The sequence below is a fragment of the Hemiscyllium ocellatum genome, unplaced genomic scaffold (assembly GCF_020745735.1).
Source record: "Hemiscyllium ocellatum isolate sHemOce1 unplaced genomic scaffold, sHemOce1.pat.X.cur. scaffold_780_pat_ctg1, whole genome shotgun sequence".
NCBI lineage: Eukaryota > Metazoa > Chordata > Chondrichthyes > Orectolobiformes > Hemiscylliidae > Hemiscyllium > Hemiscyllium ocellatum.
The window spans coordinates 89,943-162,031 of NW_026869231.1; the positions used below are offsets into that span (position 1 = coordinate 89,943).

The 72,089-nt window shown below is 45.8% G+C and overlaps 1 protein-coding gene across 1 annotated transcript; it reads right to left on the reverse strand.

Annotated features, from left to right (window-relative positions):
- Positions 1 to 3,398: 3,398 nt before the first annotated feature.
- On the reverse strand, positions 3,399 to 53,357 carry LOC132814275 (nuclease EXOG, mitochondrial-like). Its single transcript, XM_060823461.1, has 6 exons — positions 53,182 to 53,357; positions 47,948 to 48,097; positions 44,988 to 45,127; positions 32,653 to 32,729; positions 27,199 to 27,313; positions 3,399 to 9,382 (listed from the first exon to the last, which is right to left on the reverse strand). The coding sequence occupies exons 1-6, from the start codon at positions 53,348 to 53,350 to the stop codon at positions 8,921 to 8,923; spliced, it is 1,113 nt and encodes a 370-aa protein (XP_060679444.1). The 5' UTR covers positions 53,351 to 53,357; the 3' UTR covers positions 3,399 to 8,920.
- Positions 53,358 to 72,089: the final 18,732 nt, after the last annotated feature.

Below are 72,089 nucleotides of genomic sequence, written 5' to 3' on the forward strand. Positions count from 1 at the left end.
TAGCCACTCTCAATCCACGTTCTCTCTAATTTTTGCCTAATTTGGTTATAGTTGGCCTTCCCCCCCCAATTTAACACCTTCATCCGAGTTCCACTCTAGTCCTTATCCAAAAGTATCTGAAAACTTACGGAATTATGGTCATTATTTCCAAAAGATCTCCCATTGAGACATTGATCACCTGGCTGGGCTCATTCCCCAATACCAGATCCAGTACAGACCCTCCTTCCTTGTTGGCCTAACCATGTACTGCTTCAAAAACCCCCAGCACTAAGGGAGTGCCAGTCAGTATGGGAGATGTTAATATCACCCACAACAACCCTGTTATTTCCACATCTTTCCAGAATCTGACTACATATCTCTTTCTCTATCTCCCGCTGGCAGCTGGATGGTCTGTGGTACAATCCCAGCTCTATGATTGGACCCTTCCTGTTCCTGAGCTCTACCCATAATGCCTCACTGCAATACCCCTCCAAGGTATCCTCCCTCAACACAGCCGTGACATACTCCCTAAGCAACAATGCAACTCCCACACCTCTTTCACTTCCTCCTTCATCTCGTCTAAAACATCTATATCCCAGAAAGTTAAGCTGCCAATCCTGTTCCTCTTTCAGCCATGTCCCTGTAGTAGCATCAACATCATAATTGCATGCGTTAGTCTAGGCTCCTAGTTCATCCATCTTACCTGTTATACGTCTTGCATTGAAGCCTCCAATTCCTCCAAGCTCCATAACCTCTCCCTGACTGCTCTTTTTCTTAGCTATATTTGCCTTAGACTCAATATCTTCCCCATATCACTGCACTTAACTGACCTGATGCTCTGGTTCCTAGGCCCCTGCCACACCAGTTTAAACCCTCTGGAGTGGCACCATAGACTTTCCCTGCCCCTCCAGCATAGGTGGAACCTCCTTCTTGGATAGGTCCTACCTTCCTGGAAAACATCACAATGATCCACATATCTCCCCCTCTTTAGCCACATGTTCAATTGCATTCCTAGCCTCAGTAACACATGGTACAGGGAGCAATTCTGAGATTCCTCCTGTAGACGTCCTGTGTTCCAGTTTACAACCTAACACCCTGAATTGTCATTACAGGACCTTGCCACTCTTCCTGTCTGTGTCATTTGTCACAACAGGGACAATGACTTCTGTCTGTTTGCCCTCCTGTTTCAGGATGGCCTGTCCCCGCTCAGAGACATTTATGATGCCCGCACACCAGGGAGGCAACATACCATCCTGGAGTCTCTCTCCAAGCCACAGAAGCACCTATCTAAGCCCCTATTGACTATTGACTATTGCTCCAGTACACTATAACCCACCCTTCTGTCCAGTTGAGGTACCAGGGTTCCGGGTGCTGCTGCTGTCTTCCCCTGATGGGTCACCCGCTAATCAGTGTCAGGAACAAATGTTTCACAGGGAGAAAGCCGCAGGGGACACCTGCACCAACTGCCTACCCAGTCTAGAGGTCACCCATCTGTCTTCCGAAATGTTGGGTGTGACCATGTTTCGATAACTGAGAGCTATGACACTCTCCACAATTAAGGTGCTACTTTGCATGTCTAACTACTGCAAAAGGTGAAGCAGGGTACAGCTGACTCACTGCGCACTGTTCCCCACCTGCTTCACGGTGACACTGACTCACCGCGCACTGTGCCCCACCTGCTTCACGGTGACACTGACACACCGCGCACTGTGCCCCACCTGCTTCACGGTGACACTGACACACCGCGCACTGTTCCCCACCTGATCACGGTGACACTGACTCACTGCACATTCCTCCCAGTCTGCTTCAATAGTGAAACTGACTCACTGTGCAACCCTTTCCCGTGTCCTCCCACAGTCCAAAGGTGTGCAGGTTAGGTGAATTGGCCATGCTGAATTTCCCATAGTGTTAGGTGCATTAGTCAGAGGGAAATGGGTCTGAATGGGTTACCCTTCAGAGTGTTGTTGTGGACGCGTTGGGCTGAGGGACCCATTTCCACACTGAAGGAAGTCTCACCTTATTCACTCTATCAAGAGCTCTCATCATTTGGAACACATCTGTTAAATTTCCCCTGAACCTTTTCAACTCCATAAGGAACAGGCATAGCTTCTCACACGTACTACATTGTGAGTGTGTTTCTTGGAGGAGAAAGTGAGGTCTGCAGATGCTGGAGATCAGAGCTGAAAATGTGTTGCTGGAACAGCGCAGCAGGTCAGGCAGCATCCAAGGAACAGGAGATTCGACGTTTCGGGCATAAGCCCTTCTTCAGGAATGAGGAAAGTGCATCCAGCAGGCTAAAATAAAAGGTAGGGAGGAGGGACTTGGGGAAGGGGCGTTGGAGATGCACCTATCGCATTTCCTCATTCCTGAAGAAAGGCTTATCCCCGAAACGTCGAATCTCCTGTTCCTTGGATGCTGCCTGACCTGCTGCGCTTTTCCAGCAACACATTTTCAGCAGCGAGTGTGTTTCTTGTGTCATCTTTAGAGTAGCATTGTTACGTTTTCAGTACTTTCTGACCAATACTGCCATTTTTCAAATTGCTGTATAGCACAGTGCTTAATGGAAAATGCATGCAAAGAGTTAGCATGTGTTTTTCTTGCACAAAGCACTTTTTTTTTATTAGTTCCTGTTTGGACACTCCACCCAGGAAAAATCAGCCCCAATATCTTCCTTTCTTCCATTTTGATGTCTTTAGAAAACGTCCTTAAATTTTAAACACGTCACAGGCAAAACAAGGGTTTGATCCGAACTGAAACAGAAGAAATTACACCAAACTCGTTAATAACCAGAACGTATGGGACTAGGAGTGTGTTGGTTGATCAAATATTCCAGGCAATCAAGAGGTCCACGTCCTCAATGTACAAACACACATTAAGTAATCAAAATGTAATGCAGGAGGTATACACATCACTGTTATATTTTACATACAGAGTAAGTCACTTAACTAATAACACAACTTTGCCTTAAATAAAACTTGCCTTCTCACTCACACCCTCAACTGAGTACTGGACATTGTGGTATTTGAGGAGAAGATGACTCAAAATTGAATCAACTGTTGATTGAACAAGTCCATTTACATTGAGGCAAATAAAACTATAATATCTGTAAATATAACTGTGTTAATAACAGGAAATGTTGCAGTGTTTGAGGTATATATTTTTTTGCCTGTTTAGCGAAAATGCCAGTTAAAACAAAGTTTGCTGAATTAACTTTGGTGATGTCGCCTTTAGGGAGGCATTGAGCCAGAAGTTAATGTATTGAAGTCATCCTCCAAAACCCTTTGAGCTCAGAGCAAGGCTGACACTCCAGTGGAGTGTGGAGATGTTGCCTTTCAGTTCAGACACTGAATCTCTCAGATGCATAACAAAGGTTACCTTGGCAATACAATGAAGAGTCCCAGAGTTCTTTCTAACATCATTTATTCCTCAAACAAAATGAAAAAAAATAGGTAATGTGCTCAATTTGATGTTTTTGATTAACCTTTTTTCTACAGTGATAGAGTCATAGAGATATCCCAACCCATTCTTGTCCCACCTGCCAGCACGCGGCCGATATCCCTCCTGTTACATCAGAGACAACATTTCAAAAAGTGCTTCATTGGCTATAAAAAGCCCAAGGTTATGAAAGGTGCTATGCAAATACAATTTAACCAGGAGAGAGGAATCCTGAGAAGCAGCCAATTGAAATCCTGATCCAACCAGAGAAAAGGCTTTCGCTCCAGGAAAGATAGCGACTTGTCAAGATTCATCTGTTTGGAGGATGAAAAATGAATCACAACAGCAGGGAATTGGGGAGGTTGCTTCTGACCTCTGGGAGCACCTGCTTTAATGACAGCCTGAGGGAAATCCCCTTACTATGCCAGGGTCAGACAGGCTCAAGGCCTGGCCAGGGCCACGGGGTAGCCACAGAATGCAGTGCACGCTTCCCGAATGTCAATGTTTATAGCCAAACATGCAAGACTTCAGCTGGCTGTGAATGGTCACAGAGTTTGTAATATTAAACTAGCTGAGAAACTTCACTAGGACAGGAGCACCACACTAAAAGTGAGGAACACCAATGAACAAGGAACACCTCAAGCTCAGAAGTTGCTACTTGTCATTCTTTATACAGTACAAGTAGAATGTTGGATTATTGCCATTTCTACTGAGTTTATGTAACAATGGCAAACGCAATCATGACACAGATCTCAAAACACATGATGCCTTACAGCTCTGTAGTATTATCGAGAACGTTGACCCCATCTTCTTTCCTGATATTATTTCGTTTTGTACTTTTTAAATGTAAACCTACCTCCCTTGCGAAATCTATTCAGTTCTTTTCCCAACAGTGCCTCTGGTAGTGCATTCCACACGCTGACAACTGGCAGATTAAACAAAATCTCTCTTAACCTTTCCCCTAGTTCCTTTCGATCTTCAGTGACTTTACCTCTCCATTATTGGAGTCACTTGGGTGCTTCTTCACCAGTGAGCAGTTAGACAGCAGAAATCGGACACATTTTTACTGAGAGGAGCTGCAGAAGAAAGCCTTGGAGGAACCTTCAGCAGCTACGTTTCAAGGATCGTTACAGCACAGAAGGCCATTCAGCCCATTGTGTCCATCCTGGCTCTTCCAAACAGTGACTTACATACTGCCACTCCCCTGCCTTCTCCACATGTCCCTCCTCCTCAAATTATTTAGAAACTTTTGACCTTACAGAGGTATATAAAAAGAGAGGCATAGATAAGGTAGATAGCCAACAGCTTTTCCCCAGGATAGGTGAGTCTAAAACTAGAGGGCATAGAGAGGAGAGAGATACAAAACAGACCAGAGGGGCAATTTTTCACACAGAGGGTGGTGAGTGTCTGGAACAAGCTGCCCAAAGGTAATGATGGAAGCGAGCACAAATTTCATCATTTCAGAAAAATTCACACAAGTCCATGGATGGGGGCTTTTATTCCTGATGAAGGGCTTTTGCCCGAAATGTCGATTTCGCTGCACTTTGGATGCTGCCTGAACTGCTGTGCTCTTCCAGCACCACTGATCCAGCATGGAGGGATATGGACTACAGGCAAATGGAACTAGTTAAATTGTGAAAACTGGGCGGCGTGCCCAAGTTGGGCCGAATTGCCTGTTTCCACGCTGCAGACCTCCACGACTCAAAGCAGAAACACTGACGGTGCTGAAGGTGACCACTCTGCCCATCGTGCCTGTGCCAGCCGGAAAAGAAGCCACTCAACCTAGTCCCATTTCTCAGCTCTTGATCCGTCTGCCTGAAGTGGTGTTACCAGTGGACACACAGCGGGGGCGCCTACACTGATGTCTGTCTGCTCATGCCAAATCCTCAGTTACAATCAGCGAACTGAGCTGAGGGAACCTTTTCCAAAAGCAGCATTCTCGTGAAAGTGGGCATTGCTGGGGAGAGATTTTGGGCACTCCTAGCTGCCCCAAATACAGCTGAGCGGCTTGGTGAGTCAATTCACAGGGTAGATAAGAACCCACCTTTTCGGTGGCTGAAGTCACACAGAGGTTGGACTGGGTGAGAACAGCTAGTTTCTCTCTCCCTGGAGCTCATTAACAACCAGCTTGAATGGTTTTGTTGATAACAATCTGACAGCTTCATGGTCACGTTTACTGATACCAGCCAAATTAATCTTCAAACTGAGTTTAAATTCTCAAGCTGTCATTGCGGGATTTGAACACACATTCCCTGGATCCTTCCTCAGTAACATAAACCCACAACAAAAGTGGACTGGAACCTGGAGCCTTCTTAGACGGTCAGGCTCTGTGGGGCAGCAGGCAATGCATTTATGTGTAGGATGTAAAGTGAACTCTATTTTTGATCACTGTCTGAACTCTGAAAGCAGATTAAAGCCTTCCAAACTTTACAGGGGTGGTCTAAGTCCAATTTTGGATCAGTGTGTTGTATGCAGATGGCAGCAAACAGGCAAGGCACGCGCCATCACTGATGTGCAGTGGCAGGTTGTACAAGACTCCAGGATCAACCTCCCTGCAGTATTTAACAAACAATAAGTCAATGGCTAGTAAACAATATGTATTGTAGAGTATTAACGGACACTGATTCTCACAAAGGAATGCTCCACGGGTCCTCTTCCGTCTACCATCTGTTGTGTGACTTGGACGGCCTGTTTGTTTGATCGCAGGAGAGCCCGAAGATTCGGCATTTCTGGAGCCGGAGGATTAGATATGAAGCCTGATTACTTGTATCCAGTGTCAGGAGGAATCTAATGTTGGCAACTTTAGACACTGCTCTCCTTACAGGCTCAAGGAAATGAAAAAGAAGAAATTTATAAACCCAGGGCTTAGCATTGTGAACAACTGTTTTTCGCATAATTTTCCTGAAAGGACAAATCGATTTTAAAAATCCCTTCTGGCAGAAATGCTGAGGTTTGTACGGAGATCGTTCGGAATTGAAAAGCAGCTTTAGATATTTGCTGAACCGATAGTTTTTATTCCCAAAAGCCATGAAAAGATCAGTCTTTGCTTGCATTCTGTGAGCATTTAGAATACAACTCCTACAGCGTGGAATCAGGCCATTCGGCCCATCAGGTGCACATCAACCCTCCATAGAGCATCCCACTCAGACAGCACCCCCTCACCATCCCTGTAACCCTGCATTTCCTACGGATGACTCACCTAGCCTGCACATCCCTGGACACTACGAGCAATTTAGCACGGCCAATCCCCCCTAACCTGCATGTCTTTGGACTGTGGGAGGTAACCGGAGCACCCGAAGGAAACCCACGCAGACACAGGGAAGAATCTGCAAACTCCACACAGACTGTCGGCTGAGGCTGGAATCGAACCCGGATCCCTGGCACTATCAGGCAACACTGCTAACCACTGAGCAACTGCGCCATAGGTATCAATGACCGTAACCATTTATCATTAGGTATACGCAATATGTAAGTGACTGTCTATCTGCTTTTGAAGCAAGAACTTCCAAACAATCATAATGCAATATGAATATTTGACCAGAAAGGAAATCATCTAATATAACAAAATAAAATGACTGTGTTTTTATTTAGTGTTTAAAATAACATCTTAGAACAAGGTGTAGAGGTGCCAGTGTTGGACTGGTGTGGACAAAGGAGAAAGTGAGGACTGCAGATGCTGGAGATCAGAGTTGAGAGTGTGGTGCTGGAAAAGCACAGTTGGTCAGGCAGCCTCTGAGGAGGAGAATCAACGTTTTGAGCATAAGCCCTTCATCAGGAAAGACACGGAGGTTTTGGAGAGGGTGCAAAGAAGGTTTACCAGGATGCTGCGTGGGCTAGAGGGCTTGTCTTATGAAGACAGGTTGACTAAGCTCGGACTTTTCTCTGTGGAGAGGAGGAGGAAGAGAGGGGACCTGATCGAGGTGTACAAGGTAATGAGAGGCATGGATAGAGTCAATAGCCAGAGACTTTTCCCCAGGGCAAGACTAACTGGCACAAGGGGTCATAGTTTGAAGATATTAGGAGGAAGGTATAGAGGAGACGTCAGAGGTAGGTTCTTTACACAGAGAGTTGTGAATGCATGGAATGTGTTGCCAGCTGTGGTGGTGGAAGCAGAGTCATTAGGGACATTTAAACGACTGCTGGACATGTACATGGATAGCAGTGAATTGAGGAGTGCGTAGGTTAGGTTATTATATTTTAGATGAGGAATAATCCTCGGCACAACATCATGGTTGAAGGGCTGTTGTGTGCCGTATTTTCCTATTTTCTATGTTCTAATGAGGACAAAGTCAAGTGCCATTATCTCTCTGCACATAAATTCTATGCGCTTCCCTCCACTTCACCTGATGAAGGAGCAATGCTCCGAAAGCTCACAATTTCAAATAAACCTGTTGGACTGTAACCTGGTACTATGTGACTTCTGACATCATAGAACATAGTTCGACACTCAAATATTTATCTCATTACCTTTTGAAAATTACAACTGAGTTGTTTTCCCTGCTTCAGGACATATATTGCATATCATAATTTGCCATGTGAAAAGATTCTCCCCATCTCTCCTCTGGTTCTTTTGCTTATATTTGCTCCCTATGCTTACAGGCTGTTTCATGTAGACATCACTATTGCTTTTCCAAAGTGTATCACAAGTGGCTGGTGCACCCACAACCACGTCCAACAAGGCACCAGGTCAGTGGATCGTGTCAGTGCTGTAAACTTCAACATTTGGTTCAAATCTCAGTGCTATCCAGTGCAAATGAACATATCAGCGAGGTCAGTGCATCTTTGAGGGGCAGCTTGTTTTAAAGAGGAATCTGTACAAGACACAGCACTGTGATGGTTACACCATTAAATTCTATGGCACATTTCTGCCCCCCTATCCATTTCCACACTGTTCACAATGGGAAATCTAGCCTGGAGACTATTAACAAAACGTCCCTCACCCCAGGAGCAGTACATAGCCCAGAAAACAAGGACATTTTTAAAGAATTATATAAAGTGGGGACTAAAATGAGGCAAAATTGGAAATAAAAATAAAGCACAAGAGAGGATCTACCTTGTCAGCACATAATCAAGTTAATACATGCCATACATCTGCATATATTCGTATTAACCATTTATCATTACGTATCCACATATACTGTACAATAAACCCCATAGTTCAGAGCTGAATCTAACAACATGTATCTTATTGGAGCACATATCTAAACATAATTTGTCAAAGTATTGCTGTCATCTCATCATCATTTAACTTTGCATATCCTATGCCAGTCAGTAAATAATATCTCATACAGTGAAAGCAGATATCTAATAACCATGTCACCAGATACCTGGAAATACCTTAAAGCAGTCTGTCTGCTGTATGTCAATACATACCTGCACGTATCTTACACAGGACATCTCGGCACAGAATGTACATCCACATGTAAGCAGATATAACATAGCTCTGCACCACCTGATGTATGTATGTCTGTGCATATCCACCTAGATCTCATGATATCTACTTGGTTTAACCAGCTTTGGCTGCTCCACTTTCAGCTGTTTCTTTCCGTTCCACCTCTTGCTTTTTCCTCAGGTACAGATTCTGAAGGTACTCGTCCGGCTCAATCCCACTCTCACGGAGCTCACCCATGATTTTCTCCAACGCTTTCAAAGTTTTGGCGTTCTTCACTTTCCGCCCGGCGATGTACTGAGTAAACTCTGCAAAGTTCAGCAGCTTGCAGGTGTCTACCTGGCAGAGATTGTGGTACCGTTTGGCTTTGTCCAAGGCGGGGAAGAAAGTGATCCCAGACATCCTCTCCAGGTCCTGGAGGTCTAACTGATATTCAGACAATTGGTGGTCAAAGCCAATTGGACTGTTGGGCACAACAAAGGCTCCCAGTGCCAACAATTCAGAGGGCCCCTTGCCCTTCTGAATGAGAATGATTTTGTACAGATGTGTTGGTACAGCAACCTCATTCTTCCCTATCACCTAAATGTAAAGACAGAGATACAACGATAAGTCTCAGAAATCGATGAAAAATTGAACATTTAAAAGGAAAACCAGAGAGGCCTGATAAACTATAATAAATAGAAAATGGCTGGAAATCACAGGACAAGAAAACCCTGAAGTTAAACCATAAGAGCACAAGACATAGGAGTGGAAGTAAGGCCATTCGGCCCGTCGAGTCCACTCCGCCATTCAATCATGACTGGTGGGCATTTCAACTCCACTTACCAGCATTCTCCCCGTAGCCCTTAATTCCTTGTGAAATCAAGAATTTATCAATCTCTGCCTTGAAAACATTTAGCGTCCCGGCCTCCACTGCACTCTGCGGCAATGAATTCCACAGGCCCACCACTCTCTGGCTGAAGTCTCCGCATTTCTGTTCTGAATTGACCCCCTCTAATTTTAAGGCTATGTCCATGGGTCCTAGTCTCCTCACCTAATGGAAACAATTTCCTAGCGTCCACCCTTTCCAAGCCATGTATTATCTTGTAAGTTTCTATTAAATCTCCCCTTAATCTTCTAAACTCCAATGAATACAATCCCAGGATCCTCAGCCATTCCTCGTATGTTAGACCTACCATCCAGGGATCATCCGTGTGAATCTCCGCTGGACACGTTCCAGTGCCAGTATGTCCTTCCTGAGGTGTGGGGACCAAAACTGGACACAGTACTCCAAATGGGGCCTAACCAGAGCTTTATAAAGTGCTTTTATATTCCAACCCTCTTGAGATAAATGACAATATTGCATTCGCTTTCTTAATCACGGACACAACCTGCATGTTTACCTTTAGAGAATCCTCGACTAGCACTCCCAGTTCCCTTTGTACTTTGGCTTTACGAATTTTCTCACCGTTTAGAAAGTAGTCTATGCTTTTATTCTTTTTTCCAAAAGAAAACCACTTCTTCCTCTTCCATTTTCTGATCAAGCTAATTTCTTGATGTTATCTCACCCAATTATCAGTTCTCTCACACAAATACTGGACATGGCTCAGAGTAAAAACCTAACTTGAGGGATTTGGGTATGCCAGCTGTGGTTTGTTCATTTTTGTCAGGAGGCAAAAGTGAGGAATGCAGATGGTGCAAATCAGAGTCTAGATTAGAGCGGTGCTGGAAAAGCACAGGTCAGGCAGCACCCGAGGAGCAGGAAAGTCGACATTTCAGGCAAAAGTCCTTCATCAGGAATGAGGGGCTTCCTGATGAAGGGCTTTTGCCCAAAACATCGATTTTCCTGCTCCTCGGATGCTGCCTGACCAGCTGTGCTTTTCCAGCACCGCTCTAATCTAGACTCTGTTTTTGTCAAGAGGCTGAGGTGCAGCTTTTATTCCTCGCAACTTAATTCACGGCAACAGCCCATTTAGGAACCAACTAAAAGGGCTCACTGTTTTGCATTGTCACCCGATTAGAAAGCTGATAGTTCTCATCCCTTGAACACTTCAGAGCCGTACTGAGTGGGTAGCAGGGGCTGTGTTTCAGGTGAGGCTCTATATGGAGACACCATTTGCTCTCTCAGACGTGCTGTTCCAAGATCAGGAGAATTCACAGATTCCCTACAGTGTGGAAAGAATGAGAGGTGACCTTATAGAATCATACAAGATTTTTAGAGATGTTTGACAGGGTGGGACAAGTTGTACAAGAGTCTAAGGCCAGAGGGTACAATCTCAGAATAAGGGATGGGCCAGTTTGGACAGAGATGAGAAGGAATTTCTTCTCTCATGTGGGAATGAATCTATAGAATTCTTTAATGCAGAGTGCTGTACAGGCTGGGTCGTTAAGTTTATTCAAGACAGAGTTAAATAGATTTTTAATTGGTAAGGGAAACAAGGATTATGGTGAAAAGGCAGGAAAATGGAGTTGTGGATTATCAGTGAATGGCACAGTAGATTTGATGGACCAAATGCCCTTTGTCTGCTCCTACATCCTATGATCTAAATGCCAGCTGACTCAGCCATGCCCAGTGCCCCTCTGAGGAATTAAATAAAGACATAACGTTTAGGCAAGCAGGCAGACTTTAAAGGGTGCCTTAAGGGAAATGAGGCAGGGAGCTATACCCAGGGTATTCCAAAGCTTGGAGACAGGGCAACTGAAGGTTCGTCTGCCAACAGTGGAGCACCAAGAACCCGGAATGCACAGAAGGCCAAAGTTAAATGAGCCCGGATACCTTGGAGGATTGCTGGGCTACAATAGATAGTGAGTAATGAATACATGCAGGAATCTGAAACAAGGATGAGAACTTTAAAATCAAGATGTTGCTAGATTGGGAGACAATTGTAGGTCAGCAAGTGATCGGAAGATGATGGCTTAGTGGCATCATCACTGTAATGTTAATCCAAAACCCAGGTAATGTTCTGGGCACCCAGGTTCCAATCCCACCATTGCAGATGGTAGAATTTGAATTTAATTTTTAAAAAACGCAATTAAGAGTCTAATGCTGACCATGAATCCACTGTCGGTTGTTGGAAAACCCCATCTGGTTCATTAATGTCCTTTCGGGAAGGAAGTCTGCCGTTCTTACCTGGTCTGACCTACATTTAACTCAGTCCTACAGCGATGGGTTGACTCTTAACAGCCCTCTGGGCAATTAGGGATGGGCAATAAATACTGGCCCAGCCAGAGACACTCTCATGAATGAATAAAGAACAAAACAAGCACACAGGTGAAAGGTGACTGGGACTTGCTGCGAGTTAAAACACAAACCAAGAGAGGTTTCCATGATCTCACGTTTATGCAGGAGACCAGCTCCAATAGTTGGGTCCAACAGTAACTAAGGTAAGACAGGGTTTCAACAGGGGATGCGCTGAGACAGGGATGAGGTTGGGCAACATATCAGACATGGTAATAGTCCTAATGATGGCACTAACATGAGGTTGAAAGCTCATCTTGGGATCCACTTTGATATCAAGGTAGGAAATAGACTGGTTTAATCTCAGCCTGTTGGCAAAAGGAGGAACGGAATCATAGCTGGGGAATGGAATTCGCAGCAGGGACTAGTATGGCTAGGAAGCCTGTGCTATCTGGTATGACATCCTCTTACAGTAGATCCTACTTGCATTTGAGTGGATTTGAGAGTGCAGATTTTAATTTAGCTGTCCCAGCCCCACACTCGCTTCTGTGTCCAATTTCTCATGTGAGATTTGATAGCCAATGCAATATTTGCGGCAGGTTTATCTACATCAGAGACAGGAGGAGGCCTCTTAGTGCCTCGAGCCTGATCTAACATTCAAGCAGATCATGGTCGATTGACTTTACACATCCAACCTTGCCTCACATTCTACAACACTTTCAATGTTTTAAAATTAAAAGCTGATTTAGTATCACTTCATCAAATAATACATTTAGATCAGGATAAACGACTCCAAGAATGTAGGTGGATAGTCAAGATTAAAGTTACAAAAAAAACACTATCTGCTTTTCTTAAATCTTCAATTACTACTTAGTAGTTCAGAAGAAAGCTTCTAAATCTTATATCAAGTGGGAGATAGTGAGTTAGACAGCTATTTCTCCAGCTATTATCCATGTAATTTGAGCTGATCTGAATGACAGCTAGATAGATCTGAGAATCAGGTTACTGGTGGTGAAAATGTGTTGCTGGAAAAGCGCAGCAGGTCAGGCAGCATCCAAGGAGCAGGACAATCGACTTTTCGGGCATGAGACCTTCTTCAGGAATGCGTTTCGGCTCATGCCTGAAACGTCGAATCTCCTGCTCCTTGGATGCTGCCTGACCTGCTGCGCTTTTCCAGCAACACATTTTCAGCTCTGATCTCCAGCATCTGCAGTCCTCACTTTCTCCTAGGTTACTGGTGGTGCCTGATTGAGGGGAAGTTCGTAGCTATAATAATGTCTTTACATCACTCTAATTAGTCAGTTAAATGGCAATTCAATTGATATCAACAGATTCCCTGTCACAGGAGATGACAACAGGCAGCCTCTGGATGAGATGTGCTCTGCTTGTACAGAAACCAACTGCAGAATTAGTAATGCCCAAGCTGTCAAAATCGACACAGCTTTCCTTCAACAATGTGTACCTGAGAACTTAGCTGAGTTCAAAACATGAAACAACACAGCTACAAGAAGAAATAGTCCCATAGTCAAAATGCTCAGTGGGTGGGTGCAGACACGATGGGTTGATTGGCCACCAGCCACACTGTAGGAGTTCTGAGATTCTACGGATGTGAGAAAGTCCAATGAGGCTACTACTTGGACACCATTAGCCATGTGGCTGGTGCAGCCGCCACCCCCATGCTGATTGATGATGTCACTTCCGCCCTCATTATGGCCGCTCCCACAACCACTTCCGCCCCTCACAATTCCTCACGCATCACACGTGACATCACTTCCGCCCTTCACATCATCGCTGATGCCACACGCTCAGTGACTTCCACCACCCCTACTGCAGTGTCTGCCACCACTTCCGCCCCCAAAGCCACTCACCTGCATTCTGCTGACACGCCCCCCCCATAAATCCCACTGTCACCATTCCCGACCCCCAGAACCCTGAGGGAACAATACCCCTGCTCATGACTCCACCCCCATTTTCCCCACCATCACAGCCACTCCAGATACTGGCTCCGCCCCCACTCCCAGCTCCACACCCACACCAGATCCCAGATCCCAGCCCTGCTGAGTTTTCACCATACATCCAGACCTCCCCCTCACTGAGGATGAACGATCAGCCCTCAGCAAAGGACTCAGCTTCATCCCCCTCCGTCCACGCATCAATAAATTTAATACACACCGTGATGTTGAACAATTCTTCCGTCGTCTCCGCCTCCGAGCTTACTTTCACAATCAGGATTCCCGCCCACGTTCCGAGGACCCCTTCACCCACCTCCGACACACTGCATCCACCTGGACACCCCGTGCTGGCCTATTACCCGCTCTCAACCTCTTCATTTCCAACTGCCGCCGGGACATTAACCGCCTCAACCTGTCTACCCCACCTCCCCAACTCCAACCTCTCACCCTCACAACGCGCAGCCCTCCAATCCCTCTGCTCCAATCCCAACTTCACCATCAAGCAGCAGATAAAAGGGGCGCACTGACCTCTACACCGCTGAAGCCAAACGCCAACTCGAGGACACCTCTTCCTACCGCCCCGTCGACCATGACCCCACACTCCATCACCAAACCATCATCTCCCAGACCATACAGAACCTTATCACCTCAGGAGATCTCCCACCCACAGCTTCCAACCTCATAGTCCGGGAACCCCGCACTGCCCGGTTCTACCTCCTTCCCAAGATTCACAAGCCTGACCACCCTGGCCTGACCCATTGTCTCAGCATGCTCCTGCCCCACTGAACTCATCTCTACCTACCTCAACACTGTCCTATCCCCCTAGACCAGGAACTCCCCACATACGTTCGAGACACCACCCACGCCCTCCACCTCCTCCAAGACTTCCATTTCCCCGCCCCCAAGGCCTCATCTTCACCATGGATATCCAATCCCTCTACACCTCCATCCGCCATGACCCGGGCCTCCAAAGCCTCCGTTTTTTCCTCTCCCGACGTCCCCAACAGTACCCTTCCACCGACACTCTCATTCGTTTGGCCGAACTGGTTCTCACCTTTAACAATTTCTCCTTCGAATCCTCCCACTTCCTCCAGACCAAAGGGGTAGCCATGGGCACACCTACGGGCCCCAGCTATGCCTGTCTCTATGTTGGCTACGTAGAACAGTCGATCTTCCGTAATTACACTGGCACCACTCCCCACCTCTTCCTCCGCTACATTGACACCACCTCATGCTCCCATGAGGAGGTTGAGCAATTCATCAACTTCACCAACACATTCCACCCTGACCTTAAATTTACCTGGACCATCTCTGACACCTCTCTCCCCTTCCTGGACCTCTCCATCTCCATTAATGATGACCGACTTGACACTGACATTTTTTTACAAACCCACCGACTCCCACAGCTACCTGGATTACACCTCTTCCCACCCTACCTCCTGCAAAAATGCCATCCCGTATTCCCAATTCCTCCGCCTCCGCTTTATCTGCTCCCAGGAGGACCAGTTCCACCATAGAACACACCAGATGGCCTCCTTCTTTAGAGACCGCAATTTCCCTTCCCACGTGGTTAAAGATGCCCTCCAATACATCTCGTCCACATCCCGCACCTTCACCCTCAGACCCCACCCCTCCAACCGTAACAAGGACAGAATGCCCCTGGTGCTCACCTTCCACCCTATAAACCTTTGCATAAACCAAATCATCCGCCGACATTTCCGCCACCTCCAAAAAGACCCCACCACCAGGGATATATTTCCCTCCCCACCCCTTTCCGCCTTCCGCAAAGACCGTTCCCTCCGTGACTACCTGGTCAGGTCCATGCCCCCAACAACCCACCCTCCCATCCTGGCACCTTCCCCTGCCACCGCAGGAACTGCAAAACCTGTGCCCACACCTCCTCCCACACCTCCACCCAAGGCCCTAAAGGAGCCTTCCACATCCATCAAAGTTTTACCTGCACATCCACTAATATCATTTATTGTATCTGTTGCTCCCGATGCGGTCTCCTCTACATTGGGGAGACTGGACGCCTCCTAGCAGAGCGTTTTAGGGAACATCCGCGGGACACCTGCACCAATCAACCACACTGCCCTGTGGCCCAACATTTCAACTCCCCCTTCCACTCTGCTGAGGACATGGAGGTCCTGGACCTCCTTCACCGCCGCTCCCTCACTACCAGACGCCTGGAGGAAGAATGCCTCATCTTCCGCCTCGGAACACTTCAACCCCAGGGCATCAATGTGGATTTCAACAGTTTCCTCATTTCCCCTTCCCCTACCTCACCCTAGTTCCAAACTTCCAGCTCAGCACTGTCCCCATGACTTGTCCAACCTGCCTATCTTCTTTTCCACCTATCCACTCCACCCTCCTCCCTGACCTATCTCCTTCATCCCCTCCCCCACTCACCTATTGTACTCTATGCTGCTTTCTCCCCACCTCCACCCTCCTCTAGCTTATCGCTCCACGCTTCAGGCTCTCTGCCTTTATTCCTGATGAAGGGCTTTTGCCTGAAACGTCAATTTTGCTGCTTCTCGGATGCTGCCTGAACTGCTGTGCTCTTCCAGCACCACTGACCCAGAATCTGGTTTCCAGCATCTGCAGTCATTGTTTTCACCTACATATCACTAAAAGCAGACTTTCTGGTTTTCAACATGTTGCTGTTTGCAAAGTGATTACCATATTTCCTACACCAACAACACCACTTCAGAAGTGGTTCATTGGCCATATATGGTCTTGCAGTGTCTAAGAGATCATGAAAGTTGCTACAAATAAATGTGCATGTTCTTTCATTAGACAGCATTGTGCTTCATGATTTGCATCGCCCGATATGTTTTCCTGTCTTTACCTTCTCACTGGGGTATTATTTCTGGGGCAGTTCATTAATAAATACTTATCTCCAGTTACAATGGAGATTTCCCCTTCCCAAAGTTGGGATACAGTGGGGACCAGGAACTTGCGGCTTTTTGCAGGGGAACCCCTGCCCAAATAGGGAAGTTGGAAGCTATTCAAGAAGCAAACTGAAGTAGTCGAGTAACCAAACATAGAAATCTAAACAACTAAAGCAACGGGGCAAGCAGACGTCAGTGGTGATTTGTGTGAAATACTTGAAATATTTTTAAATGCACTTTCAGTACTGCTAAACCATTCAAAGCACACTGAATCACATCATAATGAATCTGGTCAGAACAATACTCGGCTTCCTATGTTTACGCAAAACCCATGGTAGAAAGCTTGGGGCCGTGACAACAACAACCGGCATTTATCTAGCATCTCTAACAAAACCATCCAAGGTGTTTCACAGGGGCAAAACAAAATAGGGCAATGAGCCAATTTAAGTATGAGGGGGTGGTGTTCATCTGAATGGTAAATGAGGTGTCTGGGTCAACTTCCTCTAAACAGATGATGGAGTTCACTGGGCACGAAATGTGAACTCGGATTTCTCTCCACACGTGCTGCCAGACCCGCTGAGCTTTTCCAGGAACTTCTGTTTTTGTTTCTGATTTACAGCAGCCGCACTTCTTTCGGTTTTTACTCAAACAGTGAAGCCCTGCATTCAGAAAGTAAACCCTTCCTTGTAAACGTAAATCAGGTGCCCAGCAGAGTGAATTATCCGAACTAGCATTACATTGCCAAGATGAGGCGAGTGGGTCATTGTGCTAGGAATTGGAGGTGCCTGAATTGTCGACCTGAGCATGGGGGAGGGTGATTAGTCAGGGTTCCTCACCCGTGCCCTTATCCAGTGAACTAGAAAGAGTTGGGCTGATTGAAAGCATCAGGCTCAGCTGTGATGAATATCGTTTTTAAACAGCTCTCAGTGCTAGCGGTCTGCTTTTGCAATTCTCTTCCCAAAAAGGTGCCTTGAAGATGTTAGCTTTGTGTAGAGCTGCAACTATCTAACTCAATGTTGTGAACCGAAGAGAAAATCTAGCTAGTTTATGTTTCTCAGTCAGGGGAAATCAGGTATTGCAATGTGATTTGCCGGCGGGCACCAGTTACTGTGCTGGACCCTTAGTGCTGTCTTAAGTTACAAAGGTACGAGTAATTATTACAGTGAAGACACAAGAGTAACAAACAACAAGGAGAGAGAATGAGCAAGCAAACAAACATAAAAGTGTGACAGCCTGCCAGAGAAGAACAGTGATGTAGTGCGACAGAAAATAAGGACTGAGCAAAATGTCTCATCAAACTAAATGACAAGTCAAAGCGATTCTTTTGGTGATTTGTGAGTGTAAATTCTAAAATTAGAATAACTGGGCTGGGCGAAGCAAGCTGGTTCCAGCGTTTTATTTGCGTGGTTCTACAAAACCTGCAGTGAATGATGGCCGACTCCAATAGGCCAGAGCATATCAGCATGAGATATGTCTGCTGCCACTGACCTTCACAGTCTGACCATAAGACGCAGGAACAGAGGTAGGCCATTAGGCCATCCTGTCGGGATCGCTGTGCAATTCAGTGACATCAAGGCTGATCTGATCATCCTCAACTCCAGTTCCTGCCTTTTCCCTACAATCTTTGATTCTTTTACAATTAGAAATCTGTCCATCTCAGCTGTGAACACACTGAATGACCCTGCCTCTACAATCCTCTGCAGTAAAGAATTCCACACATTCACAAACCTCTGGGAGGAAACATTCCTCCTCATCTCTGTCTTTAATAAGTGCCTCTTTACTCTGAGATTAACACCTCTTGGTTGAGACCATCTCACAAGTGGAAGCAACATCTCCACATGTACTCTATCAAGCTCCCCAAGAATTTTATATGTCTCAATAAGGTCACCTCTTAATCTTCTAAACTGGTACAGTCCAACCAACTCAAACTCTCCTTCTAAGAAAATCTCGCTCGCTATACCCAGGAGTAGCTTACTGAACCTTCTCTGGACTGCGTGCCTGTAAGACCAGTCCATTTTTCCTGAAGTAAGAGGATCAAAACTGCTCACAGTATTCCTGGTCTGAGAAGTGCCTTGTATAGTTTTACCAATTTTATTGGTAATTTTATGGAGAAAGTGAGGTCTGCAGAAGCTGGAGATCAGAGCTGAAAATGTGTTGCTGGAAAAGCGCAGCAGGTCAGGCAGCATCCAACAGGAGAATCGACGTTTCGGGCATGAGCCCTTCTTCCTAAAGGGCTCATGCCCGAAACGTCGATTCTCCTGCTCCTTGGATGCTGCCTGACCTGCTGCGCTTTTCCAGCAACACATTTTCAGCTCTTCCTCTCCAGTTTTATGTTCTATTCCCTCTGAAATAAAAACCAGCATTCGATTTGCCTTCCCTATTTACTGCTCAACTTGGATGCTATTTTGTGATTCTTGCACTAAGACTTCCAAATCCCTCGGTGCTATAGCTTTCTGCAGTCTTTTCCCCATTTAAATAATTTTCAGCTTTCCTGGCCTTCCTGTCAAAGTGCATAAACTCACATTTTACCACATTATATTCCATCTGCTAAATGTAACCTGTCCATATCCCTCCGTACTCTTTGGGTCCTCCCTCACTACTTGCCTTCTCACTTATTTCTGTGTAATCTGCAAACTTGGTGAGAGTTAATTCACTTCTCTTATCCAAATCTTTGATATAGATTGTAAGGAACTGTGGCCCAAGGACTGAACCCTGTGCCACTCTGTTAGTTACAGGTGGAAAATGCCTTCTTTATTCCAACTCTCTGTCCTTTATTATTTGGCCAATCCTCTATCCATGCTATCCCCAAAACTACGGGCTCATCTTATTAAGAGTTATGCGCAGTTCCTTAATGGATGTCTTTTGGAAATTTGCCAACATTCATCCAGATTGCCAGTCCCTTTATAATATTACGGGCAAGTCAGTCTGCAAATCGGCCACAATGGGAAGGTGGCAGCCCTGTTGTTAGACTGTTAACCCCGACACTGAGGTAGTATTCCAGGAACCTGGGTTTGAATCTCATCACGGCAGCCATGGAAATTTCCTTGTTTTCAACTGGTTGTTTTGAACACAATGTTTGAACAGCCCCTGATGGTAATGTTAAGGATAAAAAGTGCATGTGCATGATCAGCTTCATGCCTCCCACCCTCAGCAGCCAATTTCTACACGATGTTCATTTGTGTTCTCTGTACACGCCATCACAGAGAAAGGTCAGGACGCTCATGGAATTTAGACCTCTTTAGAGTTGCCACTAACTTGAGAACAAGAGTAGACCATTCAGCCCCTTGTGTCTGCTGTGCCAGTCACTTGGATTGTACCTGATCCCGAGCTTGACTCGACCGAACTAATTCTATATCCCTCAATACGGACCAAATGATTTCATCAAATTCTGCTTTCTCCCCACAGATGCCACCAGACCTGCTGAGTTTTTCCAGCAATCTCTGTTTTTGTTGTAAATGATTTACCAATCTTAGTTGTAAAATTTCCAACTGACCTCGACCTTATCAGTCTCTCGTGGGAGAGACAACTCCAGATTTCCATTACCCTTTGTATGAAGAAAGTGCTTCATAGAATGTCTACAGTGTGGACGCAACTCCTGATGAAGGGCTTTTGCCTAATACGATGATTTTCCTGCTCCTCGGATGCTGCCTGATCTGCTGTGCTTTTCCAGCACCACTCTGATCTAAACTCTGGTTTCCAGCATCTGCAGCCCTCACTTCTGCCTGTGGTGTGGACGCAGGCCGTTCGGCCCATCGAGCCCATTCCAACACTCTGAACAACATCCTATCCCGGCCCATCCTCTTACCTATCCCTATATCCCTGCATTTCCCATGGCTTTGGACTGGGGGAGGAAACCGCAGCACCCGGAGGAAACCCAGGCAGAGAGTGTGCAAACTCTACACGGACGGTTGCCCGAGGCTGAGATCGAGCCTGCCGCTGAGAGGCAGTGGTGCTGATCACTGAGTCAACAGGCTGCTCCTTTCATGACAGCGTCGCGGGGGGGGGGGGGGGGGCTTAGTTCCAACTTTAAGCTTGTAACCTTAACGTTAATTTTAACTATAGACAGTCTTACTTTTAATGTTAAAGAGCAATTGGAAAGCTATGGAACGAGAGTGCATTCAACGAAAAACAAATTAATCCACACATTAGGAAAACAGAATGCAGGCTCCCAATTAGCAGAAGCATCCTGGCACAGTATCAGTTACAATATAATTAACTTGAAACCTCTAGTCATCACTAATGCATTATTAGAGCATTTTCTAATAATGCTCTATGGCACACTGATGACTGTGTATCTTGGGCTTGTTAAACACAAAAGTAAAATATCGCTTGAATTTGTTGTTTACTTGCCCAATTATTTTCAATCTATGTTGCCTTCACAAAACAAATATTGACCAGATATATTCAGATCAATTTATTGGCATTTATCCCCAACAACTTCAGCGTCAACAGAAACTATCGGCTGCCTTTGTGTCAAACAAAGTTCTGCTGAACGACATACATTAATCACCTTCAACAACTGCCTGCATTTGTATAACTCTTTAATGTCATCCCAAGGTGTTTCACAAGGAGCATTACAGGGCAAGGTTTGATATCAAGCCAAGTTAGGAGGTATCAAGGTAGACTAAAGCCTAAAGCTTGGTCGAAGAGGTATGTTTTAAAGGGCGTCTTAAAGGAGTCAAGAGAGTGAAAGGGGCAGAGAGGTTGAGAGGCTCAGAGCAGGGCAAGCAGTATCTGCGGACACAGAGTTAAGGGCTTCACAATTTAGAGAAGCCATTAATCTGAAAATTTAAGACTGTTGCTCTGCCCAGAATTGTTGCCTCACCTATTGTGCATTTCCAGCATCTTCAGTTTTTATTATAGATTTCTAGCAACCAAACAATGTTGCTTTAGCAAAAGCCTTTGGCCATGTTAGAGTAGAAGGAAGAGATAAGCATTTCTCCTACCACAGTGCCATCAACAGTAGGAAGTCTGCAACTGCAGGGTGATGGGCAGAGAGGCTTTGTGCAACTTGAATATTGTACAGATTGAGCAATATTCACAAGGATGTCACTGGGATTGGAGGGGTTGAGCTATAGGGGGAGGTGGAATAGACTGCAGCTTTTTCCCTGGAATGTCAGAGGCCAAGGAGTAACCTTATAGAGTTTCAAACGATCATGAGGGGCATGAATATGGTGAATAGGAGGGTGTCCAAAACTATAGAGTGTAGGTTTAAGGTGAGAGGGGAAAGATTTAGAAGGGGCTTCAGGGGCAAATCTTTCATGCAGAGGGTGGTGCATGTATGAATGGAAGTGGTGGAGACTGATACAATGACAATATTTTAAAGGCGTCTGGTTGGGTACATGAACAGGAAGGGTTTAGAGGGATATGGGCCATATGTTGGCAAATAGGATTAGATCAGCTTAGGATATCTGATCGGCGTGGACGAGTTGGGCCGAAGGGTCTGTTTCCATGTTATCTAACTTTCTGACTCTAAAATGTTATAAAGAAATCTGACACAGAGGATACAGGATGTAGGCTATTGAGAAGAGGAAGTGGTAACATATTGGTATGAATTTGAAGGGGAAGTAAGAAGATAGAGACCTGTGGGTGTTCATGCACAAAGCTTTTAAAGGTGGCAGTTCAGGTAAATGTAAGAGTTAATAATAAAGTATGTGCGATCGCAGGCTTTATACAGCAAGCAAGCTGTACTAAAACAATAGAAAACACAAGCTCAGCCTCTGATGATATGTTGTGCCTCTTCTGGACACTACACTGTAACAAGGTGTGAAGCTTGGGGAAGGGTATTAAAAGAGGTTCATGAGATTGGCTTCAAGAATGAGCAATTAATGATGAGACAGAATAGAAGAACTGGGATTGTACTCTTGAGTAGGCCAAGGTGAAAAATGCTTAAAATCATGGAAAGTTTAGATAAATAATGAAAAATTGCTCCCAATATCATAAAGGTATATAACTCCAGATCGCAGATTTGATGTGACTAGCAAAAGAACCAGAAATAACATTGGGTGGCTCAGTGGTTAGCATCGCTACCTCAAAGCGTCAGGGATCTGGGTTCGATTCCTCGGGCAACTGTCTGTGTGGAGTTTGCACATTCTCCCTGTGTCTGCATGGGTTTCCTCTGGGTGCTCCGATTTCCTCCCACAATCCAAAGATGTGCAGTTCAGGTGAATTGGCCAAGCTAAATTGCCCGTAGTGTTAGCTGCATTAGTCAGGGGTAAATGTAGGATAGGGGAATGGGAATGGGTCTGGGTGAGGTTACTCTTCGGAGGGTTGGTGTGGACTTGTTGGGCTGAAGGGCCTGTTTCCATTCTGTAAGGAATCTAATCATGAAAAATATTTTCACAAAAAGTGCACAACCAACAGCCTGGTGGAAACTGTCTAAATAGCAACCTTCTCTTGAGAAGCAGATAAATATTTAATAGAGAACATGACTGCAGGGATATGGGGAAGATCAACTAACTGCACCTCTCTTTAAAACAGCTGGCACAAACTCAATGGACTGGATGCCCCTCTTCCGAGCAGTAATTCTCTACCATTCAACGGGAGATATTTTAATTGAAACACTTGCTATCTTTTTTTTTCTCCCCACGGAGAAGTAAAACATCAGAATTCATGAACTTACAAAGGATCACCTTCTTAAAAAGTTGAAACAAAGCAACACTGTGGTAGGGACCAGAAGGAACGAGATTCCTAAAACAGTGCAGCAATTACTGCCTCATTTAACAACGTTAACACATCAATACTGTTCGGGGCCCTGCCACTAACTGTATACTTTTCCTTAACATTTGAATTCCTAAAGTGCAGCATCTCTCACTTACCCGGATTGAACTCCATCTGCCATTTCTCCACCCAAAGCAGTGCAACGTTTACTTCCTCATTTAACAACGCCAGCTCCATCCAAGGGATAGTGGAAAATTAGCAACAATATCACTCGCAAAAACTCCCAGCAATTCAATATTTTTAAGCTCAGTAAAGTGATGTGCAAGACTCGCTTCTTTCAAAAAAAAATTACAGGCAGCTGTTAAACTGCGTGTTCTGTTAAAAGGAAATTGTTGAGTTTATGGAACATTTCCACATTGGCGGGTGAGCCTCCAGACTAGCAGCTAAAAGGTTCACAGCAGAATCTCACTCACCAGGTGGCAAAAAGGCACAAAATACTCGGGTTGAAAGGGGATTTTAGTCTGATGCGGTAACAGCAGGTTGTGTTAGCAGACTTTATTCAGCTGGACTGTGGTCATTGACTTAGCCTACCCCTTCCCAAGGAAGGGCGGCAATGTTATTTTGGGGTGTTGCGAGCTCATGTGATAAGACTGCAGTTCATTTACAGTCATAGTCATAGAGATGTACAGCATGGAAACAGACCCTTCAGTCCAACCCGTCCATGCCGACCAGATATCCCAACCCAATCTAGTCCCACCTACCAGCACCCGGCCCATATCCCTCCAAACCCTTCCTACTCATATACCCATCCAAATGCCTCTTAAATGTTGTAATTGTACCAGCCTCCACCACTTCCTCTGGCAGCACATTCCATACACATACCACCCTCTATCTGGATGGACTCTCTTAGGATTATCTATGGGCCTACTGACATTCCAAGTTGTTACAATACTTGTAGAGGTTCCCTTCTTTAACTACAAAGATGATGATTCCACAGGGTGTGACTTGCCAGGCAGGAGAAAGTGGCACAGTTTATTTTTAGGATACCTATTGTCAACCTACCCCCATTTGGGGTGAACAGAGGGTATCCCAAACAGGGCAGCCCAGTCATAAATGTGGATTTCCACAGATACCTCTGTCTCAACAGAAGTGTTCAAAGACTGTCACACATTTGGCGCCTGTGTTCAGATTCCTGACTAGGGACTTCTCAGCTAGGTCTCCATCATCAATTTTCCATCACCATGTGGCCAGGCAGGATGCTGGGATCATGGCTAATATGGGGCCTTGGAGCTCCTCATCGTCCACACGATTGTGACGGGTTGGTGGTCAGATTGCAGTGACTTGTCAACTGCAGTGATCAGGCCCACACTGCTGCCCTTCTTGCTTTGCAACCATAGGGGTACACCACCATCCTTTCAGTCTGCTCCATCATTGGCGACTTCAGATTTTATTTTGTCCAGCACCTCCCCCCTCCCCTACCAACCTTGACACCATGGCTGGCCCAATCAGGAGCAAGGGATTCTACGTAGCGTCACTCACGGGATCACTGAAGCATGAAACTCTCCACTACATCGGTGTAAGAAGGTAGGGAGAGTTTAAGAGCTTGATAAGGAAAGCTGTATGCAACTACATGAGAGAAAAGGGGCAGTGATGTCTTCGTGTGTCAGTAAAAACAGGACTGCTAAAACCAAGATGTTTGAGAGGGCAGAATTGTCTGAAAACGAGGGGGTGGTAGATTTAATGATGAATCAAACAAAGAGAAACAAGTTTCCGGGCTGTGTGGGAAAGGCTGGGACTGGCTGAGTAGCTCTTACAGAGAGCCAGAATGAACAAGTTGAACTGAACAACCTCTTCCTGTGCTGTAACCGTTGTCTTGGGGCTGATTCACCCAGTTGGCTGGAAGGCTGGTTTGCCTACATTGCAGGTTCAATTCCTGTACTGGCTGAGGTTAACCATAAAGACTTTCCTTCTCAACTTCTCTCTTGTCAGAGACATGGTGACCCTCAGGTTAAACTCATCACCAGCTGCCTCTCGCCAATGAGAGGGCAGCCCTATGGTGACTTTACTTTAACCATTCTATGATGATCAACATTAGGTCGCCATTAAAGAAAAGTGACAGAATATTTAATAAGCAGAATTTCAAGAAAGATTAATCTGAAACAGCTGACGGTGAGGTCAATGAAATTAGGAAAGAATAAGGAAAATTACAGTGAAGCTAACAACAGACAAACTGCCCAGTGAGTTATATTCTAAGCATCTGAAGGGAAAAACTGCCAAGGCCTTCAAAATGATAGCTCATGGCCTTACTGAGTGCACGCACATCAGACATTTGGAGATTTGCGACTGCAGAACTCATAGTGGAAAAAGACAACAAATAAACTGGCCAATTACAGACCAGTTAGCTTAACATCTGCAGAAAACAAAATTTAAGTGTATATAATTGAGGATGAAATGACCACACATCCTGATAATGTGAAAACAGTTAGTGTTTCTGTTGAGGATTGCAAAATGAGTTACCTGATTAATAAGCTTTTAGAGTCAGAGAGTTTGGAAACTGACCCTTCCATCCAACTGGCCCATGCCGATCAGACATCCTGAATTAATCTAGTCTTATTTACCAGCACTGGCCCATACCCCTCTAAACCCAACCAGATGCCTTTTGGGTGGCATGGTGGCACAGTCGATAGCACAGCTACCTCACAGTGTCAGAGACCTGGGTTCAATTCCCACCTCAGGCAACTGTCTGTGTGGAGTTTGCATTTTCTCCCTGTGTCTGTGTGGGTTTCCTCCGGGTGCTCCAGTTTCCTCCCACGTTCAAAAAATGTGCAGGGTAGGTGAATTGGCCATGCTAAATTGCCTGTCGTGTTAGGTGAAGGGGTAAATGTAGGGAAATAGGTCTGGATGGGGTCAGTGTGGACTTGTTGGGCCGAAGGGCCTGTTTCCACACTAAGTAATCTAATAAATGTTACAATTGTACCAGCCTCCACCACTTCCTCTGGCAGCTCATTCCACACACACACACACACCCCACCCTGAACAAGTTGCCCCTAAGGTCCCTTTTAAATCTTTCCCCCTCACCTTAAATCTATGCCCTCTAGTCTCTGACTCAGCTACCCTGGGGAAAAGATCTTGTCTATTTACCCTATCCATGCCCCTCATGATTTCATAAACCTCTATAAGGTCACCCCTCAGTCTCCAACGGTCCAGGGAAAACAGCCCCAGCCTGTTCAACCACTCCCTATAACTCAAACCCTCCAACCCTGGCAACATCCTTGTAAATCTTTTCTGAATCCTTTCAAGTTTCACAACACCCTTCCTACAGGAGAGAGACTGGGTGTGAATGCAGTCTTCCAAAAGCGGCCTAACTAATGTCCCGTACAGCCGCAATATGACCTTTCAACCCCTGTACTCAATTCTTCAAGTTGAAAGCAGATGAAAAAGCAAAATAAAAGTCACAAGATAATAGATAAATGGCTGCTATTTTAATGTGGTATTTAATTTAATTGCTCTGATAACGTTAAACTGTTTGCAAGACTCTGTGGTTTCTACCTAATTGAATCAATGCTCAGGGATTTGCTCTTGTTGTGAGCTTTGCACTTCCCTCTTCCTGTAACTGTTTCTCTCTCTAATGTTGATTATCTGTTTCCTGTGCTCTCTTTGTCCATTCGCCTTCCAGTCAGCACGGAAGCAAACATCCACAACTCTGCTATACACAGACATCCCGATGTTCCTCACCTGGTAGCTAACAGATTTCTTCCCATCAGTTCCTGTTACGGGCAGAGTCAAAGGTCCAGAAATAACCCAGACGTTTTCATATCGTTGGGTCAGCTCACGGCAGTACATTTCCAGCCTGCCAAAACAAAATAACACAACTCAAACTTCTCATCCGAGTTTACACTTGAACTGGCAATCTTCACTCCAACATTGGTCAGACAACCAACGACTTGGTGGGGTGAGGTGGGAGGGTCTAGCATTAAATAAACCCACGGGTAAAAAATGAGGTCTGCAGATGCTGGAGATCACAGTTGAAAATGTGTTGCTGGTTAAAGCACAGCAGGTTAGGCAGCATCAAAGGAACAGGAAATTCGACGTTTCGGGCATAAGCCCTTCATCAGGAATGGCTCCATTCCTGATGAAGGGCTTATGCCCGAAACGTCGAATTTCCTGTTCCTTGGATGCTGCCTAACCTGCTGTGCTTTAACCAGCAACACATTTTCAACCATGAAATAAACCCATCCTGTTATAACCACAGATAGCCTTGATTAGCTGAGTACTATAAATGGGCTGCAAAAAGTCAGATAGTTAGTGTGGAAGCTCCAAAAGGGTGCAACATCTGTCTTGCGAGAGTGCTCTCAGACACTCTCGGAGTGTGATTAGTTTTGCAAAGTTATGCTGAGCTGGGTTGAAGGGTCTTTGGTCCAGTTAGCATGAGCTTAACCGTACATAGATGACTTCTTCCTCCACTTATTATTCATTCTTGAACATGGCCAACCCCAGCCCTTATTGCCCATCCCCAGCTGCTTTGACTTGCTAGGCCTTTGAGAGTACCTGTGAAAGTCAACCAACTTGGTGGGCAGCTGGGGTCAAGCATGTTTTAGACTGGGTAAGGGAACAGTCGGGTTCCTGTTTCGCTTTCACTGATGCCAGCTTGCTGTTTCAGTATTTCAAAGCTGCAAACTCGGCCACCCAGAGGAACAAGGACATCAGGCACTGCCTGCAGGCTCCCCCTCCAATATAAATCCCATCCTGATGTGGAACGATGCTGCCATTCCTTCACAGCTGTGGAATCAAAATCCTGGAATGTACCCCTGGACAGCACTGTGGCAGCTCATGGAAGGCTGGGCAAGAATTGCTGGCCTTGACTGAATTAAAAAGTTGACTGCTTTATAATCAAACACAAATATCAAAGTGGGATTTGAAATTGATGCTCTCTGGATACCTCATTCGGCAACATAAACACGACACCACCACGCTCAATAGCCAGTGACCTTTTTGCTGGGCAGCCTGGCGGGGATTTGAGCTCCTATCCCCATGAATCCAGAATGTGGGACCTTGTAACGGAAGTTGAGAATCAGGTCAATCTTCTGTAGCGATCAACTTACCTGACGCCCGAACCAGGCATGGGGGTGGCACGGTGGCTCAGTGGTTAGCACTGCTGCCTCACAGCGCCATGGACCCGGGTTAAAATCCACCCCTCAGGCGACTGTCTGTGTGGAGTTTTGACCCCCCCCGGCCACCCCCCAACCCCCCTCCCCATTGTTTTCTCCGGGTGCTCCATAATCCAAAGGTGTGCAGCTCAGGTGGATTGGTTATGCTAAATTGCCCATAGTGTCCGGGGATGTGAAGGCTAATAGATTAGCCATGGGAAATACAGGGATAGGGTAGAGTGATGAGTCTAGGTGTAAATCTCTTTCAGAGGCTGGGTGTGGTCCAGATGGCCTGCTTCCACACTGTTGTGGTTCAATGATTCCCTTCATACTGCAGGGCATAAGGAGTCGGGAGTAACTCTTCATTTAATGGCAGGTATCTCAGACAATATAGCTCTCCTTCCGTACCCTGCAGGATGTCATCTAAGCCTAGCGGTATTCATGGTGGGAGCAGGAGATTTACTGACAGAGTGCTAGAGGCACAGGACTCCCGTGATGTGGAGCGATCAGAGAAGATGTGATTGGTGTCTCTGAGGCAGGGAGGGCTAAAGATTTTAACAATGATGACGAAGATCACGAGGACCAATTGCAGGGATTCTATGATTCTAGGACTTCTGAAGCAATAAACAGAGAGAAAGTGCTTCTTCTCGTAAGAAGTTCAGTGACCAAGGGACAGAAATAGCTGTCAAAAGAACCAACAGAGGTCTGAAAGTTTTAACTGTACAATGATCTGGAAAGCACAGCCTGGCAGGGAGGGGGCGGGGGGTGAAGACAGATTCACAAGGAACTTTCATTCAAAGTGGAAACGGAATAATAGTTGTAGAGGAAAATGTGAAGGTGGCAGAGGAAACAGCAGAGGAGGCTGAGACAATATTTCGAAGTGCCATTATAGACATAATGGACTAAATGGCCCCCTGGTGAGCTATTATTGTATAATATGAGTGTACCATACACAAACCCCAAGAATAAGATCCCAATTTATCATCTGTAAACTTCCAAAGCCCATTAACTGAGCAACTCAGGCAGCAAAAAGGAAGATTAAGAGTTAACCAACTGAGCTCATACTGTCTAGCTTCCCTTATAAGTCTGGAACAAAAGTCATTCACATTTTGGCTCTGATGTGGGAGATCAGCAGTTGTCCGATTAATGACAAGAGAGAAACAAACACAACCATCCTGCCCTGATCAGAAGCAAACCGATTCCATGATAATGACATGGGTGTGGCCACATACATACAGAATGAATTTTGTCAGCAGTAAATGCTGTCTTGTTGCCTGGACTACAAACATCTGGGTCATGTGTTGAAGGAAATGTTTTCCCACATATAAAAGTAGTACACAAAAACATGAATTCAACAGAATCAAGGTACAGGAATACCATCAGAAAAGATTTGACATCAAATTATCTAAAGCGGTACACTGCAGACCAAGAGGGAGGGTTTAAAGAGGCGATTTAAGGGTTGTTTGGGGGGAAGAGAGAGAGTGTGAGAGAGAGAGAATGCGAGAGCGAGAGAGAGAGAGAGAGAGAGAGAGAGAGAGAGAGAGCACACGAGAGAGAGAGAGCACGAGAGGGAGCGTGTATGTGACAGAGAGAGAGAGCGTTTTAGTGAGGAAATTCCAAAGCTGCAAACCATGGCAATGATAGCCATAATGATGGAAGCATTAAAATCAGAGACAAGTGATCTCAGCCAGTTGTTGGGCTAGAGGAACTAATAGGCAGAGGAAGGAATGAAGACACATGAAGGGCTTTTGCCCGAAATGTCGATTTCGCTGCTCGTTGGATGCTGCCTGAACTGCTGTGCTCTTCCAGCACCACTAATCCAGTAATGAAGACATGGTGAGAGCTGGAATACATGGAAAGGAATTCTGAAGGTGTGGTATTTCCTAATTGGGAACTGTAGGTCAGCAGTCAGAGGTTTTGGGATGTCTGTTGAACGGGATTTGGAGAAGGCATTAGGCAGGGAGTAGATGATGAGACAAATGGAGAGCTGGAAAGAACAGAACAGATGATAGAATGTGGAGCGAGTGTGCATGTGAGCCCATTTGGTGTATGCCATTAAGTTCTTAACATTAAAACTATTCAATGCAAGAATTTCCTGGCTCTTCAAGACAGCATTTTGTATGTTTTAATTGTCTGATATTTTTTGCCAGGCATCACACAGCACTAATGTTTATATATGTGACTGTTCACTCCACAATGCTAGAAAATGTGCTAAATATATCACAAACTCTATATATTTGTTGGAGACCAAACATCAGAAACCTGTATGATATACACTATATTTACCCCAAGTCATTGTTCCGTCAACTTTGCATCACAATCAAGTCATTAAGCCTATGTCATAAACAGATTCCCTTAAAGATATCAGTGTTCAGTGAGCTGGGAAAATCCAAAGAGCTGCTCAAACTCAAAGAATAATACAGGACTGGAACAATTTGTCTATTATAAAATCCCGACTGTGTGAAAGCAGGCCCTTTAATCCACTGAGTCCACAATGACCTTCCGAACAGCATTCCACACAGTCACATCCCCCTACCCTTTAACACTGCACTTCCCTTGGCTAACCCATTTGGCCTACACATCCCCGGGTACTCTGGGTAATAGAGCATGGCTAATCCACCTGACCTGCACATCGTTGGACTGTGGGAGGAAACCGAAGCATCTGGAGGAAACCCACGCAGACACGGGGAGATGAGCTAACTCCACACAGACAGTCGCACGAGGGTGGAATTGAACCTAGGTCCCTAGCATTGAGCCACCGTGCCAGCCCATGCCTTTGCTGACTCTTTGTGAAGTGGGTTCGAAGGGCCAAATGGCCTATCTTACTCCCAGTTTCTATGCCTTCTATGTTTCATCCGCAAACTTTGAGATCAGGCTTTGTATACCCAAGCCCAGCTCATGAATATTTATAAGAAAAAACAGTGATCATTGTACTGACCTCCATATAATTACCCCCATCCCTGTTTAAAACAAAACACCACTCATCTCTGATTTGTGGCCCCTCACCAGCTTTATGTCTCCTGCAGTTAAAGGAGTCGAGGGATATGGGAGGTGGTGGACAGAGAAGTGGAGCCGAGACCACAACCAAATCAGTCATGGAGTAGGCAGCAAGGGCCGGATGACTTGCTCCTGAACCCAAGTTTCTATAATTCCACTGGTTTTAATTTTGACAACGTCTAATTAGCTATTCAAAGGGTCACGTGGCCCATTTATATTGGACACGGGGACCTGAGGCTATTAACCAGCACAGGACACTGCCAATTGAAAGGTGGGGTTTTACACTCTGCCTGCAGTTGCACTGGGAGAAACAAAAGCCCAATGGTCCCAAGTTCCTACTGACTACTAAGGTTCTGGGTACTTTGAAAAACAAAGTAATTGGGAAGAGATAGCATGTTTTTGTGAAAGGGAAATCCTGTTTAACCAGGATTGGAGATGATGGTGATGGACTGGGGTGAACAAAGGCAAACATCACACAACACCGGGTTATGGTCCAACAAGTTTATTTGAAATCACAAGCTTTCAAAGAACCCCCCCCCCCACTCCCTCCATTCAGCCTCTGACCTTCAGGTGAACGTCCTCCAAAACAGACTTTGGGACACACACAACAACACAGAGCTACCAAGCAGAGGCTGATAGCCCAGCTCGGTACCCACAAGGAGGGCCTCAACTGGGACCTTGGGTTCATGTCACACTACAGGTGACCCCACTGCACCATACACACACACTCACAAACACAGACCCTCTCTCATTCACACATACACACACTCACACGTGCGCTCACACACACGCTCACACACACACATATATTCCCTCACACTCATGCACACCCACTCTCACACACAGGTGACGCCCTCCTGGCTCAACAGGCCTGTTAACAGTCAGTGCCTAGATCTAACTGGGCCACGATACTAGAAGGCGGCCAAGAATTAACTGCGTTCAGGCTCAAAGTACAGGATGCCATGAGGAGAGAGATGAAAGCTGCTACTCTGAGATTTATTAGGCATCAGCACAGGGTTCGAATTTGAGGAATCTGGGCTCTCACCTGTTCCAGAAGCCTGCATTGTTTTCATAATTCTGAGGCACAATGTTGGACAGGTAGAATGTTTCGGCCATGGCTTGCTATAGGAGGAGGGAGAAAAAACACAGCATTGGATTATAATCAACTTCAATGTAAAGGACAAGAGCTTTGCAAACTTGTTTGAGAGGAACAGGAGCCAATCAGGCTACCGTCGATTCCTCTTCACAGTGTAACCATCAAAATGTACTCCAGGTGGGGGATTTCAATGTCCATCACCAAGAGTGGCTGACCTTGGTCAGGTCCTAAAGGACACAGCTGCTAGACTGGGTCTGTGGCAGGTAGTGAGGGAACTAACAAGAGGGAAAAACATACCTGACCCTATTCTTACCAATCTGCCGGCTGCAGCTGCATCTGTCCATGACAGGATCGGTAGGAGCGACCACTGCACAGTCTTGTGGAGGTGACATCCCACCTTCACATTAAGAATAACATCCATCATGTTGTATGGTATTCACACCATGCTGAATGGGGCAGACTTTGAACAGATCTAGCAATCCATGAGGTGCTGTGGGCCATCAACAGCAGCAGAACTGTACTCCAGCACAGTCTGTAACCTCATGGCCCGGCATATCCCCCACTCAACCATTACCGTCACGCCAGGGGATCAACCCTGGTTCAATGGAGAGTGCAGGAGGGCATGCCAGGAGCAGCACCAGGCAAACCTGAAGATGAGGGGTCAACCTGGTGAAGCCCCCAAACAGGACTACTTGTACGTTGAACAATATAAGCAGCAAGTGATAGACAGAGCGAAGCGATCCCACAACCAACAGATCAGATCTAAGCTTTGCAGTTCTGCCACATCTAGTCGTGAATGGTGGTGGACAATTAAACAACTCACTGGGGGAGAAGACAACAGAAATATCTGCATTCTCAATGATGGAAGAGCCCAGCACATCAGGACAAAAGGTAAGGCTGAAGCTTTTGCAGCAATCTTCAGCCAGAAGTGCCGAGTGAATGATCCATCATGGCCTCCTCCAGTGGTCCCCAGCATTACAGATCCCAGTCTTCAGCCATTTTGATTCAGTCCACATGACATCAAGAAATGGTTGGAGGCCCTGGATACTGCAAAGGCTACGGGCTCGGACAACATTCCAGCAGTAATATTGAAGATTTGTGCTTCAGAACGTGCCACTCCTCTAGCCAAGCTGTTCCAATACAGTTTCAACACTGGCATCTACCTGATACTGTGGTAAACTGCCAAGTATGTCCTGTACATAAAAAGCAGGACAATTTAACCCGGCCAATTCCCACCCCATCAGTCTACTGGTGACCACCAGTAAAGTGGTGGAAAGTGTCACCAACTGTGCTACCAAGCAGCACCTGCTCAGTAATAACTCACAGTGATACCCAGTTTGGGTTCTGCCAGGGCCACTCAGCTCCTGACCTCATTACAGCCTTGGGTCAAACATGGACAAAAGAGCTGACTTCCAGGGGAGGGGTGAGAGTGACAGCCCTTGACATCAAGGCTGTATTCGACCGAGTGTGGCATCAAGGAGCCCAGGCAAAACTGTAATCGATGGGTATCGGGGGGGCAAACTCTCCCAATGGTTGGGGTCATACTTGACATATAGAAAGATGGTTGTGATTGTGGGAGATCAGTCATCTCAGCTCCAGGACATCTCCGCAGGAGTTCCTCAGGGGAGTGTCCTTGGCCCAACCATCTTCAGCTGCTTCATCAATGATCTTCTCTCCATCTCAACTGGATTCATCATATAAATGCAGGAGTTACAAGAACAGATTAGAGGCTAGGAGTACTGCAATGAGTAAGTCACCTCCTGACTCCTCAAAGCCTGTCCACCATATGCAAGGGCACAAGTCAGGAGTGTGATGGAATACTCCCCATTTGCCCAACACCACTCAAGGAGCTTGACACCATTAAGCGGGACAAAGCAGCCCACTTAATTGGCACCACATCCACAAACATCCACTCCCTCTACCACCAGCGCTCAGTAGCAGCAGTGTGTACTATTTACCAGATACACAGCAGAAATTCACCAAAGATCCTCAGACAGCAACTTCAAAACCCACGACCATTTCCATCTAGAAGGACAAGGACAGCAGATACATGGGAACACCACCACATACATGTTCCTGACTTGGAAATATATCACTGTCCCTTCACTGTCACGGAGTCAAAATCCTAGAATTCCCTCCCTAAGGTCATTGTGGGTGAACCCACAGCAGGTGGGCTTCAGCGGTTCAAGAAGGCAGCCCACCCCCACCTTCTCAAGGGGCAACTAGGGACGGATAAGAAATGCTGGGCCCAGCTAGCAATGCTCACATCCCACAAAATGAATAAATAAACTTTTTAAAATCTTACCATTCAGCTTTCTTTGTTAATTAACTAAGGTTAATTCCATTCGAGAGTAGTAAACATGAATGTTTGAACCAAAACTGACACAACGGCACTGGTTACTTTTAATACAAACTAATCACTAGACTTAAAGACAAAACTCAACATAGAAAATAGTTAAAGGAGCAGAAGGCCACTCAGCCCTTCGAACTTGCTCTGCCATTTAATATGATCAAGGCTGACCATCCAACTCAGGGCCCTGTTTTTATTTTCTCCCCATACCTCTTGATCCCTTGAGCCCCCAAGTACTTTACCCAACTCTTTCTTAAAAATATTCAATGTTTTGGCCTCAACTGCTTTCTGTGACAGTGAATTCCAAAGGTTCCCCACTCTCTGGGTGAAGACATTTCCCTCATCTCATCCTAAATGGCCTGTCCCATATCTTCAAACTATGATGCCTAATTCAGGACTCCTGGTCATCAGGCACATCCCTCCTAGACTTTTCTAGGTTTCTACAATGGTCCTTTTGCTCTTCTGAACTTCAGTCAATATAGTCCTAACCAATTCAGTCTCTCTTCAGTCCTACCATCCCAGGAATCACTCTGGTAAACATTCTTTGCACTCCATCCATTGCCAGAGCATCTTTCCTCAGGTAAGGAGGCCAAAACAGTACACAATCCTCAAGGTATGGTCTCACCAAGGTCCTGTATGATTGCAGCAAGACAATCGTGCTCATGGACGCCAATCCTCTCCCTGTGAAGGCCAACATACGTTCTGCCACCTTCACCACCTGCTGCACCTGCATGGTTACTTTCCATGTCTGCTGCACAAGGGCAAACTGGTCTCATTCTTTCTTACTTTATTGCCAATCAGATAATAATCTGTCTTGCTGGGTTTTTTTATTCCTCCATGGGATGAGGGCATCGCTGACTGCCCATTCATTTATTGCCCATCCCTAATTGCCCAGAAGGCATTTAAGAGTCAGCCACATTGCTGTGGGTCTGGTGTCACATGGAGGCCAGACCAGGTAAGGATGGCAATTTCCTTCTCTAAAGGGCATGAGTGAACCAGATGGGTTTTTCCGACAATCGACAATGGATTCATGGTCATCATTAGGCTGTTAATTCCAGATTTGTATTATGTTCAAATTTTACCATCTGCCATGGCAGGATTCAAACCCAGGTCCACAGAACATTATCTGGGTTCCTGGATTATCAGTCGCGGCCATCACCTCACCTGCTACCATAGCGGATAACCTCACACTTATCCACATTAAACGTCATCCTTCAAACACTTACCAACTTATTCAACTTGACCAAACCACACTAAAGCATCTCTGCATCCTCCTCACAGCTCACCCTCCCATCATGCTTTGTGTCATCTGCAAATTTGGAAAGATTATATTTAGTTCCCACATCCAAATCATGAACAGGCACAGTGAATAGCTGCGATCCACGCACTGCTCCCTGTAGTACCCCACCGGTCACTGGCAGCCACTGGGAAAAGGACCCATTTCTTCCTTCTCGGTTTCCTGTCTGCCAGTCAGTTCTCTGTCCATGTCAGTACACTACTCCCAATCCCATGTACTTTATTTTTACAGGTTTACCTTTATTGGTCAGAGCATGGTGTATAGGAGTTGGAAGGTCATGTTGTGGCTGTACAGGACATTGGTCAGGCCACTCTTGGAAGACTGCATTCAATTCTGGCACCCCTGCTATAGGAAAGATTTTATGAAACTTGAAAGGGTTCAGAAAAGATTTATAAGGATGTTTGAGCTATACGGAGAGGCTGAATAGGCGAGGGTTGGTATCCCTGGAGGGTTGCAGGCTGAGAGGTGACCTTATTGAGGTTTATAAAATCATGAGAGGCATGGATAGGGTGAGTAGCCAAAGTCTTTTTCCAAGGATAGGGGAGCCTAAAACTAAACAGCACAGGTTTAAGGTGAGAGGGGAATGATTTTAAAGGGATCTAAGGGGCAATTTTTTGACACAGAGGGTGGTGTGCATCTGGAATGAGCTGCCAGAGGAAGTGGTAGACGCTGGTACAATTACAACATTTAAAAGGCATCTGGATGGGTATATGAATAGGAAGGGTTTAGAGGGATATGGGCTAAATGCTGGCAAATGGGACTGGATTAATTTAGGATACCTGATCAGCATGGATAAGTTAGAATGGAGGGTCTGATTCCGTACTGTACATCTCACTAACTCGGTGCTAATCGCTCAAGGGGGAACCTATCAAAAGCCTTCTGAACAAATAAACCATCCACTGAAACCCTGTCATCAACTCTACCCGTTCAAAAACCTCCAGTAGAATGTCAAGAATAATCTCCCTTTCAAAAATCTACGCTGACACTATCCACTTCTCTGCAAGTGTTCTGCTGTTAAATTTTCTATGATGGGCGCCAGCAAAATCCTACTTCTGATGTCAGGCTAACTGGTCCATAATTTCATTTTCTCCTTACCTCCTTTTTTTAAACTCGTGGGCTTACATTAGCTACTTAGCGAGTTTTGCGAAGATTTGTAGCTCAGGTTGAGGTTCTAGATGTAGGTTTGCTCGCTGAGCTGGAAGATTCATTTCCAGACGTTTCGTCACCGTATTAGGTAACATCTTCAGTGGGCCTACGGGTGAAGCACTGCTGATAGTTGCTGCTTTCTATTTATATGTTTGGGTTTCTTTGGGTTGGTGATGTCATATCCAGTGGTGACGTCACTTCCCGTTCTTTTTCTGTACAGGACATTGGTTAGGCCACTGTTGGAACATTGTGTGCAATTCTGGTCTCCTTCCTCTCAGAGATATGTTGTGAAACTTGAAAGGGTTCAGAAAAGATTTACAAGGATGTTGGCAGGGTTGGAGGATTTGAGCTATAGGGGAGGCTGAACGGGCTGGGGCTGTTTTCCCTGGAGCGACAGAGGCTGAAGGGTGACCTTATAGAGGTTTACAAAATTATGAGGGGCATGGATAAGATAAATAGACAAAATCTTTTCCCTGGGGTCGGGGAGTCCAGAACTAGAGGGCATAGGTTTAGGGTGAGAGGGGAAAGATATAAAAGGGATCTAATGGACAAACCTTTCACACAGAGGGTGGTCTGTGTATGGAATGAGCTGCCAGAGGAAGTGGTGGAGGCTGGTACAATTGCTACATTTAAGAGGCATTTGGATGGGTATATGAATAGGAAGGGTTTGGAGGAATATGGGCTGGCTGCTGGTGGGTGGGACTAGATTGGGTTGGGATATCTGCCGGCGTGGACAGGTTGGACCGAAGGGTCTGTTTCCATGCTGTACATCTCTATGACTCTTGTATTAATTGATCATTTTGTCCTCCTTTGTTGAAATAAAACTGTTCCCAATCCTCAGATCTGCTACTTTTTCACTGGGTCAATTTGTATGCCCTTTCCTTGGATTTAACATTCTCCCTAACTTTCCCTGTCAGCCATGGTTATCGTTCCCATTTTATTTTTGTGCCAGACAGGAATGGAAATTGCTGCAGATTTCCCAGGTGTTCTTTAACTGCCTGTCACTGCCTTTCCACCATCATCCCTTTAAGTAGCACTCGCTAATCTATCACTGTGGTTTCCACTAATTTGTGGGCGGCACGGTGGCACAGTGGTTAGCACTGCTGCCTCACAGCGCCAGAGACCCGGGTTCATTTCCCGCCTCAGGTGACTGACTGTGTGGAGTTTGCACATTCTCCCCGTGTCTTCGTGGGTTTCCTCCGGGTGCTCCGGTTTCCTCCCACAGTCCAAAGATGTGCGGGTCAGGTGAATTGGCCATGCTAAGTTGCCCGTAGTGTTAGGTAAGGGGTAAATGTAGGGGTATGGGTGGGTTGCGCTTCGGCGGGTTGGTGTGGACTTGTTGGGCCGAAGGGCCTGTTTCCACACTGTAAGTAATCTAATCTAATCTATCAAAACCAGCTCATGCCTCACATCACTGTGGTTTCCGATATTTATAATGGGATTTGACTGCACACTGTTCCCACTTTGCAGGGAGCAGTGCTCAGTTTGCTAGTCTAGTAGGGAGTTAGTGAACCTGTACTCTATAATTCTAATGTCCAGTTATAGACACGAGGTCCTCTTATCTCTCATCCTCCTCACACTAGACATAGAGGGCAGATGGTGAAAAACCTTGTCTCAGGTGTAGGCATGCTGGGAATGAAAGGGCATTCCAGAAGGTAATGGTTAGTGAGTAATTAAAATCAGGGACAATCAATGCTGGGATCAGACTGTGCCAATTACTGGAAAGTTGCAGGTCTGGAGGAGGTTAACAAGATAGGGAGGGGGGGTGTGAGGCCATGGAGAACTTTAAGAACATGGATAAAAATTTTAATAAGGCAGTGTCATCCTAACATCCACAAAAACAACTGAATAAGCGACAATCAGTTCCTCAGCCCTGTCGCCCTTTGCTGTGTGGGTCAGTGCTTCATTGTGACTAACCTGGGGACTAAGGAGCGGTGGAATGGGTTACTCACTGTTTCAACACTGCCATCTTGTGACCAGTAATTGTTACAACAGCAACCTTCTCGTTGGAAATGACCACCCTCAGGGAACTTCGGTTTGCAGGTGAGTCATAGACAATGTCACCTCCGCACTCTCCGAAGAGAATCCTCACTTAACGCCCTTGTGGAAGCGAACCAAAGAACTGGTCTCAGCCTCAAACCCTTTAACAACCTGTCCCAGTGCAAGTGCCAGTTCATCCCTCCATTAAGATGGACAAATCCTCCCAAAGGTGGACATAGAATTACAGAATCCCTACAATGTGGAAGCAGGCCGTTCGGTCCATTGAGTCCACACCAACCCTCCGACCAGCACCCCAACCAAACCCACCCTCTCCCTGTAACTCTGCATTTCCCAGGGCTAAACCACTCAGCCTGTATATCCCGGGGCACAATGGGCAATTTAGCCTGGCCAATCCACCCTAACCTGCACATCTCTGGGACGATACCAGAGCACCTGAAGGAAACCCACACAGACGGGAGCCCGAGGCTGGAAATGAAACTGGGTCCCTGGCGCTGTGAGGCAGCGGTGCTAACCACTGAGCCACCATGCTGCCCCTTTACTGGCACACTCCCTTTCATCTCAGGCTGACATCGAGGTGGTGATGCATTGCAGCATCCAGTCGGTGAGCCCCTCCTTTGGATGCCCAAGGATGACATCTCCGCTGAAACCAAGTTCCTGGTATATAAGGGAGTAGCCCTTCCCAGTCTTCTATATCACTCTGACACTTGCTCGCGTCCAGGTGCCATCTCTGGGCCCTTGCTGGGTGAGAAGGTTAATCTGTATCAACTGGGAGGACAAGTGTACTAACATCAGTGAATTAGTACTGATGTTAGTGGTACTGTCATCAGCTTGCACTAGCATCAATACCAGGCTGGGCTGCGACTACCACAGTGAATCTTCCTCCCCCAGCTCAAGGAAGGAACTAACAAGAGCAGGACAATGGAAGAAGTTTCAAAGACTCGCTGAAGGCCTCGCTCAAGAAATGGAACATGGATGTCATTGCTTTATGTTGGTTGCATCCCTAAGGCAGTGGGAATCAATGGATGGAAGGCCATTCCACGTTGACAAGGAAACATTTATATCAGTCTGAGAGAGAAAAGAGATTCTCATTCAGAAGATACAAACTCAGAGGAGACTTCACAATGAATTCTTTGAGCACACCCGTCGGCAGGAGGAGGAAGGAAAGGAAAGGAGCCGGAGAAAGGAATGCCAGCGATCTCAAGGCCAAGGGCCACTTCGACCTCCTGGAAACAGCTGCCAAACATGTGGTACTAGGCTCAGGCTCATCAGCTACACGAGGACCACAGAACCCATGACCAGTGACACGGAGGTTCCTCAGTGGACAATCATACTCATTAGCGAGTGGTTACTGACCACCACATCATATTGCCCCATCTTATTTCAGACATTCAATTCACTTTAACATTCAACATGACCATGGCTGATTGTCAAACTCCGCATCCTTGATCACACTTTCACCCCATACTCTATGATCCCTTTAGCCCTAAGAACTATATCTAGATCCTTCTGGAAAATATTCCGTCTTTTGATCTCAATTGCTTTCTGTGGCAGCGTATTCCACAGGCTGGGTAATGGAATTTCTCATCTCAGTCATTAGTGGCCTTTCCCCGGATCATTAAACTGTAACTCCTAGTTCTGGACTCCCTGGGCATCAGGAGCATCCTTCCAACATTTATCCTGTCTTGTCCTGTTAGAATTCTACAGGTTTGCACAGTCTATTTGTTAACAGGAATGGCATTTTTCTAAGGAATGAGGTGAAACATACCTCAGGAAAGCAACCACTTCATCAAAACTCCTATCCACCCTGGTTATACTCTCTTCCAATATCTTCCATCAAGCAGAAAACATAACAGTTTGAATAGATGTATAAATAGATTCAAGAACTGCTTAGAGTCATAAAGATGTACACCAGGGAACTCGTCCCTGCTGACCAGATATCCCAACCCAATCTAGTCCCACCTGCCAGCACCTGGCCCATATCCTTCCAAACCCTTTTAAATGTTGCAATTGTACCAGCCTCCACCACTTCCTGTGGCAGCTCATTCTATACATGCACCATCTTCTGTGCGAAAAGGTTGCCTCTTAGGTCTCTTTTATATCTTTCCCCTCTCACCCTAAATCTATACCCTCTAGTTCTGGATTCCCCGACCCCAGGGAAAAGATTTTGTCTATTTACCCTATTCATGTCCCTCATGATTTTATAAACCTCTATAAGGTCACCCCTCAGCCTCCAACGCTCCAGGGAAAACAGCCCCAGCCTGTTCAGCCTCTCCCTGTAGGTCAGATCCTTCAACCCTGGCAACATCCTTGTAAATCTTTTCTAAACTCTTTCGAGTTTCATAACATCTTTCCAGTAGGAAGGAGACCAGAATTGCATGCAATATTCCAGCAATGTTCTAACCAATGTCGTGTACAGCCGCAACATGATCTCCCAACTCCTGTACTCAATACTCTGACCAATAAAGGAAAGCATACCAAATGCCTTCTTCACTATTCTATCTACCTGTGACTCCACTTTCAAAGAGCTATGAACCTACACTAAGTGTATAAGTCCTGCTAAGATTTGCTTTCCCAAAATGCAGCATCTCACATTTATCTGAATTAAACTCCATCTGCCACTTCTCAGCCCATTGGCCCATCTGGTTAAGATCCCGTTATAATCTGAGATTACCCTCTTCGCTGTCCACTACACCTCCAATTTTGGTATCTTCTGCAAACTTAATAACTAAACCTTTTAGGCTCACATCCAAATCATTTATGTAAATGATGAAAAGTAGTGGACCCAGCACCGATCCTTGTGGCACTCCACTGGTCACAGGCCTCCAGTCTGAAAAACAACCCTCCACCACCACCCTCTGTCTTCTACCTTTTGAGCCAGTTCTGTATCCAAATGGCTAGTTCTCACTGTATTCCATGAGATCTAACCTTCCTATCCAGTCTCCCATGGGGAACCTTGTCGAATGCCTTACTGAAGTTCGTCCCCACTGTTATCTGACGTTTGAATGGACCTCTCAAATGTTAATTCTGATCTCTCGCTCTGCACCTTCTCTGTGGCTGTAATACTGTATCCTGCACTCTGTCCTGCTACCCTGCTGCATTTTGCCTGGTATGATCTGCCTGTATACATGCAAAACAACACTTTTCACTGTACATGTGACACCGATCAATCAATCGTTGGAAGGAGAGAAGCCCCACGTTTAATCAGAAAGCAAACTCCCCAAGCTATCAAGATGGAAAGAGAAGACAGAGTTGCTGTAAGCCTTGATCAGAGAACATTTCGATGTTGATGATACTATATTAGTTGCTCAGGTAGAAGATGAGCTGCAAAGCCTCAGGGATCCTCTGTCCCATGTCTGGCATCACCTCCCTCGCCATCATTGTGAGGAAAGCGATATTTACCGGGCAGGGTGTTGCATCTCTGCCTGTGATCAGACAGCCATCAGTCAGCAAAATCTGCTGCCTTAGATCTACCAGTGACAGATTACCTTTGACCTGAAGAAAAATTCAGCATGCACACTGAAAAGGCAACATCTAACAGAAACCATCAAGAGGACTCGAGAAGGTGTACCCTCTACGCATTGCCACATGCAGTAAAACCTACATCTACCAAGATCAAAGGCTCAATAACGCTCGTCCCCAGTGTCTATGATGTCCTCTTGTTAACATATAGAAAGGCAAAGTCATCAATAAAGTAATCCATTCTCAGGCAAATATGCAGAGCTTACAGGAGCTAATCAAAACTGGCTGGGGCACAAGACTAGAAGACGGCATTATTCCCATGGTTCTGGGAGTTAGTTTTTGCGAAGAAACTGAGGTGGGAATGTACCCAAGATCTGATTCAAGGAAGCTGTTAAAAGAGACATGAAACCCTCACCATCAACCTCGACATGTGGCAAGCCCTAGCTGGTGATCAAAGCAAATGGCAACACTGACGGTGAGCAGGGAATTCCCCACCATGCGTTTTCAGAAGCTCCAGAGTCCTACCAACTCTGCAAACGCCACGTTAGCAACATACGTCCCATCCTCCAGCAGGGGGCAACCTCATGGGTTCGGCAGGATTTGCTTTGCCAGAATCGGCCGGTTCAGCGATCAGAGCATGTGCAGAGGATGACCTTGTCTGACCTCACCAACAGCTGAGGCTGCATTCCCATCACCTCCCACTGGGGGGGAAGGAAGCAGCATTGCTCACAACCAATTCAGCCAACCAATGCCATCTGATTTAAGTGCTTTTGGATGTGTAGTCACTGTCATTATATAGAAAAAATGGAAGCCATTTTGCAAGCAGTAAGTTCCCAGAAACAAAAGTTCCCAGAAACAGCAATGTGATATTGGCTAGCTAAAGTAATTATCTTTTAGTGACGCAAGGCAACAGATAAATATTGGCTGGGACTTTGCACAGGAGAGCCAATGGATGTAGGAAACATAGATTTTCAGATGACTTTTGATAAAATCCCTCAAGAGAGGCTGGTTAGAAAAAATAAAGCACATGGGATAGCAGGGAATTCACTGGCACGGGTGAATGATTGGCTAACGGACAGAAACAGGGAGTAAGAATGATTGGCTCATTCTCATGTTGGCAGGATGTAACGAGTGGGGTACCTCACAGATTAGTACTTGGACCCCAGCTGTTCACAATATACATCAACGATATGAAGGTGGGCACCAAAGGTAATATATCCGTTTTTGCAGATGATACAAAGCTAAGTGGAAATGTGTGTCATGAGAAAGATGTATCACAGCTTCAGGTAGTGGAAAAATGTGAGGTCATCTGCTTTGGTCAGAGACACAGATGTGCAGAGTATGTGATAAATGGTGAGAGATTGGAAAGTGCTGATGCACAAAGAGAGTTAAGTGGCCTTCTGGGTAAGTCACTGAAGGGTGGCACACAGGTGCAGCAAGGTTAGATTGCACAGGGAGTAGTGTGTGCAGTTTCGGTCTCTTGATCTCACTGTCACGGAGGGAGAGCAACGAAGGCACACGAGACTTGTTTCTGGTCTGGCAGGACGGTCCTATGGAGAGATATTGGGCAAACTGGGGCTGTATTCCATCAGGTTCAAAGAATGAGAAGTGATCTCATTGAGAGGTACAAAATATTTAACGTGATAGACAGAGTAGATCCTTCCCTTCCTCAGGGACTCTAAAACTAAGGGAGTAATTTAAAAATAAGGGGACATGCCACTTACATCCAAGATTAGGAGAATTTTTTTTAAACTCAGGAGGGATGTAAACCTCTAAAATTCCCTACCACACTTTGTAGGCTCAGTCTTTGAGCATGTTTAAGTAGAGATTGAGACATTTCTGATTATCAGTGGTGTACAGGGTTATGGGAATGGGGTGGGTTAAAGGTACTGATCAGCCATGATTGCATTGAACAGTGAAGCAAGCTCGATGGGCTGAAGGGCCTGCTCCTGTGAGCCCTTCCAAAGAGTTTCTTTACCTTCCACACTCACATGCACGTTAAGAAAATGGTATTGTCTTTTTATTCTTTACCGTTGAGAACTTGTTGTCTCCTGCAGGAGCCATGTGACCGCGGCTCCACCCGCTGCGGAGATAGTCTTCGTTCATTGCACTGAACAGCAGCGGTATGTTGGGATCCGGTTTAAACTTGCAGTGCTTCCGATCTGCTTCCCCTGTGCCAAAACAGATCCCAAAGTGAGCACACTCTTACCGGGAGCACTGGACCTGTCAGCTCCCCTCAGGTTTTCCTCCTGCGATCTATTAGTAATCAAGAAATCAAACACAACAACAACAAAAAGGTGGAGATTCTGCCCAGCTCGACACCTCTAGTTCAGCAACAAGGGGTGAAGATGGCTGCTGAGCCCTTGATAACGAGAGGGGGACAGATCTAGGGTGATCGGCAGAAGAACCAGAGGCAAGAAACGGGAGAAGCCTTTTTTTTGATTAATTCTGTCTGACAGGATAGTGCAAACATCATCAAAAGGGAGCTGCAGAAGTTCTTGAAAATATGCAGAAATGCTTTCCAAAAGGAACCCGCACATTCCCATTGGGCCAAATGGTCTCCTGCGCTCTACTCTTTGAATGTTTTGTTATTCCTGAGGGAGTTTTGTTATTACTAAGCTGTGTGGAAAAGACTCTGTCTCAGTTCTGGAGTTCAGCTCTTTTGTCTGTGTTTGGCCTTCATTCATCTTCCCCAAAACCCTTGAACTCTCTATAAATTCAAAAATCTGTCAAACTTGATCAGTGATCCAGCATCCACTCCTCTCTGGAGGAGGGAATCCCAAAGACTAATGACAACTGGGGAAAAAAAAATCCTTATTTGATTTCAGATAGTCAACATGGTTTCGTCAAGGGCAGGTCGTGTCTCACAAACCTCAATGAGTTTTTTTGAGAAGGTGACCAAGCATGTAGATGAGGGTAGGGCAGTTGACGTGGTATACATGGACTTCAGTAAAGCCTTTGATAAGGTTCCACATGGTAGGCTGTTGGAGAAAATGCAGAGGCATGTAATTGAGGGTGAATTAGCAGTTTGGATTATAAACTGGCTTTCTGAAAGAAGGCAGCGAGTGGTGGTTGATGGAAAATATTCAGTCTGGAGTCCGGTTACTAGTGGTGTGCCACAAGGATCTGTTTTGGGACCACTGCTGTTTCACATTTTTATAAATGACTTAGACACAGGTATCGGTGGATGGATTAGTAAATTTGCAGATGACTCTAAAATCAGTAGAGTAGTGGACAGTGTGGAAGGATGTTACAGGTTGCAGAGGGACTTGGATAAACTGCAGAATTGGGCTGAGAGGTGGCAAATGGAGTTCAATGCAGCTAAATGTGAGGTGATTCACTTTGGGAAGAATAACAGGAAGGTAGAGTACTGGGTCAATGGAAAGATTCTTGGTAGTTGGATGTGCAGAGGGATCTTGGAGTCCATGTACATAGATCCCTGAAGGTTGCCACCCAGGTGGATAGTACTGTTAAGAAGGCATACGGTGTGTTACGTTTCATTGGTAGAGGGATTGAGTTGTGGAGCCGCAATATCATGCTGCAACTATACAAAACGCTGGTGCGGCCACACTTGGAATATTGTGTTCAGTTCTGGTTGCCATATTTCGGGAAGGATGTGGAAGTATTGGATAAGGTGCAGAGGAGATTTACCAGGATGTTGCCTGGTCTGGAGGGAAGGTCTTATGAGGAAAGGCTGAGAGACTTGGGTCTGTTCTCATTGGCAAGAAGAAGGCTAAGAGGGGATTTGATAGAGACATACAAGATGATCAGTGGATTAGATAGGGTGAACAGTGAAAGTCTTTTTCCTAGGATGATGACATCAGTGTGTACGAGGGGGCAGAACTACAAATTGAAGGGTGATAGATTTAAGACAGATTCCAGAGGCAGGTTCTTTACTCAGACAGTGGTAAGGGTTTGGAATGCCCTACTAATGTAGTCAACTCAGCCACATTAGGGAGATTTAAACAATCCTTAGATAAGCACATGGATGGTGATGGGATAGCGTAGGGGAACGAGCTGAGAATAGTTCACCAGGTCGGCGCAACATCGAGGGCCGAAGGGCCTGATCTGCGCTGCATTGTTCTGTGTTCTCTATGTTCTATCTTAAATAGAGATTAAATTATTTGTAAACTATATCTCCTAGCTCTAGATTTTTCAATGAGGGGAAACATCTTCACAGCATCTACCCTGTGAAGCCTCCTCAATATCATATCACCTCTCATTCTCCTAAACTCAAGCATAGGCTCCACCAAGCAAATGAAATTGAAGGTGGCACGGTGGCTCAGTGGTTAGCACTGCTGCCTCACAGTGCCAGGCACCCGGGTTCGATTCCAGCCTCGGGTGACTGTCTGTGTGGAGTTTGCATGTTCTCCGGGTGCTCCAGTTTCCTCCCACATTCCACCTTCTGGTGACTATGCAGAGTTTGCACATTCTCCGTGTCTGCGTGGGATTCCTGCAGGTGTTCTCGTTTCCTCCCACAGTCCAAAGATGTGCATGTTAAATCACCCAGACTGTCCAGGGAAGTGCAGGTTACGGTGGATTAGACATGGTAAATGAATGGTTTCAGGGATAGATGGGATCCGGGTCTGGTTGGGATGCTTTCCAGAGGGTCGGTGCAGACTTGATTGGCCAAATGGCCTCTTTCTGCATGGTCGGGATTCCATGATTCTAACCATCCCTGAACTGTTCCCAATGCAAGTATAACCCTCCATAAACAAGGAGACTGACATTGTGCACAATTCAAGCCTGATCCTCGATTTGTCCTGTTAAACCACCGGGCTGGTGACAGAAATCATTTTATGCTTCATTTGCACCTCTCCCTCCTGGAGTTTTGAATCATCTGCCCACCTTAGGAAAACGCTGTATGAAACAGTGACTTTGCAGAGATAGAGAGTGAGGAAGAAGGTTAGCGAATGATTAGTTCCTGGCTTAGAACAGTAGCACAAACATCAGGCAAAGAACATCAAGAGGTCTGACCTCACAATCTGTACCTTGCAGCTTTTCTTTTGTAATATGTTCGAGAACCCATCGAGGAGTCCTCTTGGCCTGATCATACGATGATACGTGATTGGTGCAGTAGTGAACATCCGTGCCTATCACAGGCAGGCCATACTTTCCCAGCAGGCTACCTTTTGTATGCTCTGTGAAGAGAGATGTTAGCAGTTGTGAATATCGGTTGAAAAAAATGAGGCAGACATTAATACAACTTGCAACAATTTTTAAATAAAGTCAATCAACTGACAACTAGAATGACATTAGTACTGCACAGATATGCACTGATTACTTTGTTTACGTTCATTGGATAGTCAGCCTTTTAATAAAGTATTATTACTAAACTGTGTGCACTGATAACAGAGCCTTCTGAATGATGTATTAACATTGAGTACAAGTGAGTGGCACCTTCCAAACCCACCTGGAAGGACAATTGTAGGAGATACATGGGAACACCACCTCTTGCACGTTCCTCTCTAAACCACTCACCGTTCCTTCACTGTCATTGGTCAAAATCCTGGAATACTGTGCCTCAGGGCATTGCTGAGTCTCCCTGTAACATTGCAGCTCACCCCCGCCTTCTCAAGGGCAACTAGGAACAGGCAGTAAATGCTGGGCCAGCCAGTGATGCCCATGTTCCATGAGAGAATATTAAAAAAAAACTTGAGCTCATGGAGCATGTGCTTTCTCATGTGGTTATTAGCCGTCCTGCAGTTGTCTCACCTGCGCTAAACAGAGCAGAGGACAATTTTTAAACTTAATTCATGGAGATGTGGCTAGTGTTTATCACGTAGCCCTGAGTGCCCTTGAGAAGGTAGCCATGAGCCAACCTAGTCCATGTATTGCAGCTCCAGCTGAGAATGTGTATCGGGTATAAGCTGGCAGGGGAAGTGTTAAGTTTTCAGTTTTGTGAAACAAGAGGTTCAGCTGAGCATGACTCAGATTAGATAAGCACTTACAGTTAACAACGGGGTACTGGAGGTAAGGGTAATGGGTTAACAAGGTAGAAAAGCAGTCATTACATAGATCTAGTTCACAATATTGGAAGCATTCAGTATGCAAAGCCAGTTAACAAGGGGAAAAGTATCCACTGTATGAATCCAATTAACAAGGTTAAGAACATTCATTGTATAACAGTAAAGGGCTTAGTCTTTGTTATTGATACTCGTTGATTAAAACGGTCACCCAATTAATATGTATGTTGCCTTATCTTGATGCTCCTCCCTGTAAAATGACTATATAGTTCATTGAGAAACTGCTGTCCCAGAGAAGACCGAGAACTCATGTCTCTGTGCACATGGGCAACCGTTCTCTCTTCCCTCCAGGGCCCGGAATAAAGATGAAGGAGGCAAAACCAAGCTGTGTCTCTGAGCTTTTTGCTTTGACTGAAGTCGAGGTAGGAAATGGGACGACACAGCCATAGTCCTTTTAGACATGGAGTTCCACATTTTCGATGTAACATTGAAGGAATGGAGAGATATTTCCATATCTGGGTGGTGTATGACGTGCACTTGGAGATAGTGGCATACCAGTGTAATACATATCTTTAGACCATAAGACATAGGAACAGAGTAGGCCATTCGATCATGGCCTCTATCTACTTAATCATTTTAAAGTTGGATTAATTGCATTTGCTGACAGTTAAACAAAAAATAACTTGCATTTCTATAGCACCATTCACAAGTTTGAATGATCCATGAGCTCAAGTTTTTTTTAATATTCTCTCATAGAACATGGGCATCACTGGCTGGCCCAGCATTTACTGCCTGTTCCTAGTTGCCCTTGAGAAGGTGGGGGTGAGCTGCAGTGTTACAGGGAGACTCAGCAATGCCCTGTGGGACAGTATTCCAGGATTTTGACCCAACGACAGTGAAGGAACGGAGATAGATTTCCAAGTCAGTATGGTGAGTGGTTTAGAGAGGAACGTGCAAGAGGTGGTGTTCCCATGTATCTGCTACAATTATCCTTCCAGGTGGGTTTGGAAGGTGCTATCTGAGGATCCTTGTTGAGTATCTGTAGTGCACCTTGTAGATAGCACACACTGCTGCTACTGAGTGTCGGTGGTGGAGGGAACGGAAGCTTGTGGAAGTAGTGCCAATGCAGCAGGATGCTTTGTCCTGGATGGCATCAAGCTTCTTGAGTGTTGTTGGAACTGCACCCATCCAGGTAAGTGGGGTGTAGTCCATCACACTCCTGACTTGTGCTTTGTAGGTGGACAGGCTCTGGGGTGTTTGGAGGTGAGTTACTCACTGCAGTATTTCTTATCTCTGACTTGCTCTTGTAGCCATAGTATTTATATGGTGAGTCCAGTTTAGCTCCTCATCAATCGTAAACACCAGGATGATAACATCACTGGGCTCTCATCAAGGTTCCTTCGTTTTTGTGTCTACGTTTTACCTGGAAACAACTCCTGAGGCACCTACAAACTATTTGTTTCGATGCTAAGTAGGAAACACACTTAAACTTAAAGGGCATCGGAGTGGGGGTAGCATGGCTACAGAGACGGTCAGTGGGCCTGTAAAACCTGGAGTGGGACTTTCGCTTCCATGTGGAGTTGGCCTCTGGTGGCAGCATGGCGTGGGCTAGCTGAGGCCAGAGTGGGACACTCTCTCAGCGACATGGCGTGGGCTAGCTTAGGCCAGAGTGGGACACTCTCTCAGCGACATGGCGTGGGCTAGCTTAGGCCAGAGTGGGACATTCTCTCAGCGACATGGCGTGGGCTAGCTTAGGCCAGAGTGGGACATTCTCTCAGCGACATGGCGTGGGCTAGCTTAGGCCAGAGTGGGACACTCTCTCAGTGACATGGCGTGGGCTCCTGTAGCACAGAGTGGGACACTCAGTGACATGGCGTGGGCTGCTGTAGCACAGAGTGTGACACTCTCTCAGTGACATGGCGTGGGCTGCTGTAGCACAGAGTGGGACACTCTCTCAGTGACATGGCGTGGGCTCCTGTAGCACAGAGTGGGACACTCAGTGACATGGCGTGGGCTGCTGTAGCACAGAGTGGGACACTCTCTCAGTGACATGGCGTGGGCTGCTGTAGCACAGAGTGTGACACTCTCTCAGTGACATGGCGTGGGCTGCTGTAGCACAGAGTGGGACACTCTCTCAGTGACATGGCGTGGGCTAGCTTAGGCCAGAGTGGGACACTCTCTCAGCGACATGGCGTGCGCTAGCTTAGGCCAGAGTGGGACACTCTCTCAGTGACATGGCGTGGGCTGCTGTAGCAGAGAGTAGGACACTCTCTCAGCGACATGGCGTGGGCTGCTGTAGCAGAGAGTAGGACACTCTCTCAGCGACATGGCGTGGGCTGCTGTAGCAGAGAGTAGGACACTCTCTCAGCGACATGGCGTGGGCTGCTGTAGCACAGAGTGGGACACTCTCTCAGCGACATGGCGTGGGCTGCTGTAGCGCAGAGTGGGACACTCTCTCAGCGACATGGCGTGGGCTGCTGTAGCACAGAGTGGGACACTCTCTCAGCGACATGGCGTGGGCTGCTGTAGCGCAGAGTGGGACACTCTCTCAGCGACATGGCGTGGGCTGCTGTAGCACAGAGTGGGACACTCTCTCAGCGACATGGCGTGGGCTGCTGTAGCGCAGAGTGGGACACTCTCTCAGCGACATGGCGTGGGCTGCTGTAGCGCAGAGTGGGACACTCTCTCAGCGACATGGCGTGGGCTGCTGTAGCGCAGAGTGGGACACTCTCTCAGCAGCATGGTGTGGACTGGTGTAGCACGGAGGGAAATTATAGTCGCAGAAAAGGAAAAGTTGGACTTTTTTTAAAATTTCATTCTAAGTTAATGTGAATGACACCTATGTGCGGCGTCAGCACACACTTCACTGTATTTTGTGAAGAATACACATGACAGTAAATAATAACAAAAACAGTGTGAAGGCCCTGGTTAATTCTCTAGGAAGACAGGCTCAAACCCCACCATGGCAGTTGGTGGGATTTAAATTAGATTGATAAATTCTTGCTGTCGCAAGGAATTAAGGGCTACGGGGAGAATGCGGGTAAGTGGAGTTGAAGTGCCCATCAGCCATGATTGAATGTCGGAGTGGACTCGATGGGCCGAATGGCCTTACTTCCACTCCTATGTCTTATGGTCTTAAATGTGAGTAAATCTGAATTATAAAAGTGGTTCATGAAATGGTGACCAGGACAATGATCATCTGGTTCATTAATGTGCTTTAGGGAAGAAGATTGCTTTCCTGGCCTGACCTAAACGTGACACAGAGCTAAAAATGTGTTGCTGGTTAAAGCACAGCAGGTCAGGCAGCATCCAAGGAGCAGGAAATTCGACGTTTCGGGCTAAAGCCCTTCATCAGGCTCTGGTCCGAAACGTCGAATTTCCTGCTCCTTGGATGCTGCCTGACCTGCTGTGCTTTAACCAGCAACACATTTTCAGCTCTGATACTCCAGCATCTGCAGACCTCACTTTTTACTAAATGTGACTCTTATTTAATCTCTGGGCAATTAGGGACAGGTAATTTGTCCATCCCATGAGTGAATATTAATGAATAAATAATGAATATTGGGCAGGTTGACAGTATTGTCAAAGGGCCTCAGGTAAAACATTGGGTTATATCTACATCACCCCAACCCCGATGTCCAGAATTAGAGACGGCCCCCCTCCCCTTCCCAAAATCACACCCACCAACCTCACTCCCACATCCAGGACTGAACATGCCCATTACCCCACACCCCCCATCCAGGATTGGACCTGCCCATGACCCCCCAATCAGAACTGGACCTGCCCAACCCCCCCCCTCCCCCCAATCCAGGATTGGACCTGCCCAACCCCCCCCCCTCCCCATCCAGGATTGGACCTGCCCATTACCCCACACCCCCCCCATCCAGGATTGGACCTGCCCATTACCCCACACCCCCAATCCAGGATTGGACCTGCCCATTACCCCACACCCCCCACCATCCAGGATTGGACCTGCCCATTACCCCACACCCCCCCCATCCAGGATTGGACCTGCCCATTACCCCACACCCCCAATCCAGGATTGGACCTGCCCATTACCCCACACCCCCCATCCAGGATTGGACCTGCCCAACCCCCCCCCCCCCGCCCCATCCAGGATTGGACTTTCCCATTCCCCCCCCCCCCCGATCCAGGATTGGACTTTCCCATTCCCCCCCCACATCCAGGATTGGTTCTGCCTGCACCCCCTCCAGACACAGTCTTGGAGCGGCTCCATTCCCGGCCGGTCGGCCCCTCACCTCGCTGGTCCTCCTCCTGCTGCCGCTCCCTGTACCAGTGCAGGGCCAGTGCACAGCCGGCGGAGCCAAGCAGCGATCCGCTCAGGAAGCCGGACACGAACCTGTGCCCAAAGCCACCGCCTCCGCGTTTCAACCCTCGGAGTAGCCACCGGCCGCCCCTGGCCGCCATTGCGCTCCCTTTCCGCCCCCCCCCCCCTGTCCTCCAATGACACCGCCACCTGGCGGCTCGGAGGACCAGTGCTGATGAGGGGGCCGCGATCGCCTCCACGTGCCGCGCCACCTACAGTCCGGAGGATCTCCAAGCCCGGCCTTTGCAGCCCCGGCCACAAACACAAAGCCCTCCAAGTTCTGAAAAGCCTCAATGGGGGTCAAAGCACGAACCCTGGTGCTTTCACCGCAGACCTACCAAGTTTTTCCAGCGCGTTGATTTTGTTTTAAATTTCCAGCATCCGCATTGCTTTGTTTTTTTTTCTAGCATGACTCCGACGGACTGCATCCGTTCGATGCAACTTGCAAAAGTGAGGGTGTGCAGTTTTAACTATTTGGTGAATACTGGAGCTTAGAGTCAAGAGAGTGTGTTGCTGGAAAAGCACAGCAGGTCAGGCAGCATCCGAGGAGCAGGAGAATCGACGTTTCAGGCATAAGTTTCTGACTTTCTCCTAGTATCTGTGGAAGTTAACATTTCAACTCTGGTGTGACTCTTCTTTAGAATGTGACATCGGAATTGAAACAAAAATACAAATTGTTGGGAAAAAACACTCAGCAGATCTGAATGCTGCCTGACCTGCTATGCTTTTCCAGCACCACATTCTTGACTGTAAACTATTTGGCCCAACATATGAAGAATATTTAATATGGATCGACTAGTTCTTGCAGCATTTTGCAAGGATCGGCCTGCTGTGTTTTACATTTTGAGCTTGATTTCACGAACGCAATACTCTTCCGCCAGAGTTTGGTGTAACTGGCTTCGGTTTCGATGTACAAAAGATGGAGAATAGTTGCAAAACGCAATCCCTTATCCCCTCAGTCAGGCACGATTTCCAGAACCCTCTCCAACAACAGCAAATATTTAATCGATTTAGCATCTTTAAACGTCACCCCAACGCTTCAATTCACTGAACAATTTCAGGCTATGATAAAGAATATATCTAAAATTCAGAAGTAACAATAATAAGTTGACACAGCCTTAACAGAAGTGAAGTGGAAAGGACAAATTTATAGAGAGGCGTAAAGTGTGGCGCTGGAAAAGCACCACAGGTCAGGTAGCATCCAGGTCAGGAGAATCGACGTTTCAGGCATAAATTTCCGACTTTCCCCTAGTATCTGTGGAAGTTAATATTTCGACTATGGTGTGACTTCTTCAGAAGGTGACATCGGAATTGAAACAAAAATAGAAATTGTTGGGAAAAAACGCTCAGCAGATCTGGCAGTATCTGTGAAAGGAAAGAGTTAATGTTTCGGGTTCAGTGACCCTTCTGAACTGGAAATGAAATCAGCTGTAGTTGGACTCCATCAATATGAAACTGTAGTACTGTATTCGGAAAAAAATGACTCCTGGGTAGAATTTAGGAGCTTGCGGTGTATCCCTACTTCCGTGAGCTTCCTGGATCACAGCCAAATCGTGCAAACTGGCAACGATTTCCACAAAAAAAGATGTAGCAATGGTGACTAAGTTGCCCACAATGCCATGCGCAGGTGAAATAGCCCTATTCTGTAAATGGAACGGTTCAGTCAAGCAGCTGATGGGGAGGGAGTCTAAATTAGAGTGGTGCTGGAAAAGCACAGCAGGTCAGGCAGCATCCCAGGAGTAGGAAAATCGACGGAGAAGGGCAAAAGCCCTTCATCAGGAATGGCCACTCTAATCTAGACTCCGGTTTCCAGCATCTGCAGTCCTCACTTTGCCCTGATAAGGAGGGTGACAGAAGTCCCCATGTGGAGAACTGTAGCTCAGAGTCTGTATGAGAATCTGCTGATTGAGAAAGGAAACCCGCTAAATTTTAAAAACGCTCATTTGAAAATATCAAACTATTATAAAAACAGCAAAAGCTGATTTGCTAAGGTAGTACCTGTGGAGCAAGAAACAAAATTAAAGATTGAAGTCCAACATGACTTCTTCAGAACTCTGTTTTGGCTTCCTTAGCTCCTCTCTTCCCTCAAGGTCCTGGTTTACAGCTATCGGTCAGAGCATAGTACAGGAGTTGGGAGGTCACGTTGAGGCTGTACAGAACATTGGTTCGGCCACTTTTGATTACTGTGTGCAATTTTTGATCTTCCTCTTGGAGGAAGGATGTTGTGAAACTTGAAAGTGGGTTCAGTAAAGATATACAAGGATGTTGCCATGGTTAGCAGATTTGAGCTTTAGGGAGAGGCTGAACAGGCTGGGGCTGTTTTCCCTGGAACTTTGGAGGCTGAGGGGTGACCTTATAGAGGTTCATAAAATCACGAGGGGCGTGGATAGGATAAATAGGCAAAATCTTTTCCCTGGGGTGGGGGAGTCCAGAACTAGAGGCCATAGGTTGAGGGTGAGAGGGGAAAGATTGAAAAGGGACCTAAGGGGCAACTTTTTCATGCAGAGGGTGATGTGTGTATACAATGAGCTGCCAGAGGAAGTGGTGGAGGCTGGTACAATTACAACATTTAAAAGGCATCTGGATGGGTATATGATGCAGGATGGTGCAGGAGGGAGGGTTTTGGATTCTTGGATAATTGGGGCTCTGTCTGGGGTAGGTGTGACCTCTACAAGCAGGATGGTCTTCATCTGAACCAGAGGAGTACCAATATCCTGGAGGGGAAATTCGCTAACGCTATTGGGGTGGGTTTAAACTAATCCAGCAGGGGGATGGGAACCAAAATTGTAGTTCAAGTTTAGAAAAGGTTGAGAGTAGGGAGGTCCAAAATCAAGTTTCAGGGATGCAAGGTGGCACTGGCAAGCAAGAAGTTGGTTTGAAGTGTGTCTACTTCAACGCCAGGAGCATCCGGAATAAGGTGGGTGAGCTAGCAGCATGGGTTGGTACCTGGGACCTCGCTGTTGTGGCCATTTCAGAGACATGGATAGAGCAGGGACAGGAATGGTTGTTGCAGGTTCTAGGATTTAGATGTTTCAGTAAGAACAGAGAAGATGGTAAAAGAGGGGGGTGTGTGGCATTGTTGGTCAAGGACAGAATTACAGTTGCAGAAAGGATGTTTGGGGACTCGTCAACTGAGGTAGTATGGGCTGAAGTTAGAAACAGGAAAGGAGAGGTCACCCTGTTGGGAATTTTCTATAAGCCTCCAAATAGTTCCGGAGATGTAGAGGAAAAGATAGCAAAGATGATTCTCGATAGGAGTGAGAGAGACAGAGTAGTTGTCATGGGGGACTTCAACTTTCCAAATATTGACTGGGAACACTACAGTACAAGTACTATAGATGGGTCAGTTTTTGTCCAGTATATCCAGGAGGCACAGTATGTAGATAGGCCAACAAGGAACGAAGCCACATTAGATTTGGTACTGGCCAGGTATTAGACTTGGAAGGAGGTGACACTTTGGTGATAGCGATCACAATTCTGTTATGTTTACTTTAGTGATAGAAAGAGATAGGTGTATGCACCACTGGGCAAGAGTTTCAGCTGGGGGAAAGCAATTATGATGCAATTAGGCAAGATTTAGGAAGCATAGGATGGGGAAGGAAATTGCAGGGGATAGGCACATTAGAAATGTGGAGCTTATTCAAGGAAAAGCTCCTGTGTGTCCTAGATAAGTATGTACCTGTCAGGCAGGGAGGAAGTTGGAGAGAGTGGGAGCCGTGGTTTATGAAGGAAGTGGAATCTCTGATCAAGAGGAAGAAGAAGGCTTATGTTAGAATGAGATGTGAAGGCTCAGTTAGGGCACTTGAAGGTTACAAGGTAGCCAGGAAAGACCTAAAGAGAGAGCTCAGAAGAGCCAGGAGGAGACATGAGAAGTTGTTGGCGTTAACCCTAAGGCTTTCCATAGGAATGTCAGGAATAAAATAATAACGAGAGTTAAATTAGGGCCAATCAAGGATAATAGTAGGAAGTTGTGTGTGGAGTCAGAGGAGATAGGGGAAGCACTAAATAAATATTTTTCAACAGTATTCACTGGAGAAAACAAAAATGTTGTTGAGAATACTGAGATACAGGCTACCAGACTAGGTATGATTGAGGTTCACAAGGAAGAGGTATTAGAAATCCTGCAGAGTGTGAAAATAGAAAAGTCTCCTGGACTGGATGGGATTTATCCTAGGATCCTCTGGGAAGCCAGGGAAGAGATTGCCAAGCCTTTGGCATTAATTTTTAAATCGTCATTGTCTACAGGAATAGTGCCAGAAGACTAGAGGATAGCAAATGTGGTTCCCCTGTTCAAGAAGGGGAGTAGAGACAACCCAGGTAATTATAGACCAGTAATCCTTACTTCAGTTGGTAAAGTGTTGGAAAAGGTTATAAGAGGTAGGATTTATTATCATCGAGAAAAGAATAATTTGATTAGGGATAGTCAGTAAGGTTTTGTGAAGGGTAGTTTGTGTCTCACAAACCTTACTGAGTTCTTTGAGAAGGTGACCAAAGAGGTGGATGAGAGTAAACCGGTTGATGTGGTGTATATGGATTTCAGCAAGGCGTTCAAAAAGGTTCCCCACAGTAGGCTATTGTACAAAATGAGGAGGAATGGGATTGTGGGAGATATAACAGTTTGTATCAGTAATTGGCTTGCTGAAAGAAGACAGAGGGTGGTGGTTGATGGGAAATGTTTATCCTGGGTCGGTGTTGGGTCCACTGCTGTTCGTCATTTTTATAAACGACTTGGATGAAGACGTAGAAGGGTGGGTTAGTAAATTTGCAGATGACACTAAGGTCGGTGGAGTGGTGGATACTGATGAAGGATGTTGTAGGTTACAGAGAGGCATAGATAAGCTGCAGAGCTGGGCTGAGAGGTGGCAAATGGAGTTTAATGAAGATAAGTGTGAGGTGATTCACTTTGGTCGGAGTAACCGGAATGCAAAGTACTGAGCTAATGGTAAGATTCTTGGTAGTGTAGATGAGCAGAGAGATCTCGGTGTCCAGTTACACAGATCCTTGAAAGTTGCCACCTAGATTGACAGGGTTGTTAAGAAGACATACAGTGTTTTAGTTTTTATTAATAAAGGGATCGAGTTCCGGAACCATGAGGTTATGCTACAGCTGCACAAAACGCTGGTGCAGTTGCACTTGGAATATTGTGTACAGTTCTGGTCACCGCATTGTAAGAAGGATGTGGAAGCTTTGGAAAGGGTGCAGAGGAGATTTACTAGGATGTTGCCTGGTATGGAGGGGAGGTCTTACGAGGAAAGGCTGAGGGACTTGAGGCTGTTTTCGTTAGAGAGAAGAAGGTTGAGAGGTGACTTAATAGAGACATAATAAGATAATCAGAGGGTTAGATAGGATGGACAGGGAGAGCCTTTTTCCAAGTATGGCGACGGTGAGCATGAGGGGGCATAGCCTTAAATTGAGGGGTGATAGATATAGGACAGATGTCAGAGGTAGTTTCTTTACTCAGAGAGTAGTAAGGGCATGGAATGCTTTGCCTGCAATGCTAGTAGATTTGCCAACTTTAAGTACATTTAACTTAAACATTGGACAAGTATATGGACGTACATGGAATAGTGTAGGTGGATGGGCTTCAGATTGGTATGACAGGTCGGTGCAACACCGAGGGCCGAAGGGCCTGTACTGCGCTGTAATGTTCTATATTATATTCTATATTATGAATAGGAAGGGTTTGGAGGGATATGGGCCAGGTGCTGGCAAATGTAACTACATTAGTTGAGGATATCTGATTGTCATGGACAAGTCAGACCAAAGGGTCTGTTTCTGTGCTGTATGAGTATTATTGGATCTATGAGTATTATTGGATATTTCTTCTATCCTGTACATAGAGTCATTGAGGTGTACAGCATAGAAACAGACCCTTCAGTCCAACTTATCTATGCTGACCAGATATACTAAACTGATCTCGTCCCATTTGCCAGCACTTGGCCCATATCCCTCTAAACAGATGTGGGGATACGCTGCAAGCTCCTCAATTCCACCATTGGGCTATTTTTATGATCACTACAGTTTCATGGTGATGGAAATGTGGGTGTACTGTACTAGTAAGAAAGTTATGAACGAGTAGAACTACCTGACAGAACCATGTATTCTGAAAAAAAAAATAACAGCTCAATTAGCTGTTTGCCTGGAGCCAAAAAAATGAGCGAGGTTTGAGAAGATTTGAAGCTCAGGTTGAGGTTCTGGATGTAGGCTTGCTCACTGAGCTGGAAGGTTCATTTTCAGATGTTTCGTCACCATACTAGGTAATATCTTCAGTGAGCCTCTGGACGAAGTATGATGATCCCTGCTTTCTATTTATATGTTTGGGTTTTTTTGGGTTGGTGATGTCATTTCCAATGGTGATGTCTATTACAAAATGCAAGAACTGTAACAAACACTACATTGGACAAACAGGCAGGAAACTAGCCACCAGGATACATGAATATCAACTAGCCACAAAACGACACGACCTTCGCTCACTAGTATCCCCACATACAGATAAGGAAGGACACCACTTCGACTGGGACAATACATCCATCCTAGGACAAGACAAACAGAGACATGCATGAGAATTCCTAGAAGCATGGCATTCCAACTGGAACTCTATCAACAAACACATTGACTTGGACCCCATTTACCACCCCCTGAAAAAAAGGAAATGACATCACCACAGGAAATTACATCACCAACCCAAAGAAACTCAAACATATAAATAGAAAGCAGGAATCTTCAGCAGTGCTTCATCTGGAGACTCACTGAAGATGTTATCTAATATGGCAATGAAATGTATGAAAATGAACCTTCAAACTCAGCAAGCAAACCTACATCCACAAACAAATTTGAATTTGACCAATCAGTTTAAATTATACCCCGAAATACCAACCTCCAATCAAGTTTGAATTGAGTATATTGATAATCTTAAAAGCCAATGATATCATCCAATGTTTTGAGAGTATAAGACCAGGGAAAATTGAACAGTTGGGAGGAGAACTGTCAAGCCACCAGCATGTAAAGACTGCCTGAAAAATAACTCTCTGAAAGATACCTTTATTGATCAGTAACCTGTGGAGCAGAATCCCCAAGAAGATGAAGAACAGAAGACAGGCAAGGATGTTGTCCAGGGTTGGAGAATTTGAGCTATAGGGAGAGATTGAACAGGCTGGGACTATTTTCTCTGGAGTGTCGGAGGCTAAGGGGTGACCTCATAGAGGTTTACAAAATCATGGGGGACATGGATAGGATAAATAGACAAAATCTGATCCCTGGGGTGGGGGAGTCCAGAACTAGAGGGCATAAGTTTAGAGTGAGAGGGGAAAGATATAAAAGAGACCTAAGAGACAACTTTTTCACACAGAGGGTGGTACGTGTATGGAATGAGCTGCCAGAGGATGTGGTGGAGGATGGTACAATTTCATCATTTAAAATACATTTGGGTGGTTTATGATTAGGAAGGGTTTAGGTATGGGCCAATGCTGGCAAATGGAACTAGATTAATTCAGGCTATCCAGTCGGCATGGACCAGTTGGTCGTAAGTGTCAGTTTCCAAGTTCTTTGACTCTAAAAGCTTATCAATCAGGTAACTCATTTTGCAATCCATAACAGAAACATTAAATTAAGCAGGAGGGTTTACCCCATGTCATGACACTTCACATGGTATGGGCTATCCAGAGAGATTCAGTTGGACCCAGTGTCAGATTTTACTGCTAGGCTGTTTAAGGAGGTTATGAATAGCTTAGGTTTACAGCACTTTAAATCCAGTGCATATCATCCTGAATCCCAGGAAGCTTTAGAAAGGTAGCATCAGACCTTGAAGACCATGTTGAGAGCATATTGTCAGGATTACCCAAATGATTGGGAGAAAGGTATCCCATTTGTATTGTTTTCCATTAGAGATGCCCCAAATGAATCTATTCAGTTCACTCCTTTCAAGTTAATATTTGGTCATAAAGTGAGGGGCCCTTTGAAATTAACTAAAGAAAAACTGACAGGACCAAAGTCAAAGATCTCACACTTAGAGTATGTATCGGAGGTGAGGAAGAGATTAAATAGAGTAAGTGAGTTAGCTAAACAGCACCTAAAGAGCGCACAGTGTAGAATGAAGCAGATGACAGATAAAAGCTCTGAGATTCAGACATTTTCCCAAGGGGATGATGTGTTAGTATTGTTATCAGTGTTAGGAGATCCCTTCAAAGCCAAGTTTAGTGGTCCCTATCAAACTGAGAAAAAGTTGAGTCAGGTGAACTATCTAGTAAAGATGCCAGATAAGACAAAAAAGGTATGTCATGTGAACATGTTGAAACTGTATTATACTAGAGTGAAAGAATTGGAGAAACAGGTGTTAGTTACTGCCTCGCAGAGTGAGGAATCAGATCCAGATGATGTGGATTTTGATGTGCCTCAAAGCAGATTAAAAAATGAAGAAGTCTTTGAGGAATGGGATAGGTTAGTAAGCTATTTGTCTCAGGAGCATAGACACAGTTGAAAGATTTGCTACTACAGCAAAAGGACTTATGTAAGAATCAGACAGGGAGGATTAATGCTATTGTACATGAAGTAGATGTAAAACAACACCAGTATTGGCCCAATCCTTTCAAAGCACAGCAGGTTAGGCAGCATCTCAGGAATAGAGAATTCGACGTTTCGAGCATAAGCCCTTCATCAGGAATAAGAGAGAGAGAGCCAAGCAGGCTGAGATAAAAGGTAGGGAGGAGGGACTAGGGGGAGGGGCGATGGAGGTGGGATAGGTGGAAGGAGGTCAAGGTGAGGGTGATAGATGTGGCTGTGGTAACGAGTCTGTTTGAGAACGTGGCTGAAGAGCTTCTGTGCAGAGGAGATGACCTTGTCTCAGTCGGTTCCCTCAACTCAGCACCGCCCTCCTAACCTGCAATCCTCTTCCTGACCTCTCCGCCCCCACCCCACTCCGGCCTATCACCCTCACCTTGACCTCCTTCCACCTATCCCACCTCCATCGCCCCTCCCCCTAGTCCCTCCTCCCTACCTTTTATCTTAGCCTGCTTGGCTCTCTCTCTCTTATTCCTGATGAAGGGCTTATGCTCGAAACGTCGAATTCTCTATTCCTGAGATGCTGCCTGGCCTGCTGTGCTTTGACCAGCAACACATTTGCAGCTGTGATCTCCAGCATCTGCAGACCTCATTTTTTACTCGAAGATTTTAACCTACTGCGAATCCTCTTACAAGGATGCCTTCCTTGAAGAAGCTCTCTTCCTCCCTCTACAAGGATTTCAGTGAGTCCCTCTCTCACTGCACCCCCCAGGTCATCTCCTCTGCACAGAAGCTCTTCAGCCACGTTCTACCTCTCCGCCCCCACCCCACTCCGGCCTATCACCCTCACCTTGACCTCCTTCCACCTATCCCACCTCCATCACCCCTCCCCCTAGTCCCTCCTCCCTACCTTTTATCTCAGCCTGCTTGGCTCTCTCTCTTAGTCCTGATGAAGGGCTTATGCTCGAAATGTCGAATTCTCTATTCCTGAGATGTTGCCAGGCCTGCTGTGCTTTGACCAGCAACACATTTGCAGCTGTGATCTCCAGCATCTGCAGACCTCATTTTTTACCCAATCCTTTCAAAGCTAGATAGGTCCAGATGGAGGTGGATACCATGCTTGAAGAGGACATCATCAAACCGAGCCAGAGTGAGTGGAGTTTGCTGATTGTCTTAATTCCCAAACCAGATGGGACTCAACGATTCTGTGTGGTTTATCAGAAGGTCAACGCCATTACAAAATCGGACTCATATCCAATTCCTAGATTGGAGGACTGTATAAAGAAAGTCGGACAAGCCAGTTACATCACCAAGTTGGACACACTGCATGGTTATTGGCAGGTACCTTTATCAGTGATGGCAACAGAAATGTCTCCATTTGTAACCCCAGATGGGTTACATCAGTTTAAAGTGTTGCCGGTTTGAATGAAGAATGCACCTACATTCCAAAGACTCATGAACAGAGCTGGCTTAACAAATTGTGCAGTCTATTTGTATGATTTAGTGATCTTTAGTAAGTCCTGGAAAGATCGTATGGTACAGTTGGCAGAACTCTTTGAATACGATAGGCAAAACTGGTGATAAACCTTAATAAAACTGAATTCGTGAAAGCAGAGGTGATTTTTTGGGAGATAATATCGGTTATGGAAGGCTGACCCAATGGAACGTAATCATAAAGGCCATCAAGGAACCTCCATGAATCTCGAAGAAAGAGGTACTTTGATTCTTAGGACGCAGCGGATTCTATCAGAAGTTTGTCCCAAACATCAGCAGTGTCGTGGCACTGTTTGCTGAAGAAGAACACAAAGTTTCGGTGGACAGAACCATGCCAGGAGGCATTCAACCACTTGAAAGCCAAATTAACCACCAAACCAGTTTTAGCTACACCAAACCTTTCAAAACTTTTTAAAGTCACCATCGATGCTAGTGACATTGGAGTTCGAGCTGGACTGTTACAGGAAGATGAGGATGGGACTGAACTGCCAGTTGGTTACTTTTGGAAGAAGATCAACATCCACCAGAGGGAATACTCCACAAGTGAGGAGGAACAATTGGGTTTGGTACTGGCCTTACAGCATTTTAATGTGTATGTCATGAACAATGTGTCAGAGACGGTGGTGTACAGGGGTCACAATCCACTTACATTCTTAGATTGCTTTAAAGACAAGAATATGAGACTATTTCATTGGAGTCTTATGTTAAAGACTTTTAATTTTAAAATCATATGTGCTGCGGGTCATAAGAATGTAATCGCAGATGCATTATTGTGGATTTAACTGAAAAAGTTTAGATGAGATTTGTATTCATTTAATATTCAGGTATATGGGAAGAAGTTAAGGTGAACTTATATTAAAGTTATCTGTATGTCAGAATAATCTGTTAAAAACAAATAGAAGAAAACAATGAAGCCATCATTCGTAGAATGCAGACATTGCTCATGCTCATTGCTTTGAAGGAGGTGTGTATTTGAAACACTGCAGACCACATTACATGACTTTATAGTCTTATAAACTGGTCAGTACATCTGATTGAAATTATCTGTCGTGACAAGGACCTTGTCACACTGCCCTGTTGAAAGATGCCAGTCAGAGAACATGGTCATGATGATTTGAGATATCGGCTTAAAAGCAGAAAGAGTTTCACATTGCAGCTGATTTGGATTTAGATGGGGAGTTCTGTATTTTCTGCGCTGTCAGGTTGAATTTCAAAGAGTGCAGTGTCAGCTTAGAAAATCCTACAGTGAGCAAAGTGAACAAGCCTTGTTTCGGATGCTGAAGTTAATGATCAGAAGAGCATCATCGGTTACTCACCTGGACTGCTTTAAGTGCCAACCCATCGGCAATAGTGTGCGATGGATGCAACTGACACATTCATGATTTTTAACTAAAGGAAAGACATATTGATATAACTCCTTTCCAAATCTCAACAGTTGCTGAAACATTTTACAACCAAAGTCCTTCAAAGTCATTGTTGGAACATGGGAAATATAGCCCCTTGCCTTGCTACACGCAGCAATACAATATTGACCAATCCGGTTCAGGGATTTGGGAGTTAAATATTGGCCCAAGACAAATGGCCCTGCCACCATAACAACTGTTTAATATTCCCAACACTTATACAAGTCTTAGGTTCTTTCAGATTAGTTTGAGAATATCATCGAAATGTGAAATGTGGAATTCCTTACCCCAGAGAGCTATCAATTATATTCCAGGCTGAGACAGACAGATTTTTAATTTGTAAAGGAATCGAGAGTTAGGGGGAAAAGGCAAAAAAGTGGAGTTGAGGGTGATCAGATCAGCCACAATCTCATTGAATAGCAGTGCAGACTAGATGGGCTGAATGCCTTAGGTCTGTTCCTAAAACTGGTCTTTCTTTTCCATGATTTGGAGATGCCGGTGTCGGACTGGGGTGGACAAAGTTAAAAATCACACAACACCAGGTTATAGTCCAACAGATTTAATTGGAAGCAGCAGCTGGATTTGTTGGACTATAACCTGGTGCTGTGTGATTTTTAACTTGCTCTTTCCCAGCTGTGTGTTTGTAAAGAGGTTCCCTGATGTGATGTGGATTACACTGCCGAGGTTAACATTTAATTAGTGCTTGTGGAGAACAACCCTCTGCAAGCACTACATTTCATTTGGTCAAAATACACCCACCGCTCCCTTACGATGCTAACCCTGAGAGCTTGACCCAGTGACAGCGAAGGAGCAGCAACATAAATACAAGAGAGGACAACGTGCAGCTTATAGAACATTACAGCGCAGTACAGGCCCTTCGGCCCTCGATGTTGCGCCGATCTGTCATACCAACCTGAAGCCCATCTAACCTACACTATTCCATATACATCCATGTGGTGTTCTCAAGCATTTGCTGCCCTTTTCCTTCTAAGTGGTACAGGTGATGAAATTGGAAGGCACCTTTGTCAGTAACAGCATTACACCTTATGGATGGTGACAGTGCTGTCACTGTGTGGCAGTGGTGGAGAGAGTGAGAGCTGAAGTTGCTGGCTGGCATGCTGACCAGTCAGCTGCTTTGATCCGGATGATGCCAAGCTTCTTGAGTGTTGTCACAGCTGCACCCATCCAGGCGAGTATTCCAGCAGACTCCTGATTTGTGCCTAGTACGTGGTGGACAGGCTTTTGAGAATCAGGAAGTGAGTTACTCTTTGTCATATTCAGATCCACTGCTGTAGCTTCCGTATTTATATGGCTAGCCGAGTCAGCATATCGAGTCAGAGAGTCATACACAGAGGGTGGTATGTGTATGGAATGAGCTGCCAGAGGGAGTGGTGGAGGCTGGTACAATTGCAACATTTAAGAGGCATCTGGATGGGTATATGAATAGGAAGGGTTTGGAGGGATATGGGCCGGGTGGTGGCAGGTGGGACTAGATTGGGTTGGGATATCTGGTCAGCATGGATGGGTTGGACCGAAGGGTCTGTGTCTGTGCTATACATCTGTATGACTTCAGTCTAACTTGTCTATGTCATCCAGGTATCCTAAATTGAGCTCGTCCCATTTGTCTGTATTTGGTCCATATCTCTTTAAACCTATCCTATTGAGGTACCTGTCTAAATGTCTTTTAAATGTACCACTTCCTGTCAGCTGATTCCATACATGCATCACCCTTTGTGTGAAAGTTGCTCTCTGCGGCCCCTTTTAAATCTTTCCATGCTCACCTTAAACCTACGCCTTCCAGTTTGGTACCCCTCGGAACAAAAATCTTGGCTAGTCACCTTATTTATGCCCTTCATGACAATATAAACCTCTCACAGGCGGCATGGTGGCTCAGTGGTTAGCACTGCTGCCTCACAGCACCAGGCATCTGGGTTTCCTCCCACAGTCCAAAGATGTGCAGGTTAGGTGAATTGATCATGATAAATTGCCCGTAGTGTTAGGTGGATTAGTCAGGGGTAAATAGGGGGGCGGGGGGGTTCTCTTCGGAGTGTCGGTGTGGACTGGTTGGGCCGAAGGGCCTGTTTGCACACTGTAGGGAATCTAATCTAATCTGAATCATTCCTCAGCCTCCAATACTCTGGGAAGGTGTGTGTGTGTGTGTGTGTGGGGGGGGGGGGGGGGGGGAGGGGGGAGAGAGGAATCCCAGTCTTTCCTCGTAACTTGAACCCTCCAGACCCAGCAACATCCCTGTAAGTTTTTTCTGTGTTCTTTTTAGTCTAACAAAATCCCTCCTATAGCAGGATGGCCAAGATCCTGTTCAGTGGTAACCCCCAAGATGTTGAAAGTTGGGGAATTCAATCATTGAATGTCAAGGGGCATTGCTCAACTTGTCTCTTGTTGGAGACAGGCATTGCTCAGTACTTGTGTAGTTTGAATGTTACTTTTAAGTTATGGTTTCAAGCCCAAATATTATTCTTCATATCGTGTAGAGACATGGACTACTTCAGAATGTGAGGAATAGCAAATGGCGTTAAACGTTGACGGATCATCTCTAAACACCTCTATCTCTGACCTTACGATGGAGGGAAGACCATTGAAGTAGTTGAAGATGGTTGGGCTGATGTACTTATGCAGAATTGTCCCCAAGCTGAGGTGACTGACCTCCAATAACTATTTTCCAATGAGACATGTATCACTCCAATCAGTTGGAAGATTATCCCCATCGATTCCCACTGATTTCAGTTTTGCTAAGGCTCCTTGGTGCCACATTCATTTGAATACAGCCGTGATGGCAAGAGCTGTCACTCCCACCTCATCTCTGTAATTCAGCTTTTTTTTTCATGTTTGAACCAGGGCTGTAATGATCTACAATCCACAAGGAATTAGTCAAAACACCTACAAAATATTAACAGAAATAGGAAGAATAGCTACACTATTTCCACTGGTTGGGAATTCTAGAATAAGAGGGCATAGCCTTAAAAATTAGGGCCAGAGCTTTCAGGAGTTACTAGGGAGCACTTCCACACAGGAAGGGTGGTTTGGAACTGTTTTCCACAAATGGCAGTTGATAAGCTCAGTTAATAACTTGGTTCAAGAAAAAAAATCTCAGATTTCAAGGTAGTAAGGGACATGGGCCAAAGGCTTATGGAGTTAGACCAGAGATCAGTCATATTCACATTGAATAGCGGAACACTGGTGGGGATTATTTGCCAGCATTCTGGAGCATTTGCAAGAGTTTCAGTGGACTGGAAGATAGCTAACGTAACCCAACTCTTTTAAAAAAAAAGGACGGAGAGAGAAAATGGGGAATAGCTCAACATCAATGGAATTAGCTGCCAGAGGATGTGGTGGACGCTGGTAAAAGTTCAACATTTAAAAGGCATTTGGATATGAATAGGAAGGGTTTGGAGGGATATGGGCCAGGTGGGACTAGATTGGGTTGGGATATCTGGTTGGCATGGACGGGTTGGACCGAAGGGTCTGTTTCCATGCTGTATGTCTCTATGACTCCAGCATTTTCCCCAACATTGATAGACCCTTCAGTCCAACCTGTCCATGCCAACCAGATATCCCAACCCAATATAGTCCCACCTGCCAGCACCCGGTCCATATCCCTCCAATCCCTTCCTATTCATAGACCCATCCAAATGCCTCTTAAATGTTGCAATTGTACCAGCCTCCACCACTTCCTCTGGCAGCTTATTCCATACACGTACCACCTTCGGTCTCTTTTATATCTTTCCCCTCTCACCCTAAACCTATGCCCTCTAGTTCCGGACTCCCCGACCATAGGGAAAAGACTTTGCCTATTAACCCTATCCATGCCCCTCATAATTTTGTAAGCCTTTACAAGGTCACCCCTCAGCCTCTAACGTTCCAAGGAAAACTGCCTCAGCCTGTTAAGCCTCTCCCTATAGCTCAAATCCTCCAACCCTGGCAACATCCTTGTACATTTTTTCTGAACCCTTTCAAGTTTCACAATATTTTTCCGATAGGAAGGAGATCAAAACTGCATGCAATATTCCAACAGTGGCTAACCAATGTCCTGAAGAGCCGCAACATGACCTCCCAACTCCTGTACTCAATACTCTGACCAATAAAGGAAAGCATACCAAACGCCTTCTTCACTATCCTATTTACCTGCGACTCCACTTTCAAGGAACTATGAACCTGCATTCCAAGGTCTCTTTGTTCAGCAACACTCCCTAAGACCTTACCATTAAGTGTATAAGTCCTGCTAAGATTTGCTTTCCCAAAATGCGGCACCACGCATTTATCTGAATTAAACTCCATCTGCCACTTCTCAGCCCCCATTGGTCCATCTGGTCAAGATCCCATTATAATCTGAGGTAACCCTCTTTGCTGTCCACTACACCTCCAATTTTGGTGTCATCTGCAAACTTACTAACTGTACCTCTTATGCTCACATCCAAATCATTTATGTAAATGATAAAAAGTAGAGGTCCCAGCACCGATCCTTATGGCACTCCACTGGTCACAGGCCTCCAGTCTGAAAAACAACCCTCTACCATCACACTCTGTCTTCTACCTTTGAGCCAGTTCTGTATCCAAATGGCTAGTTCTCCCTTTATTCCATGAGATCTAACCTTGCTAACCAGTCTCCCATGGGGAACCTTGTTGAATGCCTTACTGAAGTCCATATAGATCACCTCTACCGCTCTGCCCTCATCAATCTTCTGTTACTTCCTCAAAAATTCAATCAAGTTTGTGAGACATGATTTCCCACACACAAAGCCATGTTGACTATCCCTAATCAGTCCTTGAATTTCCAAATACATATACATCCTTATTAAGAATGTAATAACTGAGCCATTGGAAAGCAGTGACAGATCAGTCTTAGTCAGCACAGATTCACTAAAGGGAAATCATACTTGACAAATCTTCCAGAATGTTTTGAGGATGTGACCAGTAGAGTGGACAAGGGTGAATCAGCAGACGTTGTATATCTGGACTTCCAAAAGGCTTTTGACAAGGTTCACTCAAGAGATTAGTAAAGAAATTTAAAGCACATGGTACTGGAGACTACAGGTTTGCAGACAGGAAGCTGAGAATAAATGGGTCATATTCAGAGTGGCAGGCAGTGACAAGAAGGGTGCCTCAGGTTTCAGTGCTGGGACCCCAGCTGTTCACAATTTACATCAATGATTTGGGTGAAGGAATTGAACGCAATATCTCCAAATTTGCAGATGGCACTAAGCTAGGTGGCAGTGTGTGATGCTAAGAGGCTGCAGGGTGCCTTGGACAGACTGGTCGTGTGGGCAAATACTTGGCAAATGCACTATAATGTGGATAAAGGCGAGGTTATCCACTTGGCCACAAAAACAGGAAGGCAGATTATTATCTGAATGGGGGCAGTTCAGGAAAAGGGGAGGTACAATGAGACCTGGTGGGACAGTCACTGAAGGTTGGCAGGCAGTGAGGAAAGCTAATGGCATGCTGCCCCTCATAGTGCGAGGGTTCAAGTATCGGAGTAAGGATGTCATGCTGCAGTTATACAGGACCTTAGCGAGGCCTCACCTTGAGTATTGTGTGCAGTTTTGATCTCCTAGTCTGAGGAAGGACATTCTTGCTAATTTGAGGGAGTCCAGTGAAGATTCACCAGGCTGATTCCCGGGATGGCAGGACTGACACATGAAGGAGGAATGGATCAACTGGGCTTGGACTCATTGGGATTCCGAAGAATAAGGGGGCTTTTTGTAGAAACATATGAAATCCTAATGGGAGTGGACAGGCTGGATACAGGAAGAATGTTCCAGATGTTGGGTAAGTCCACAACTAGGGGTGACAGTCTAAGAATAAAGATTAGATTACTTACAGTGTGGAAACAGGCCCTTCGGCCCAACAAGTCCACACCGACCCGCCGAAGCGCATCCCACCCATACCCCTATATATACCCCTTACCTATCACTACGGGCAATTTAGCATGGCCAATTCACCTGACCCGCACATCTTTGGACTGTGGGAGGAAACCGGAGCACCCGGAGGAAACCCACGCAGACACGGGGAGAACGTGCAAACTCCACACAGTCAGTCGCCTGAGGCGGGAATTGAACCCAGGTCCCTGGCGCTGTGAGGCAGCAGTGCTAACCACTGTGCCACCGTGCCGCCTAAAGGGTAGGCCATTCAGGACTGAGATGAGGAAGAATTTCTCTCCCACAGGAAACTGTTGGGGCCAGTTCATTCCATAAATTCAAGAGGGAGCTGGATGTGGCCCTTGCAGCTAAAGGGACCGGAGGCTGTGGAGAGAGGGCAGGAATGGTACACTGAGATTGCATGATACACCCAAGATCGTATTGAATGGTGATGCAGGCTCGAAGGGCCGAATGGTCTACTCCTGCACCTATTTTCTATGTTTCTCTGTAACAGTCCCAAGAGGTTGAATGGCCTACTTCTGGTCCTATGTAAGCCAGGAGTGTGATGGATAAGTGCAGCTCCAAATAAGCTTGATAACATCCACAACAAAGCAGCCTACGTGTTTGGCTCCGCATCCACTAAACATTCACTCCTCCCTTCACCAACTGTCAGGGGCAGTCGTGCATACTAACCACAAGATGCACTGCAGAAAATCACCAAAGATCCTCAGACAGCATCTGTCCAAACCCACGACCAATTCCAAATAGAAGGACAAGGGCAGCAAATACATGGGAACACCACCACATACAAGTTCCCCTCGAAGCCACTTACCATCCTGAAATATACCATCATTCCTTCTCTGTCGCTGGGTCAAAATCCTGGAACTCTCTCCCTAACCACATTGCAATGCAATGGTTCAAGAGACAGCTCACCACCACTTTTGCCAACTAAGGATGGATCACAAACAGTGACCAATGCCCACATCCCATGAATGAGTAAAGTAGTAGGTCAGAAGCTAGGACCCCTGCAGTGAGTGACCCACCTCCTGATTTCCTGAAGTATGTCCATCTGCAGGGGTGTGATGGAATGCTCTCTACTTGCCTGGATGGACGCAACCCCAACAACACAAGCAGCTTGACACCATCCAGGATAAAGCAACATCCACATCCACCACCTTCAACGTACACTCGTCTTCACCACTGATGAACAGTGGCAGAAGTGTGTACCATCTCACGTTGCACAGCAGCGAGGCTCCTTCAGCAATGCCTTCCAAACGCTCAACTTCTAACAATTAGCAGCAGATGAACAGGAATACCACCACTGGCAAGTTCCCCTTGAGTCATGGCATGGGAACAGGAGCAGGCCATTCAGCCTCTCCAGCCTGTTCTGGCATTCAATGAGATGGTGGCTCGTCCATGGCCCAACTCCAAACACCTGCCTTTGGCCCTTAATACCTTTGCTTCACAAACACCTCTCAGATTTGAAATTATTAACTGATCTATAATCCACTGCTGTTTTTGGACCACCCTTTATGTGGAAAAGGTCTTCGTAACATTCCTCTTGCACGTTTGGA

Excerpts from the sequence above, each read along its gene's own strand:
- LOC132814275 (XM_060823461.1), bottom strand. The coding sequence starts at position 53,350 with ATGGCGGCCAGGGGCGGCCGGTGGCTACTCCGAGGGTTGAAACGCGGA. Across the intron at positions 48,098-53,181 it reads GCAGGAGGAGGACCAGCGAG|AGCATACAAAAGGTAGCCTG; the intron begins GTGAGGGGCCGA and ends CTCTCTTCACAG. Across the intron at positions 27,314-32,652 it reads AATGCAGGCTTCTGGAACAG|GCTGGAAATGTACTGCCGTG; the intron begins GTGAGAGCCCAG and ends TTGTTTTGGCAG.